Here is a 69,577-nt window from a genome sequence, read left to right as displayed (position 1 = left end):
AGACACTACCTGGAGTGCTGCATTCAGTTCTGATGCCCCCAGCATAAGAAGGACATGGAATTGCTGGAGCAGGTCCAGAGGAGGCCACAAAGGTGATCAGAGGGCTGGAGCACCTCCCCTATGGGGACAGGTTGAGAGTTGAGGCTGTTCAGCCTGGGGAAGAGAATGCTCCAGGGAGACTTTATAGCAGCTTTCCAGTACCTGGAGGGGCCTACAAGAAAGCTGGGAGAGACTTTTTACAAGAGCTTCTAGTGATAGGATGAGAGGAAATTGAGTGAAGCTTGAGAAGGGCAGATTTAAACTAGATGTTAGAAAGCAATTCTTTAGAGTGAGGGTGGTGAGGCTCTGGAATAGGTGTTCAAGGTCAGGTTGGGTGAGGTCTTGAGCAAGCTGGTCTAGTGGAAGGTGTCCCCATGGCAGGCAGGTTGGAACTAGGTGATCTTTACAGTCCCTTCCAACCTAAACCATTCTATGGTTCTCCCATTTTGGTTCTCTCTTCCACTGAGTACTGGTACTTGGGTATTTATTTTATGAGATGGGGAGGAACATCCCTCCAGGAGTCATACCCACTGCTCACACTGTGCCTGTGTAGCATTTGGGGCATCAGATGCTCTACCCCAGTCAGTTACAAGTGTCTCAGGATAAAAATACTGCCATTTCTTTTCTACTATTACAGGGATAAAGCTTGCACTTGAAGTGCAGTTGACAGCAGTGCCATCTGTACAGGCAGGGAGAGACTCCTGAAGGTGTTGAGCAGACAGGAGCAATGCTCAGCAGCTGCAGCCAGAGAAGAGAAGCAACGTGGGATGGCACCATTTTTACAGTCCCTATTCTGCCTTTAATTACAAGCTTAAGTGATGGCTAATAAAGATGATCCAAAACAAATAAATTGAGCTGCTGCTCTAATTAAGTGGCTTTTGCTGTGTGCAATGAGCCAGACCCATCTGTGTCATAGTTCAGCAGAAGCCAGGAGGGTTCCACAAGGGATTCACTTGAATTGCATCTGAACTGCTTTGAGGAAAATGCAGTGCTGACCATCTTGTTTCGTACACCACTGGCCAAGAAACACTGGTCCATTCCCCAGCCAGCCATCCTGGGCATGGGCAGTCATTCACACACATCCCACTTGACTGTATCTGCCTTTATGGCACGTACAGGAATGTGAAACCTTCCCTTGATGAAGGGAGGGAAGCCTGAAGCTCTCAGAAAGAAGTGACTGTTTTTCTGGCCAGAGAATACACCACTACTCCATGCTCCTGCTTTTTAACCAGCCCTGTAGAGCAGAGACAAGAAGCAATCACTACTGGATGTGTGCTTATTTGATGGATGAAATGAACTGACAGTCTCCCCTTGGCAAAATGCAGCAAAAGGCTTTTCAAGTCATCCACTTCATCTCACAGGTAGGAGCTGATGCCTGGGAAGGGCAGATGTGAAGGAACAGCGTATACAGTGAAAGCCCACACAGTGAGCACTCTGCAGACACACAGCTTTAGCTTCAGGAGCCTGAACTCCTAAACCACACCTATGCTCCCTCAAGCCTCTGCTCTCCAGATGTGCAGTGCCCAGGCATAGAATCATTTAAGTTGGAAAAAAACCCTTAACACTGAGTCCAACTTGAGACTACCAAGTTCACCAATAAGCCATGACCCTTGGCACCACATCTACATAGCTTTTAAATCCCTCCAGGGGTGGAGATTCCACCACTTCCCTTGTCCCAAGACTTGACAGTCCTTTTGGTGAAGACATCTCTTCATGTACAGTTCAAAATATTTAGAGGTCCCTGTTCATGAGTGCAACTACTTTTGCCTGAGAAATAGTGAGCATCTGGGAGACACAGAGGATATTTTTCCTACCTCCCCTGTATCTTCCATGGATAAGTGTAGTCTCAGCAGCATGTCTTCTACAACCACAGCTGATATTTTAAAATCCAGTACACAGACCTTTCACAGGACTCCAATCCAGGTTGTGCATGACATCTTGTAACATAGAATCAAAGGATGCTTTAGGTTGGAAGGAACCTTCAAACGTCATCTTGGTCCAATAGTCCTGAGGTCAGCAGACACATCTCCAACTAGAGTTGAGTTACTCAGAATGCCAAACAACCTGACCTGGAATATTCCCAGGGATGGGGCATCTCCCACCTCTCTGGGCAACCTGCTCCATCATTTCAATGCCTTGCTATATCTGCAAATGGTACCAGCACTCAGCATAAGCCTTCTCCCTCCATGTCACTGTAACACACCAGGGCTAGTGGCCATGGCCAGTGAGGATGGCAATCTCTCCTTAAGCCATAAAAATGTCATTTATTGGGGCAAATCTTAGAAGGAAAAAAGGAGTAGCATAAAAAAGTCTTCAGTCTGTTGAGATGCACAGCAGTCTGTGTTGCATGGCATCATCTGGACCTCTGATCAGGGCATAGCACCCTGCACAGATCCCATCTCCCTGTCCCCTCACTGACACTTCGGTCTTTAGCTCTCTTGCAGGATTTTACTGGAAGAAACTTCCTCTTGTTCAAAAGAGTGATCACATGCAAACGTGCTGCTTTGCTTGAAGACAAAGACAAGGATGTACAGGTGGTGTGAGCACCAGTGCCAAGTGGGAGCTGCCCCTGATACCACAAGCCAGCAAAGTTTACCTGATGCCAAGGGACACACACGGCATGACCCGGGCTGGGCAGCCATGTTGTACTTACACCCAGGGCCCTGTACCTTGACAGAACAAGTGCTATGTGGAGCAAGAACTGCTGGGTGCACAGCGCTCTTAGGGTCACAACTGTAACAAACAGCCACACTCCTTTCTCCAACCCCAAATTTGTTGTCTCATACTCCCTCCCCCATGTGCATTCCAGAGAGACAGTAAGCAGAAGTTTCAGCCCGAGCAGCAGCACGTTATTTTCTCTGCAAATACTTTTCTCTGAAAATCATGTGCAAACAGCAGTGCAGCTTCAGAGCAGGAGATCCCCTGGAGGGGGGAAGGAATGAGCTTGTGGTTAAACATGGGATGGAGAGTCAGCAGATCAGCGTTTCTCATCCCCTGGCTCCATGAGCTTTGACTCACCCCATGGCCCCTGCACCTTTGGTTTCCCCATCTGGAAAACCCGTGTGATGAGTCGCTGCGCCTGCAGCATGCAGCCATTTATAGCCGCTGGGAACCACCATGTGCTGCTGCAAAGCACTCCCTCTCACTGCAAAAATAGTCTGCAGGATGCAAAATGGTCCTCTGCAAAGTTTTCCATCGGTGTGGTTCACTGGAGCTGCAAAGATCTCCTTAGATATTTCAATATTTACCCAGCATTTATATATTTGCCCAACACTGAAAGCGTCAGGCAGCGCTCCATGCCCAGCCTCTTGGGGATGCAGAGCCACGTGGGCAGCCATGCCCAGTCAGCTGCAGACTGCAGCAACCTTGCTGCCTCCCCAGCCACCCCAAGGTGGGATGAGGCATGGGGGTTGCTGAGACACCCTTTCTTTTTCCTCATGCATTCCTCTCTCCCCTTCAGCACCCACTGTCTCACCCAGGCCTGGCTTTAGCTCAGCTCCTGGGCAAGGGCTTCCTTTTCTGAAGATCTTTGCACCCTGGAGCATCCCTGAGATTTTCCTTGGCTTTAGCTGGGGTCACAGAATCCTTTTGGTCAGAAAAGACCTTTAAGTTCATTGAGTGCAATTATTAACTGGGATGGAGATGTCAGTCCCCCACCTTGCTCATCCACTAATGGACGTGGCCCCATTCTTTTGCCCCCTGCCCTGTAGATACTGGTAAGCACTGAGACATGAGACAGCCTAGCACCATGGGTAGAGATGCCAGTCTGTGTCTAGCCAGTCATCCCACCTTAGCACCTTTCAGCCTGGCATAGACATCAGGACATCAGCCCTACTGTCCTCATCCCTCGTAAACCAAAATCCAACTCTTTAGCCCCTGCTTCTTTCATCCCACAGGTAATGCTTACAGAGCCCTTCTCATACTAAGCCCTTTAAGCTGAGCTACCTCGTGTAGTCTTTCGGTCCAGAAACGTTGCATCTTGTGCTTTGGTCGCAATTCTGAAATCCAAAAGGAGTGAAAATCTCACCTCTGCTCTGCAAAAGCCAAAAGGTATTTCCGACGAGAAGAAACCGCTACCTAAAGAAGCAAGCGGTTGCGTCTGCTGGGCTGATGCTGCCATCTCCTGCCCACCTGAGGCTTTGCTGCTGAAAACCTCCACAGCCCTTGGTCCATGCGCAAGGTAAAGGAGACAGGAAAAAAATGCAGGACTGTATGAATTTAGGAACGGCCTCACGGTCTCTCACTGGATGGAGAGCCAGACGTGGGTTGTGGAGGTTGTCCTCAAGCCTTTGCATCGCGGTTGTAGATGCAAGTGAGGGGTGCCGAGCTTAGCTGGATGGGGAAGGTGCAGACTGTGTGAGGAGTCACACTCCAAAGGGGTAGGTACCTGCAGTTAATGCAGTTGCTAAGTGTCCTTTTATTAGGCACAGCTTGAGCTGTTCACGGCTCTCCCTGAAAAACGCAGGAAAACCAAATGTTTAATTCAGAGAAAACAGCAACCCGCCACCATGGCTTCCCTGACACCCACCCAGCGAGGTTGGTTTTGGCAGGGATGCAGAGTAATTGGTGTGACTGGCACTAAAGCTGTGGCAGCAGAGTGTCAGTGACCAGAAGATAAGGAGACAGAGCCTTCTGTTTTACAAAACTGCAAAAGACTTTTTTCTTCCTTCAGGGCTTTAGTTCTGCCAGAACTGCTGCCTCACAACACTCTGATTACATTTTCCCCTTCTCCTGGCACCACTGCTAGGGTGAGATGTTTGGGGGGAGGGAGGCTTTCCAAACAGCAGGCAGCAGGCATCAAAAGATGTAAAACCTATCAGAATAAACTTTTTCACTTTTTCATATAACACCTTCCCCACCTGCCCCAATGCTTGACCATGGGTTCACATCAGCAGAGCTTCAGTCCCACCCCTCCTTGGAATTACTTCTGTTGCAGGTTTTTGCATACAGATGCTGTGGCACATCTCTGAAGGTGTTGCATGAGGGCACAGTGGCACTGCTGGCCTCCTATGGCACAATCTTGCTGGGCGTGGGATTCAGATATGGTAAGTGGCAGCAGCAAGAACTCAGCAGGCAGCACCTGAAGTATAACCTCAAACCTGGGCATTTCAGCTGTCAGAAATGTTGGAGCATGGTGTCTCTTCTGCAAACATCTGTATAAGCTGGGATGGATCATTTCAAGTTTGCACCTTGATTTTCCCTCTAAGGAAGTGTGTAGATCCCACAGAGGTGAGGGTTGCACAGCATCCAGGTGGGAGGTAGCCAGCCACAGATGGCAGTCAGCAGCCCCAACCTGTTGAATTTCAGCAGGATTAAATTGTCAGGACCTGCAGGAAAGGCAACTCTTATGAATTAAACCCACAGCATGAGCTTTAAAGCCTGGCTGTGTCCACTTTCTGCAATGAATCTACTCCAGGTGATCCTGCTCAAGCAAGAGGGTTGGACTAAATCTTCACAGGTCCCTTCCATCCTCCACCATTCTGCAAATCTGCAAACTTGATGTTCCTGGTGAACCTGTTCAGTGCTGAGAGACTTTGTAAACCACAGGCCACATGCAGTGGTGAGTTAATCCCCCAATTCCCTCACTGGAAATTGTGCCAAGCAGGTGAGGTTGCACAGCTGTCTCACCAAAGATGAGATTGCTGTCTGTGTGTGTCTCTCTGGATGGGGCTCTAGGGCAACGGGTCTGGCTCAGAGGAGCAGGGTCTTAGCACTGTGCCTTGGCTATGGACCTGTGAAGGGGATGTCTGTAACTCACTGGTTTTTCAGAAGCAATTGAAGCACCAAGTTCTCCACTCCTCTGAAATATGGAAGCACCATGAAACAAAGCCATGCTGATTAAGCAACTTCCTGATGCTCACAGAGACAGACAACAGCAGAGGTGGGGATAGCCTGCAGGAATCACCTTGTTTCATGTGATTCTCCTCCCTCCACCCCCCCAGCAGAGACAATTACATGCTCTGTCTGAATGGTACAGGAGTGACATTTTCTCTACAGCCTGGAGTTAATGTACTTCTGCTTGGAAGGTCAGCCAGCAGACGCTGATCCTTGCTTAGCACCTCATTTCACTTTGTGCTGGGGCAGAGCCAGCCCCTTGGGTTTGGCCAAGCCTGAAGAGGGGATGGGCCTTCTCCTTTCCAGAGGTACCCAGCACATCCCTGATAGAAAGGGGGTATTTTTGTGGCCTGGAACATCCAGGCTGACTGTGAGCCAGCAATATGTCCTCACAGCCAAGGCTTGTAGCATCCTGGGGTGCATTAAGGTAAGTGGGGCGAGTGGATCGATTGAGGTCCTCCTCCCACTCTTCTCCATCCTGGTGAGGCCTCATCTGGAATACTCCATCCAATTCTGGGGACCCCAGTTAAAAGGACAAGAAACTACTGGAGAGAGTCCATCAGAAAGCCACTAAGATGAGGAGACTGGATCATCTACCTTAAGAGGAAAGGCTGAGAGGCCTGGGGCTATTCATCCTAGAGAAGAGGACACTGAGTGAGATAAATCTCACAAATGCTTAGAACTATCTAAAGGGCAAGTGTCAGGAGGATGGAGCCAGACTCTTCTCAGTGGTGTCTAGTGACAGGACAAGAGACAGTGGACACAAGCTGGAACACAGGAATTCCACAAACATAGGGGAAAAAAATCTTCATTTGGAGGGTGGCAGAGCAATGGACCAGGCTGCCCAGAGATGTTGTGGGGTCTCCATCTCTGGATGCATTCAAAAACCACCTGGACATGTTCCTATGTGATTTACTCTGGGTGAACCTGCTCTAGCAGAGGGGTTGGACAAGGCGGTCTCCAGAGGTCACTTCCAACCCCTGCCATTCTGCTATCCCTTTCAGAAATCTGTGACATGGATTTTTGCTGTGCTATAGACACTTTTAAAGTATACACTGAGAAATAGTTGGGCCAGTGGCTCAAATTTCTCATTTGCTGTAAATTAAATAAAAAACAACCATACCTGCAGCCTGAGATGCTCTGTGCTTCTCTGAGCAATTCACAATGCTTGGTGGGTTTTCCTTTGGTCTCTGGTGATAGTGGCAGTTGGAAGTTACCTCAAATCTGAGCTGGCTTTGAAAGAGCCAGAGCAGACAGAGAGGAGGTGAAGAAGGTCACAAGCAGCAGAGGGGTCAATGTGACCATTGAGGTTATCACCAGGGGCATCCCCAAGGTATGTCTGCAAAGGTACACTGGAATAAAAGCCTTGCTTTGCTCTGCCTTGTGACAAACTTGTGCAAGCACAGGTGAAGGTCATCTTGTGCTTTGGGAGACGTTTGCAGAGATGCAGCCAAAGGGAGCTTGTTTTAGGGTCCACATAGAGCTGACCACATCCCATGGGCAATGCCCCCTGTGAACATAAAGGCATGGGTAGGACAGGACCTGAACTTCTTGCATTTGTATATTTATTGAAGGGGTTTTAGGTTTTTAACCACTTTCTCTGAAAACTAACACTGCCCAGAGTAGAACTTTTCATACCTGAAAGCTCAGCATCCACATCTCTTCAGCCCTCCTCAGTGTGCAAGTACTCCCTGAAGGTGTAAGATCTCCACACTACATCTGTTTGCTTTCCCTCCCCTTTCCTTGCAGATTGCCATGGGAGGACAGGATTGTGGAGATGGATTTTGCTAAGGGAAAACTTCCCTCAATTTCCACTAACCTGCTGCTTCTAAAGAATGTGTCTGCTATAGAATACTTTGAGTTGGAAGAGACCTTTAAAGATCACATAGTCCAACCCCCATGGGAGCATACTGAGTCCCTAGCAGGAAGATGATCTCCCTATTTTTGCCTCTACTGTCTCCTCCGTTCTCCAGTATTGCCAGGAGGGAATTATCCATCCCCATGTTGGAGCACTCCTCAAAACAGAAGAGGTGAGTGTGGAGCAGATTCCTCAGGATTATTTCAGCAAAGCTCTTTTTTTTTTTTTTGTAAGTAGAAGCAGGTTTGTGTGCTGCTAGGCCCCTGGCACAGAAGCCTCCAGAGTCTTGCTTCTCTAAGAAACAAAAATATTAAATCAAGAAATCCCATTTTCCCCTCACCCTTTTTAATCTCCTTTCACTGGGTTTGAGCCAGGGACTCGTTAACTCCTGGTTCAGTACTGCAAGGCCAGATCTGTGATATGCAGAGTCATAAAAAGCACTCCCTGCCATACCAAAGAGTATGTCTTCTTAAAGAATAGCATGCTGGGATAATATTTTAGAAGTGGATTAGCAGATCCTGATGTACTTTGTTTGCAATTCTCCCTCGCACATCCCTGCAGGTGTTCAAAACAACTTTCCCCCTGCATTTGATGGTATTTTAATCCTTAAGTAATGGCTCAGCAAATATTTATGCAGCCACCATCCAGCATATTCAGAGATGTGGGGCAGAGGAATACCCAGGAGCTGGTCTCATCCTAATTTATTTCAATCACAGTGGTGGATGGATGGCAGGAATGGAAAACCCAAACTATGGTGCAGGTATGAAAGAAGCTTAAGCTAAGTCTTGCTTAGATCATGTCTGAATCAATGACAGAATTGCCTAGATTGGAAAAGACCTCTAAGATCATTGACTCCAGTCATTAGCCTAACACTGACAAGTCCTTGACTAAACCATGTTCTTGAGCACTACATCTACAGGACTCTTAAATACCTTCAGGGATGGGAACTCCAACTCAAACAGCGCAGATTTAATACATCCAAGTGCCGGGTTCTACACATTTGCCACAGCAACCCCATGCAGTGCTACAGGCTGGGGTCAGAGTGGCTGCAGAGTGGCCATGCAGAAAGGGACCTGGGGGCACTGGTTGATAGTAGGCTGAACACGAGCCAGCAGTGTGCCCAGGTGGCCAAGAAGGCCAATGGCATCCTGGCCTGGATCAGGAACAGTATGGCCAGCAGGAGCAGGGAGGTCATTCTGCCCCTGTACACTGCACTGGTTAGGTCACAGCTTGAGTACTGTGTCCATTTCTGGGCCTCTCAGTTTAGGAAAGATGTTGAGTTGCTAGAACGTGTCCAGAGAAGGGCAACAAAGCTAGTGAGGGGTTTGGAGCACAGCCCTATGAGGAGAGGATGAGGGAGCTGGGGTTGCTTAGCCTGGAGAAGACAAGGCCCAGGGGAGACTTTATTGCTCTCTACAACTCCCTGAAGGGAGGTTGTAGCCAGGTGGGGGTTGGTCTCTTCTCCCAGGCAACCAGCACCAGAACAAGAGGACAGAGTCTCAAGCTGTGCCAGGGGAGGTTTAGGCTGGATGTTAGCAAGAAATTCTTCCCAGAGAGAGTGATTGCCCATTGGAATGTGCTGCCTAGGGAGGTGGTGGAGTCACCATCACTGGAGGTGTTTAGGAGACTTGATGGGTTGCTTGTTGCCATGGTTTAGTTGATTAGATAGTGTTGGATGATAGGTTGGACAGGATGATCTCGAAAGTCTCTTCCAACCTGGTTTATTCTATTCCATTCTCCACTACCTCCCTGGATCTACCACCTCCCATGCATCCTTGTTCTGCCCCTTCCTTCCTTGCAAACCCCTGCCCTGATGGCTATCACCATAGATACCCGACACTGTGTTTGCAGGCAAACCATGTGCTCCAGGGCAGTCCACAAAGAAGGTCATCACCTCTGTGAAGTAAATGTGCTGTTTCTCCAGGACTCAGCCTCCTGTACTTTCCCTGCCTTAAAAAGGAGGCTCTCTAAGCCCCCATCCAGAAAAAAAACCAAACAAAAGCAGACAAGTCAAATGAGTCAGGGACACAGTTTTGTTTAGATGGCTTAAGAAGTTGCTCCATGTCAGCTGCTGATAGCTGCAGGGTTTCAGCCTGCCTCCTTTCTTCACTATCTGATGGAAAGGCTCCTGCCAAGGCTTGGGGCTCTGCAAGCCAAATTAGAGGGAAAAATTTTTACAGCCACCACCAAGTTGTGTGGCTGATTCTTTGCTTCATGCCTTCACACAGTCCTGCTACTGCTGGATTTTTTGCAGCAGGGTAAACCTGAGGCCACCTGAGCATCAAACATGAGAATGTGCTGTGTCACCACAGCTGCAGGAGCAGTTAATTCGGACCAGGTTGCCCTTCCTCCAAAAATCTTGAGTAAATTTATGCAGCACTCAAAAACCTGACCTCACAAGGATTCTTGGTGGCAAGAGGGTCACATATATAGTCCAGATGTAAGCTGTCTTCTTACACAGCTTGTCTAACCCCATCAGCAGGGTGGGGACCACTTTTCCCTTATTGACAACAACCTAATATCCTGCCTTGCCTGTGGTTGTTGGTTATAGGAGTAGAGGACAGCAGCTCACTTTCAGCTTCTTTTGAGCACAAGATGGGGACCTCTTGGAGCAGGTGCAGAGGAGGCCACAAAAATGATCTGACAGCTGGAACACCCCTGCTGTGGGACAGGCTGAGAGAGTCTGGTTTGTTCAGCCTGGAGAAGAGAAGGCTTCTGGGTGATCTTCTTGTGGCTTTTTGTATTTAAAGGGTACTGGGGACAGAATTTTCAGAGTCTATTGTGAGAGCACAAGGGGTGATGGTTTTAAACTAACAGAGGGAGATTCAGACTAGACAGAAGGAGGAAATGCTTTACACTCAGCACTGAAACACTGGCTCAGGCTGCCCAGAGAGGTTGTAAATGCCCCCTCCCTAGAAACATTCCAAGTGAGGCTGGACAGGATTCTGAACAGCCTGCTCTAGTTGAAGATGTCCCTGCTGACTGCAGAAGGATTGAACCAGATGACTTTTAAAAGCCTCTTCCAACCCAAGCTATTTTATAATTCTATGATTCTTTTTCCAGTTTGAGCTGTACAAAGCATAACTGAGGCTAATCAGGGCCTCATCAGTCCCCGTTTGGGAGCCACAGCTGTAGGACATGAGAGCAGTGTTCCACCAGGTATCCAATTAGCAGCAGAGAGAAGGGTCTGAGGACCAAAATGAGAGAGACATAGGTGGAGGTATAAAGGTTTGCATATGTCTCCAGCAGTGACCAGCAAGGAAGGAAGACTGCTCTCCATCCTTCCCTTCACCTTGCCTACCACATTCCTAGGCACTTCCACCTGGGGAGAAGTAGCATGCTCTTAACCCTGCATCAGTCCAACTGGAGGAGCGATTACAGACACTGTTACCTTCAGAAGCATCGCTGCAAACAAAAGGAACCTGAAACTCTTTGGTAACGAGCCGGCTGCGCTCTTTAAAGCTTAACATGAGAGCCTTGAACTACAGTGGACTGTGGAGACACAACAGGCAGATCATTTCATCTGACAATGCTTCAATTTGTCTGTGCTCTGCCCTGCTGTTCCAGCATCACTTCCACTCTGGCTACACCAGCTCCTTCAGCATCTCCTGCAATTCAAAGTCCTTCCTCTGCTGCGATAACCCTCCTGCCTTTCTTAGATTGCAGCAGCAGCTCCAGTCCTGCTTTTCAGACCCTAGTGGAAGTCATTTAACTCTCATCCATCCTACAAAAGCTTTGCAAATTCATCACGTTATGCACAGCTTCTTGTTACAGGAGAAGTGATTTCCCCCCCCCCTTTTTAAGCTTATTTCACAGGTAATAGCAGAAAATGGCCTATTGCAGCAGAGAATTTGTCCAAATAAGCTGTGAGCCAGAGCGGTCCTGTAGATAACATCCAGCTCATTTAGTGTCCTAGAAGTACTCTCTGAGTACCCGCGATTGAAGCATCATTGTACTTAAGGCAAATGTGCTGCTTAGAGATAGCAGTCAGCACAGACCACTGAACAATGACTTCATTTGGTATGTTCAGGACGTCTCCAAAGTTACTGACAACATCTGAACTTAGTAAACTGATGGTAGTAATTAGTGTGGTGGTGGAAGAGCAGGACCCTTACCTTGTTGCATCCACTGAGCTTCCGGCACTGTTAGAAGGACTTCAATACACCGCATCTAGGTCATTGCATTTAGAACCATTAAAGTTGGAAAAGATCTCCAAGATCAAGTCCAACCATTAACACTGCCAACTCCACCACTAATCCACATCCTTTGCTGTGCTGCTTACCTCTGTCACATCTTCTCTTGCACTTTCTCAGATGTCCCAGCACTGTTTAGTTGCCTCAGTGTCTTCCTTTTGCTAAAGGAACTGTGGTAGTGCTGGGCTTTACCTTGCTCTGTGGGGCCTGCTGCCTCTCTGCACCCTCTTCTGGGCAGTGAGAGGCACCCCTGGGACTTGTTTCACATAGAAGCTCCTGCAGCCTAGTCCTGGCAGCCTACCCTAAAGCTTCCCTGTGCAAGGTTGTGCATCCCACCCAGATTTCATTCAGCTGAGCTCGTGGATGTCAATAAGCTGGTCAGGTGCAACGACTGGATGTCTGCTGGTGCCTCCTGAGTAATTTGTTGTTGCCTTCTCCTGAATAGCTGCTTGTCAGCCTCACACTGGGGCAGTTTAGCAGCTTGGGGAAGGAACATGCTGTTAACCAGGGTGTATCACATCATTCCAGCTAGGTAGAGTAAAGTGGTGGGGGAGAAAATTGTGGCTACCCACAGGGTATTGCCTTTCTTGCTAACTGTGAAGGGTTTCTTCAGCTCTTCAAAATGTCTGGAGTTTTAGTACTCACAATCAGCAAAAAATTGGAGTGGAATATCAACGGAGCACAGCTCTCAAAAACTCATTTTCTTTTTCCTTTCAAGCTGACAATAGGATTTTAAGACAAACTTTGAATAATGGATATACTTTTGAATAATGGATGTTTCAGAGCCGAAGTCCCTTGACTTTTCTCTCTGTGCCTGAATGAGAAGCCTTTTAATTGCACAACACGTGGAGAGGAGGTACAAAATGCTTTGTGTCTTGTGCTGCTGATTAACTGATGTGTACGGTCCCATTAAACATTCAGAGATGGGTAAGTGTATCCCAGCCCCAAGCTGTATGTTACGCACGGTGTTTTTTTTATCAGCTAGGAATCTGGCACAAGATGTTTTGCATTTTTCCTTGTCTCTGTCATGGCTGCTCCTAATTTTCCTTTTTGGTTTTTTTTTTCCCTTTTCCCCCCAGGTTGGATCTTTTCCTGCTTCTAGGGAGGTGTTTTACATGAAGAGCTTGCACCTTACGCGCTGAGCTCAGGCGATGCGCTGTGAGGTCACCTTGTGAAAAAGCCTCCTGAGCTTAGACCATGGAACAAACTTTTAAATGGAGTTTTCCAAAATAGCAATGCTTATTGCAGAGGTTTTGCTGAGGGATGATTGTATGTGGTGAAAGAGTTGCCCTTGTGCCTGTGCCAGGCTGGATGCTGTGCTGTGGTGTGATGGTGAATCTGCAGCTCATGGAATAATTCAGCCCCCCCCCCCCCCCCCCCCCCCCCGCAGTTTAGCTGTGTGGGATACATGGAGGGGGAATTAGCAAGTGCCGCAGTGGTGCAGGTCTTCCCTGCTCTTGTTCTGGCATGTTGCTGTCTGTCCCTGCAGATGGCTCTTCTCCAGGTTCATTCAGCTGTCATGAAAGTTTAACTCTGCTGCAGAAGGGAAAATACAAGTCACTGTGCCCCTGAAAAATGTAAAGGGTGAGATTGGGGTCAATGTATTTTTTTACGCTCTTTGTCCTCAGGTTCCCCAGTTCTTGGTGCGGTGCCCAGAACTTCAGTGAACCCAGATGGGCTCAGCTGAGCAAAACCCTGCTGTGTTAGTACTTCTCTAACTTTTGTCTGCATAAAAAGACCTTAAACCAAGGAGTTAGGATGATCCCATGAGCAGGCCAGTTTTCTTTCCCAGCACAAATCCAGCTCAGGGACTGAACCTCAATGAATAAACATTGCTGGAGCCTCAGCCCTCAGCTGTGGGCAGCTGGAGCCTCAGCCTACAGAGAGAAATCCTACCAGTTCGGAAGAGAGTTAGCTCTTACCATTAGACCGTGGGCGCATCTATGGAGGCAGATTGTTGGAGTGGCACAGAGGGTCCCCCAACATCAGGCTTTTCTCTTTCACTTGCCTTTTTTTTCACGTGATCCTTGCCCCTGCACACCGTGGGAGACTGCTGGCCAGGTTTCTGGCTTTAAGCAGAGCTCATTCTCTCTCAATTTTGCAGCTTCTCGCCTTAGAGACAACTGCAATTTAGTTTTATTTCACAAAATTTGACATGACTTGAGACTGTGATTTACTGGCCTTGAAGGATATGGTATATGTAACTGTGGAGGGCATAAGTGGCTTTTCATGGTAGAGGAGTCATAAATTGAGATGAAAAAAAATGAGGGAAACATTACTGTCCAACTTTACAAGGTAGCACTAAGAACAGGACACAGTGAAGCCATCTGTAACTGTCAGGGGTCTTTATTGTCCCTGATTGTGTGTAATAAAGCTCCTGAATGAGACCCATGGTCTCAAATACGAAGGCAACCAACCTTCAAGTGTCTGAAAAGACACAAGATGGCAATCTTTTCAAAAGGACACCCTGCAATAACTCGGGGCTAAAGATTTCAAAGCTGTCAGCTTTCCTTGTTTCTGCACCTGCTGGAGACCCTGGGAAAAGGTTGGTGTCCAGTTTATTCCCTCTGCAGCCACCAGTGAAAGAGCCTGGAGTTGTGTGCAGTGAGGTGGAAATCTCTGAGGGCATCAGCACAAGCAGAGCTGGTAGCCCTGGCTGCATGTTCCAATCCAGACAGGAGCTCAGCATCCCTTCCCTGTTCATTCATGGCACATACACTGTGAGGTGCAGCAGCTGTAGCTGCTGGTGCTTCTTCTAGGGCTTGATTTAACATCTGCATCCCTTTCTTTGCCTTCTGTCCCCTCCATATCTTCCAACAGACACAGATCCAGAGGAACATTTCATACAGCAAGGAGATTTTAGGTAGGGAGGAATAACCTCCTCTTGTGGTGGTTTCTTTTTCCTTTCCTTTTTTTCCCCCTCTCTTTTTCTTTTTCTGCTTGATGCCACAAGAATAGCTTCGGAATTCGTCTCACTTAAAAATTAATTTTCCCTGGTTGAGCAGGGGGTGGTGTGGGGTGGGTGGAAGAATTACTTCTGCTTGGGTTTCAGACACATACATTTATTTATTTATTTATTTATTTTCCCCTGGCAAATCTTTCCAAGCCCCTTGGTTTTTATATGTTAATTTTCAGCTTAAAGGTTGTAGCGCGTTGCAATGTGGCAAGGCGACAGCGGTGGTGTGACAGTTTCCAGGCTGCTCGTTCTCCTTTTATCTGCAAATGGTTGGAATTTGCAATGTGTAATGATCTCTGTAAGGCAGTTAGCAGCCAGATAAACATCAATTTTATGGCTGGGAAAACATAAGGAGTGTTGCACAGAAAAACGAGAGGACCTGAATACTGAAAGCTCTCTGACCTCCTCAGCGATAATGGGTTTAGTTCTTGTGTCTCTGCTGGCCCTTGTGCATCCCAATCCCTTCCTATGGGGGGGTTCAGCCAGGTGAGATATTGTGGCAGAGCCTGCTGTGATGGGATGCAGAAGCCAGCATTTCCTATAGAATCATTCGGGTTAGAAAAGGCCTTCAAGCTCAAGTCCAACCATCAGCCCACCACCACCATGCTCACTAAACCACCTCTGAAAGTGCGATGTCTATATGTTTTTGGAATGCCTCCAGGGATGGTGACTCCACCACCTCCCTGGACAGCCTTCTCCAGTGCCTGACCACTTTTTCAGTAAAGAAAATTTTCCTACTATCCAACCTAAACCTGCTGTAGCACAGTTTGAGGCCATTTCTATTGCTAGGTACTTGGGAGAAGAGACTGACTCCCACCTCACCACAGCCTGATTCCCACTAGTTTAGGGGTGAAGACTTAGCATTCAGAGCTAGGAGCTGAGAGGTTTTCCTGAAGTGGGAATGAAGTAAGATGAAGACTTCAAAGTTTTCTGGGGGGCTTGCTTTGTACCAGGAGCTCCTGCAGAAGGAGTTGCCTTCCAGTTGCAGCCAGACTGGGGACACGTACAGCTCCCTATTCAGACGTGTTTGATTTTCACAAATAGCTTTTTGCAGCTCTGTTTCTCCGTTGGATATGAGGTGGGCTGTAAAATGCTTTTCCTTAATTTGCTGTATGCTGAATGCCTCTGGAATGCGATTAATATTCTTGCCCAGGTCTCAAAAATTTAATAGGCATGTCTGCAAGTTGCTAAATGTGCAGGGGGGTGGTGGTAGGAAGGATGGCTTAGTCCCTCAGGGCTGGAAACTATCTAGTGTGGGGAAGAAAGGTGCAAAACCACTGGTGAAAACCAGCACACAGACTGGCTACAGGAAAATGAAGTGGTGCCATGTTGTCTGCATCAAAGAAGGAGACTTGATAGGGTGCTTGGTTGCATGGTTTAGTTGGTTGGGTGGTGTTTAATGATAGGTTGGACACGATGATCTTGAAGGTCTCTTCCAACCTGTTCTATTCCTATTCCTATTCCTATTCCTATTCCTATTCCTATTCCTATTCTATTCTATTCTATTCTATTCTATTCTATTCTATTCTATTCTATTCTATTCTATTCTATTCTATTCTATTCTAAATCCACATGACAGTGCTGCTGCAGGTGGGAGTCACAACTCTCCTCCCAACTGGATGTCCCTGGTCTAGGAATGCCACCTCCAGCTGGAGCATAGGTTCTTACCACATCTTCCCTGTAATCCTGGGAGGAGTCATCAAGCTAATTTGCTTATTAGCTGCTATTGAGACTAAGGGAGGATGAGGGCTCTCCCTTTGCTGGGGCAGGTACTCAGCCTGCCTGGCAACCTGAGCTCTTGAGTTTCTTGGGTGGTTTTATTTTTCTTAGTCTCTGTGTGACATGTAACATGCTGTCAAGTGTCTTGAATGCTGGCAGCTTGTTCAGGGTTGGTGTTTTCACTGTATGGAATATTTAAGAGGAGTTTTCATGTTTTATGTAGCTCATTTACTACTTGCCTTCCTGCCTTGCAGATGTGATGAGAGACAAGCTGGTTTCAGTTTTTTCTCTTGACAGTATCCAGCCCTTTCAAACTCCCCTCAGCTGTGACATGATGCTTAAGACATCTCCACCATAAAAGAAGAAGGGGGAAAAAAAGAAGAAAAAGATGTGCATGTGTGTGTTTGTTTGTTTGTTTGTTTGTATCTATCTACCTACCTACCTACCTACCTACCGACCTACCTACCTACCTACCTACCTACCTACCTACCTACCTATCTCACATTTCTAGGGAGCTAAAGCTCAGAGATAAACAAAGATTCCTGTTGATGCCATTTAAAAAAAAAGAATCCCATCTCAGAACCATTTAGAAGCCACATAAATCACCTAAAAATAGCTCCAGGTACAGAAACCACCTGGATTTCTCCTCTTAGGACACAAAGATTTCTGATGAGACTTGGCTGGCTATCCTCGCCTGTTGGGTTTGGCATGGAGGGGACTGGCCCAGAGCCTGGGGCTGGCTTCAAGAGGAGCCCCAGTGTGCTGTGCAAACACCTGGAGGGCATGAAGAAAAATGTTTTCCACCTAATCTTGTTACTGTGACAACAGCAGTAAAACCTTTAAAAGCCGAAAAATATGATTTTTAAAGAGATATTGCTGTCCCTTCAGCTCCGATGAATGCTCTCTGTAGTGTGTGCCCTGCCTTGCAGCAGTGTTGTGAGCTTGATGTCAGTCCTGTGGCACAGAGCCTGGATTTCCAAGCAAGCTATGAATCCTTTAAACCCAGAAATTTCTTGGCTAGAAGCGATGTAGTTAAAGGGTTATCCTTTTCTTTTTTTCCTCTTTCAAACCCATTTGGTTCTTCTATCTCTTGTTTTTTCTCCCTTCACTTCTCATTTCCCAGCTCCTTCCCCTGGCTCTCTCCCTTTCCAACACACTTTTCTGCTTTTCTTTTAAATTGCTCTTCTCCAGCTGTCCAATTTAAGCCACTTTCGCTCAAGGCTTGATGTTGTTGGTAGTGTTTCTTGCATCTTCTTCCTTAGCACAGACCAGTACAGTGTTTTCACTTGTCTCAGACTGAAGCATCACAAGCTGCTTTTATGCAAGTCAAGCTCCTGATTCCTCCTCATGACCCAAATCCTCCAGGTTTGGCTGGCAACAGCAGCCTGAGAAGCCGGGGCTGCCCTCAGCCTCTTCATCATATAATGTTTGTAGAACATCTTCAGGTTCTTGGTATAAATTCCTGTGGCTCCTAGAAAGCACCCAGCAGTCATCTTTTGTCTAGAAACTGAAAATTGTTAACTGAAAATTATTAAGCATTTCCAAGCGGAAGTATGATGTATGTATTTTTTTTCCCTTATAAAAGTGTGATGCCCAGGGAGGTGGTGGAGTCACCATCACTGGAGGTGCTTAGGAAGAGACTGGATGGGGTCGATAGTAGGCTGAACACGAGCCAGCAGTGTGCCCAGGTGGCCAAGAAGGCCAGTGGCATCCTGGCCTGTATCAGGAAGAGTGTGGCCAGCAGGAGCAGGGAGGTCATTCTGCACCTGTACTCAAAACTGGTTAGGCCACATCTTGAATCTTGTGTCCAGTTCTAGGCCCCCCAGTTTAGAGAAGATGTTGAGTTGCTAGAATGTGTTCAGAGAAGGGCAACAAACCTGGGGAGGGGTTTGGAGCACAAGCCCTATGAGGAGAAGATGAGGGAGCTGGGTTTGCTTAGCCTGGAGAAGAGGAGGCTTAGGGGAGACCTTATTGCTCTCTACAACTCCCTGAAGGGAGGTTGTAGCCAGGTGGGGGTTGGTCTCTTCTCCCAGGCAACCAGCACCAGAACAAGAGGACAGAGTCTCAAGCTGCACCAGGGGAGGTTTAGGCTGGATGTTAGGAAGAAATTCTTCCCAGAGAGAGTGATTGCCCATTGGAATGTGCTGCCCAGGGAAGTGGTGGAGTCACCATCACTGGAGGTGTTTAGGAGACTTGATGGAGTGCTTGTTGCCATGGTTTAGTTGATTAGATAGTGTTGGATGATAGGTTGGACAGGATGATCTCGAAGGTCTCTTCCAACCTGGTTAATTCTATTCTATTCTATTCTATTCTATGCTATGCTATGCTATGCTATGCTATGCTATCCTATGCTATCCTATCCTATCCTATCCTATCCTATCCTATCCTATCCTATCCTATCCTATCCTATCCTATCCTATCCTATCCTATCCTACCCTATTCATTGTCTCTAGGGATCCTCTCCTGCTTTCCAAGGAGACGTGACCAGTCCATAACAGACCATTTACTTTGTTCAAAGCTTCCCAAAGTTTTGAAGGGCAGCTGTGAAATGGGAGATGCTTAATTTCATTCTGCTGAAGTAACTTGGCAGCACAGAGACAGCACTCCCCTGGTTTGTGTCTCTTCCAGACGGCTCTTGCTACGGCTGAGTGCTGAGGATGTGTTTTTTTTTATCTGAAACCTTGAATTCTGCAGAGACCGAGCGCTGATTTCTTAGGATCACCAGGGAAAAAATCCTTATTCTCCCAGTAGGTTGGAAATCTCAGGCTCTGAAGCTATGATATACATTGTTCATTCTGACATCATGAAAACAGGGAATTTCTGACAGTGCCACTGTGATGAGAAGAATACAATCCTGCTTCTGAAGCCCATATCAGTCAGTGCCCCAGCATCACGGTGGAGGTAAATTGGCAGCGTTCACATAAGACCAGGGAAAGCTGGACTGTGAGGCAGTGGAAAAAAAAAGCAAAAAAGAGGGGAAAAAAAATTCTTTTTCTGCCAGTTATTCCATATTCCTCCATGCTGCCCTGGGGCTGAAATCTGTCTGCTCACACTCAGCAAATGGAGGCTTCAGGGGTTAGGAAGCTGATCAGGCTTTCCCTGGTGAAGTGAGAGAAGATGGCACATCACTGGGCTGCTGGGTGGAAGATGCTTCTCTTGTATCTGCTTTTTCCAGTTTTCTGTGATGCCATTTCACTTAATTTACTCTTTTTGTGTGTGTGTGTGTGTGTTTGGTTGGTTGGTTTTGGTTTGTTTTTGTTTTAAGGTGCCTGGGGGAGTTTGGGAGAGGGTGACCAGGCACCGTAAGTCCCCAGTCACTTAGAGCGAGGCCACTATTGCACTATAAGGACTTCTAAGGCAGTGCTGGGGTGAACCCTGGCTCCATGATATCCAGATTTTGCCCTGGGCAGCAACTGGTGGGGTGTGTGTTATCTGCTTGATCTGTGAGTGGGCCTGATTTAACCAAGAGCTTAGCAGACAAGTTTTATCTTTTGTTATTTAGGAAGTATAGAGATCATAGAATCACAGAATGATCTGGGTTGGGAAGAAAGATTGCCTAGCCCAACCCTCCTGCAGTGAGCAGGGGCACCTGCAATTAGATCAGGTTGCTCAGAGCCCTGTACAACCTGATCTGGAATGCTCCCAGGGATGAGGAATCTGCCACCCGTCTGAGCATCCTGGGCTAGTGTTTCACCTTAATGTATAAAAACTTCCTTCTGTTAGTCTGAATCTCCATCTTGTATTTTAAAACCATCACCCCTTGCCCTGTCACAACAGCCTGATGAAAAGCCTGTCTCCAGCTTTCTTATCAGTCCCTTTAAGCACCGAAAGGCTGCAGGCTGTGTAGAAGAGGACACTTAAGGCACTAAAAAAACACCCACAGGAGAAACATCAGACTTTTTTTGAGCTCAAAGAGCTGCATCCTCCATCTTTGGGCTGGGAGGAGGCGCAAGTCATGGGGAAAGCGACTCTCAGAGCTGCAGGCAGCAGCACACACCCTCACGGGAGCAGCGTGAGGGAGTCAGACTGGGGCGGAGGAGCCGGGGCTGCCCTTTGGCCACGGCGGCGGCCGGCGGCCCATGTGGCAGTGGACTTTGGCAACGGCGCCCAGCGAGCGGAAGAAGGGCCCCGGCGGCCTGCGAGCAGGTGTGTGCGGGGGGCAAACAGCGGTGGGAAGCCCCAGAGGGAATCCCTCAGTGGGACCGTCTCAGTGCTTGTGCTCGGGGGTTCTTTAGGGGAAGGAGTTATCCTAGTTTTATCCTGGTTACAACTAGAGGAGGCGAAAAGGGAGCTGCTCCTGTTCAGACCCGAGAGTACATGTGTCTCCCAGGTCTTAAGTGACCCCCAAATGGCTTGAACCTTGAGTGTGAGAGGGGTGACAAGGGGTTAGGACAGCATCTAGCCATCTTCCTGGGGTGGGGAGGTTTGTGAGCCTTTGTGGAGGGGCTAGTTTGGTACCGGTGCTTCAGGAGGAGACATGGAGGGCTTCACTCACCCTAAGATGTTCCTTAGGGTTTTCTCTTCTGCGTGGGACCATTACAAGCAAATCTGGTGTCTGGAACTGCTAGGCTCTTGCTGGGGCTGAAAGGCAGAAGGAAATCCCTTTGTCCACCTTGTCTCATAGCTCACAAGTGAAAGCTCCGTTTCTCCCTGCCTCTGTCACTGCTCATTTCTTTGAGAATAACTCTTCTGGTCCTGCTGGTAGTTTTCTCACTATCCCTTCCCCTCCCAGTACAAAATAGGATTTCACCACCTTGTCACAGAGGTTAAGCTGGTATCTCACATGCCTGGGGAGGCAGTGAGTGGTGGTGTTTGGCAGGGCTGGACGGTGGTGCGGGAGGATGCTACCTGGATATTTCCTCTTGCTCTGAGGAGAGATGGGTGCCTGTTGCTTTCAAACATGGTCAGTTTCATCCTGGTGTTTTAAAGGGACCTTCATGTTTAGGCAGGTGTGGAGATGGCCTTCTCCTGTCTCTGGGCAAGGATGTTGACTCTCCAGCAGGCTCCCAAGAGCAGAGAGTAGGTAGCAATGAGTTTTGAGGAGGGTGACAAGCTGCTTATCAACTGCACTGTGACTTCTCTCGTTGTTTGCAGACCACTAAAGCAACCTTTCCCTCCCATCCCAGAAGTGGAGAGGACCTTGCTGGCAAGATTGTGATGGAGCCCTGGGCCCCTGCCTGGCCACCCCAGCCGTGGGAGAGGCAGGCAGCCCGTGGTGCTTGGGGAGAGGCCTCTTATGGTCCCCCTCCCCAGACTAGGAGGCAGCTGATCGGTGCAGGGCACCCACCTCGGCCTGGCTCCTGGGATGGCAGCCACCTCCCCAGCCACCAGCCCTGGGAAGAGAGCCACCCCCCGCGAAGGGACATCCACAAACAGGCTTCCCGGGCTAGCTACCATGAAAGCAGCTACCCCAGCAGGTGAGAGATGCCCAACTTTGTGATGTTTGTGCTGAGCCCCCTCCTTGTAAACCTTCCCAAAATGATGTTTGACCAGGAGCCCAAAGAGTGGTGGTGAATGGAGTTAACTCCAGAGGGCAGTTGGCTGGTGTTCCCCAGGGGCCTTTACTGGGGCCAGTTCTCTTTAATACCTTTATCAATGATCTGGATGAGGGGACTGAGGTCACATTTAGTAAGTTTGCAGATGACACCAAGTTAGGTGGGAGTGTTGATCTGCTTGAACATAGGGAGGCTCTGCAAAGAGACCTGGACAGGCAAAATCAATGGGCTGAAGTTCAGCAAGGCCAGGTGCCAAGTCCTGCACTTAGGTCACCACAACCTCATGCAGTGCTCCAGGCTTGGGAAAGCATGGCTGGAAAAGTGCCCAGTGGAAAAGGACCTGGGTATGTTGTTCAACAGCCAGCTGAACACAAGCTAGTGTGTGCAAAGGTGGCCAAGAAGGCCAACAGCATCCTGGTCTGTATCAGGAACAGTGTGGCTAGCAGAAGCAGGGAAGTGATTGTCCCCCTGTACTAAGCACTGATGAATGGTCTAGTCTTGTGAGGAGTGGCTGAGGGAATTGGGGTTGTTCTGTCTAGAGAAGAGGAGGTTGAGACCTTCTTGCTCTCTCTACAGCTCATTGAAAGGAGTGAGATGGGGGGTTGGTCTCTTCTCTCAAGTAGCAATCAATAGGACAAAAGGAAATGGCCTCCAGTTGCATCATAGGAGGTTTAAGTTGGTCATTAGGAACAATTTCTTCCCTAAAAGGGTTGTCAAGCCCTGGAACAGACTGCCCAGGGCAGCGGTGGAGTCCCCATCCCTGGAGGAATCGAAAGGTCCTGTAGATGCGGTGCTGAGGGGCATGGTTTAGTGGTGACCTGGCAGTGCTGGGTTAACAGCTGAGCTCGATAATCTTAAAGATCTCTTCCAACCAAAATGATTCTGTGATTCTCTGCTCTCATGGGATTGCAACACAGGTGCTGCCCTCATCCTGGTGTGGGCAAAGTGGTGACCAGCCATTTTTTGCAGACTCAGAGGCAGTGTTTGATTAGGTGAGGTCCAGCTATTACCACAGCCATGGAATTCTATAGGTAAGGCTATGTAACAGGTGCAGCTCTGATTTCTTCTTACAGCTGTGACTTCTGTGGCTGCCGTTATACAGGTGGCTTCTTGGTCCCAAGGCAATTTTCATGAGGGTTTGATTAAATGCAATTCTTTTTTACTAGGTGCAAGGTGAACAATAAAAATGTAACTGCAATATAGGAGCAAAAAGAGAGCTTGCAAGCTCAGCTGCTGAAACAGCGGAGGGTGGAAGGATAAATTGTGGGCTAGAGGATGCTCTCAGTGACGAGAGCTTGGGGTGATTCATCAAGTTTGGGCTGATTTGCCTGAGTTATTGCCCTTGGTGGCTTGTGGTGAGGATGTGGAGGGTTTGTGCTGAGGTTGTGTACTGGGAAGGGGCTGTTGAATGGGGCTGACCGAATCACTGTGTAATTTGTGAAGGGGGAAGGTATGTGAGTGCTTCGTGGGTGGCTTAGGCTGGGGCCAGGCTTCCTTGCAGAGGAATACCTGCTGAGCTGTGTGGTGGACACAGCAGCTCCAGAACTTGGTGGAGAAAGTGCTTTTGGGGGACCTTTCCTAAAATGTGGGTGAAAGTTGATCTCCATGACAAGTCCTCACCATCGAGCTGAAACCGGACGTCACCTGAAACTGCAGTGCACAGCCTTCTTGTAGCTGGGGGTGGGAAAGTATCTAAACCTTTTGCTGTTCTTTCCAGATGTGATGCTGGACCTGTTTCTGGCTCTGCCATTGTGCAGGGCACCTGGGCAGGAGACCTGGCTTTATTTCCATCACTCGTTCCCACCCAGGGCATGAATCTAACCCTAGGTGTGGGCCTGTTTCTTTCTCTGATTGAGTATTCTGTGTTGTGTTCCAGGCAAGGATATGAAGATGCCCACTGGCATTATCCAGCAGCCAGTTATGGGGATGACTACATCTACCAAAGCCACCAGTGGCAGCCAGCGGTCTGGCAGGATGACAGAGGTCTGGGCTTATCCTTCGGGTCTGGGGATGGAGGCAACTTGCCTGCAGGGGAGGAGAAAATGCTTTCTCCAGGTTGGGTTGTTCTCCTGGGGCTATCTCCTCTCAAGGGCTTTCCATCTCCAGGGTTTTCTCATGCCCACAGTGCCAGGCTGCTGGTGCTTTCCTGCCTGTACAGCACAGCCTTCAGTTTGTGTTTGGGAGACATAAACAGGAACTCGGTGTACCCAAAGGAATGTTTGCCCTTGACCTCCATGGCTAAAAACTTGTGTCATTCCCAGCCCCAGGCAGAACTCTGTGCTGATGGTGCTGTGTGATCAGAGTGCCCAAAGCCTTGTTTCTGCTCTTTATGAAGTACCTGGGCCGAAGGAAAGGGAAAGGTAGAAAGAAGGAAGGACTTCAGTGGTGTGTTGGCTAACTTGTACAGGGCTTTATCATACCTCCAATGTGTTGGGCTAATTTGGAAGCAAATGGGGTGTGCATGGCAAATTGCCTGACTCATTGCTTTTCTTCTGCAACTTCATTATAGCTTGTTCCTCTGGAGGAGCAACACTAAATCTTGATTGTCTCTCCAGACCCAAGACAGGGAGAGCATTACGGCAAGAGCGCCAGTTATCGAGACCAGCACTACTACAGGGGTTACCACCCCAATCTGGTCTCCAACCCCCCAGGGCAAGACAGGTAAGGGTGAGGGGGCTGGGCATCACCTGATGCAGCCATTTGCTGCAAAAGTAGCAGTTCTGTGGCTAGTCCACAAAAATCTTTAACTTTCAGGGCATCTCCTTTTGCTCTGTTCTGCAGGACACAGACCTCTGACTCCCACAAGGAGAGAAGCATCTCAGCTGAGTGGTCTGAGCGGGCTGGGGGAGAAACCCTCAGCCAGAACTCAGGGGAAACCAGTGGGCAGCCCCAAGAGGTAACTTTGAGATGGGTAGGGGTGCAGGACAAAAGGCTTCGGGATTTCCCAGAGGTTTTGGGGAGCAATCTCTGTGTTCCTCTTCCAAGTGAGGAGAAAAGGGCTACTTTGCTATGTTGCACTCAGTATTTAACAGTCTCTGGGGATGATTATAGTGGATTATTAATATTTATTAGTATTTATGAACTCTTCACCTACTGGGCTGTTGTCTTCCCAGGCATGGGGCTCTACATTGCTTCTACACAAGGCCAAGAGCAGGACAGAAATCCAGGCTTGGTAGGATGCATTCCTGCACCCTCCTTAAGTAGCCAAAAGTTGTGTCCACCAAAGTCTGTGGTTTCAGCTCTGCACACCAAAGTCTGCTCCATCACACTTGTGTTCTGACCACTGTTTTATGAAAGAGCAAATTAAAAGACTAAATCAAAGCTGCTCTGATGGTTTGGCTCCTGGGCAGAGCTGGTTTTGGATTCCCAAGCACCGTCTGCTGATGGTGTTGAGGAGGCCACGTGGAGTCTAGGACAGCTGTTGGATTAGGCTGGTGGCTGATGTTAAATGATTTAAAAGCCAGTGGGTAGCACTAGGGGTATGTGACATGATGAACTTCAGATGCTGAACAAAGTCAGCTGCACAGCTGTGCTGAGCTGTGCTATTGCTGCTTGACACTTCCATGGCGGAGCAGAGCCTACCCCACCACCCTGGGAGCAGAAAAGCAGCTCTGTCCCTGGTTTCTTAGCCAGGTTTGTGTTTTCTCCCTTCTTCACAGTCCTCAGGCCAGCCCAGTCTGCTCCTGCAGTACCACAGTCCTAGGGCCAGCCCAGTCAGCTCCAGCAGCTATGAGCTCAGCCAGTACATCCATGATGGCTCTGACCACTATAACCCCACGCTTTCAGGGACCTGGAGCCCAGCACAAGCAGGTGAGGTGTGATGGGACCCTCACTCCTCTGACAAGGAAAACAATGGCTGGTGTTAGGAGATTTGCTGTCTCTCAGCTTGGACCTGGTCCTGCTCTTGTAGGTGCAGGAGCTGCCGTGCATGCCTTCTGCTTTAGGGGACAGTTCTTGCATGGGGGTGGAGGTCAGTGGAAGGTTGCTTAAGTGTGAGGTCCAGGTTGGGACCTGGTTGTGTCCTCCATAGTGGATGTGGAATGGGGTGGGTCGAGGGGCTCACAGTGGCTTGTGTGTCATTGCAGGGGGGCCTTTGGTGTCTCCCCCGATCCTGGGGGTACCCAAGTTCTCACAGCCACACGTGGCAGTGTGCTTTGGAGCTGGAGGCCAGCTGGTGCTGGTGTGTCCCCACCACCCTCTCGAGGGGCAGCTAGCCTGCGTTGAGCTGCACAGCCTGGAGGTATGTCACAGCCCAGCTCCCCTGACCACCCTCAGTCCCCCTGCCAGAGTGACTCTGTTTGCCCTCAGGGATGCAAACACAGTTTGGCACCCAAACAGCCTCCTCAGCAACCTTCTCTTCCTTGCTGCTATCTCATCTTCAGCTCACATGGGCTCTGGAGTCTGCATCATGCCAGCCCATTCCTGGGCATTGCTTTCATGCTTTGGGTTCTGCATCCTGTTCCTTCAGCTCCATAACCCATGTCATCTGTGACCTGCTCACAGTCATCTCTTTCACTGGGGCCAGGTGTGGTCTATATCTCTCTGAAGGAGATTCTACTCACCTTTTTGAGGTGCTCCAATACAAAGTATCCATCCCTTGAGTCTACCATGATGGTTTAGCCTTTTCTTAACTCCCAAAGGAGGCAGATGCCATCTCAACAGGCATTTCTTTCCTGGACTGAGTTTTGGGGCCCATGTGATGGTTTAGAGTCTATGCTCCGGGGTTGCCTAAAGGCAGCACTGAGAATGGGTTGATCAGCACTGTTGAACCCTTGGCCAAGGCCATGACTTTCAGCAAGGCAGCTGGGGCTGGTGCGATTGCTGCAGTCCAGCTGCTGATTTGCTCTTGTTTTTAGGTAATCCTTCATGACACAAAGGAGCTGGAGGAGCTGCGGGCATTCCCAGGACCCCTGGCCAGGTAAGCTGCACTGACAGGTCTGGGAGCTGTGTCCTGCTGGCTGTGCTGGCCTGGGAGCACCTCTCCTTTGGCAGGAGACATGAGCTCAAGGCAGACTTTAGGATTCCTATAGCTTTGTTGGTTCAGACTGGGAGGCCAGCCCCTTTTCTGTGGTGTGGGTTGGTTTGGATTGTGGGAGATGGCTTTTGGAATATTCATAGGATGTGGATTTAGTGTGGTTTGTATGTCTGACCTTATTTTGTACTCATGTCCCAGCAAATTGATTTTTTGGGAGATCTCTTTGGAAGGCAAAAGCCCAGGGTCAACCTGTGGTTTAGCTTTTCCCTAAGGTTTTGTCCCCTGAGACTCTTGAGCATGGCAAGGTCGGACCCAGAATGTATCTTCATCCAGTGTGAGCCTGGGGATGAATCATGACAGATTGCATCAGTTTGGCTCCCTATCATATTGGTTACACCAGCATGTCTTCTGGTCACTAAAGTGGGCAGAGGCAAGGAGTGTGCAGAATAAGGAAAACCATTTACTGGGCAAAGGAGTTGAAGATACCCAGAAGCTCCTTCTACTCTACTATGCTGAGATTCCAGGTGGAGTGTTGTGTCCAACTCTGGAGCCACCAGCACAAGAAGGACATGGAACTGTTAGAGTGAGGCCAGGGGACAGCAATGAAGACAGATAATCAGAAGACTGGAATACCTCTACTATGAGGACATGCTGAGAGAGATGGGGGTATTCAGCCTGGAGAAGAGAAGGCTCTGGCAAGACCTTAGAGTAGTCTTCCAGTATTTAAAAAGGGGCTTCGCTTCAGGAGTTGTGGAGTCCCCAGCCATGGAAGTGTTCAAAGCCAGGCTGGCTGGGGCCATAAGCAACCTAGTCTAAGTCTAGTAGGAGATGTCCCTGCCCATGGCAGGGGAGTTGGAACTAGATTATCTTTATGGTCCCTTCCAACCTAAACCATTCTGTGATCGAGGAAGCTGGGTAGAAGACCTGGAGTTACTTGTGCTGAAGGGGATTTAGGGAACAACTTTATGACACAAAAATGGTTAGAGGAATGGAACTTCTCCCTTATGAGGATAGACTGAAGGACCTGGGTCTCTTTAGCTTGGAGAAGAGGAGACTGAGGGGTGACCTCCTTCATGTTTGTAAATATGTAAAGGGTGAGTGCTGAGAGGATGGATGCAGGCTCCTCCTGGGGATGCCCAATGGCAGGACAAGGGGCAATGGGTGGAAGTTAAGGCACAGGAAGCTCCATGGAAACATGAGGAAAAAAAATATTCACTGTAAGGGTGATGAAACAGGTTGCCCAGGGGGGTTGTGGAGTCTCCCTCTCTGGAGATATTCAAAACCTGCCTGGATGCATTACTGAGTGATCTGGTGCTAGGTGATCCTGCTCTGGCAGGGGGTTGGACTGGATGATCTTTTGAGGTCACTTCTAGCCCCTAACATTCTGTGATTGTGTGATATGGAGGTGTGATTGAGCCAGGATCAGCATCTCCCTCCCTGAGCCCTCTTCCCTGGCTGAGCTTGTCTCTCACCTGCCTTTTCTCTTCAACTGTTTGATTATTATTTTTTACTGTGCTACCAGGTTTGCACATAGCTGTGAGGTTTCTGCTCCTGTTTCAGACCCAAAGGCTTTGTGTGGTCACAAGATTGTCTTTCTCCCCAAGCTGTGTCTGTTAATCAAAGACACTGCCTGTGTGCCTGCTCCTACAGCCTCAGATATCCATGGCTGTAACTGCAGCACAGCTAAGCAAAAATGAGCTGCTTTGCAGGTGAAAGGATGAAAGGATTATGAGTAGGGCAGAGAGAGGGTTTGAGATGCATGCCTGAAACAGAAATCTGCAGAGTCATGAATAATGATCACATTGAAGCATTTCTGAGCTTATCGGTGCCAGGGTGGTATGTGACTGCTGATAGTTCTTTGTGACTCTTGATATGTTTTTGTCTCTCACTTTGAATCTTTGGCATCTTTGATGAAGCACTGGAACAGGTCCCCACAAACCCAAACGGTTCTGTGAATCTATGATCCCCATCAGAGAACCTGGGCACACTGAATGATGTCCTGGATTGCTTTGCCTTTGGGGTTCTTTTGGTGCTTTTCTTTGCTGCTATAGGGAAGACCTACACAAGGTGGATGTGATGACATTTTGCCAGCAGAAGATAGCCACGAGCTGTGATCTCTCAACACAGAAAGGCAGAGATTCAGCTCTTCTCTGGAAACTGCTGCTCCTCCTCTGCCGGCAGAATGGGGTAGGTGTCCCATGAGAGGTTGCTGACCTGTTTGATCTTAGAAGTGAGGCCAGTTCTATGTCCCTTATGTGCTTGATCCACCTGATGGTTTTAGGGGCTGTGCCTTAAAAGCAACCACTTCCCATGGTATCATCAATCAGTTGGGGCTGCCTGGATGTTTGAAGCACCCCCTTCTCCTGGATTGTTTTTCATCCTTGTGAGATACCTCAGCCCAATACTACAGCAGCTCTGAATGGCTGTGTGGCCACTTCCAACAAGCAGACAGAATTTTTGCTTGAAAGGGGACTATTCCATTAACCCAATAAAACCCATCCAGTCTAATCTGTGGCTATTTGTTGTAAGCAGATCTTGGAATAAGACCATCAGAGTGAGTGCTGTGAAGGTCTTGCTAGTTGTGTCGAATTCTTTGCTCTTCAAAACTTTGTGTTGGTGGCCAAGGCTGGTCTCACTGGGATGAAATGCTAGAACAAAGATAGAGTAAGAGTGTCGAACTGGAAGTGCCATCAGCCTTCACTCATGGGGCAACCTCCATGGGTCTTGCTCTTTTCCTTCCCTTTTGCAGTCCATGGTGGGCTCAGACACAGCTGAGCTGTTGATGCAAGACTGCAGGCGTGAGGAGAAGTACAAGAGGCAAAGCCCTGCAGCAAACCTGATCGGCCTGACAGATGAGGAGTTGATGTCGCGTCAGCCAGGGACATTGGACCTCATCACAGGGGAGGTCCCTCCGGTTGTGGAGACGCAGGAACAGATAGTGGAGAAGTTCACCAAACTCCTCTACTATGGCAGGAAGAAAGTAAGTGGTGAGCAGGATCTAAGACACAAGGAGGAGTTCTGGTTCTGGCCCCCTTGACCACTTCAGGTGTTTAAAAGGAAGGACGGTCAGGGGATGCCTTTTGGTTGTGGGATCAACCTATCAAGCTCATTGTACAAGAGGGCTTATGGCTGTGATATCCCACTGTTGGCAGCTGGGATGGGGCCCTGAGGGAAAATAAAGTGCAGAGGATTTTACCAGCACCATAGGTTTAGTTGCATCTATGCGGTTTGAGACCAAAGGTACAGGGAAAAAAGAAGGTTGGATGCAGAGAAGCTTGGTGCCCAGTCTGGGATCCTACACTGGTGGCATTGAAAGCAGCACAGACCTGGAAATCCAGGAAAGACAATATTGTTATGAAGGTCCCTCTTCTTGTCATGACACAAGATAGAGAAATAAAGAGGCTTTTGAACATGGAAGAGTTCTTTAGAGGATATTAGTTAAAGCCAGAGCAGTTACTGGGGCTCTTCTCTGAGATGGGTGAGCAAAGGGTCCCCTGGCAGTGGAAGTCAGGGGAAAAAAGAGTTAGTGCAAATGATTTTTCTGCTCCACTTTGACTGCAGGATGCTCTAGTCTGGGCTATGAGAAACCATCTGTGGGGCCATGCCCTCTTCCTCTCCAGCAAGATGGATCCTCGGACCTACAGCTGGGTGCTCACTGGGTAAGCCGGAGAAGATAAAGCAAGGTGTGATGCTCTGTGGCTGGCTTTGCCAAGCCTGTTATCTCTTTGGGTGCCCTCAGACCCAGTGCTCTGAAAAAAGCTAGCATTGATTTCATCTGGAGCTTCCTGAGAGAAACCAAGTGGGGTCTGGAAAGCAAGAGGAAAGAAAGCCACTTTTTGGAAATGTGGGGTGGATTTATTCTGAGGTTCTGGCTTTGCCCCTGCTGCTCTAGCAAGTGCATTTACTGGGACAAGAGGAGCTGAGCCACCTTCCCAGTGATCCAGCATGGTCTGAGCTGTTCATCCCACTTGTATGAACTTCTTCTGGTGGAATTAACATGCTTGGTCTGGATTGGGTTGATCTCTTCAGGGCAGTTAAGCAGAAATTTTCTGTCTTGTGTAATCTGAATCCTTTTCAGGAAGTTTTATCCAGCATTGTGCTGGAGACTTGCCTGCTCTGGAGGTAAGGCCTTCTCCAGAAAGCCTCTGAGGACATTGCTATCCTGGGGCATTTGGAATATGCTGTTGGAGGTGAATGAGGCTTTGGAGTCCCAGCACAGCAGCTCTATCTCTGCTGTCTCCTCACAGGTTCACCAGCACACTGACCACCAATGACCCACTGCAGACCCTCTTCCAGCTCATGTCAGGAAGGATGCCTCAGGCAGCACTGGTCCGTAAGCAAGAGGCTGCCCCTGGCACCTGCACCTCTGTGCTGTCACTTGCCTGTGACACCCACCTTGTGGTGATCATCTCTGCTCACCTTCACTCTCCTCTTGTCTCCGTCCAGTGCTGTGGGGATGCCACGTGGGGAGACTGGAGGCCCCACCTGGCCGTGATGTTGTCCAACAAGGCTGGAGACATGGAGCTGAACAACAGAGCCATTGTCACCATGGGAGACACTTTGGGTGAGCCAGGGCCATTGTAAGCAGCTATGTTCCTGCTGTCTTCTGCAAGTGGGTGGACACTTGCAATGTCACCATGCTTGTCCAGACTGTCATGGATGTATGTTGGTGCCAAGATAGGAAGTGCATGCATGTGTGGTGGCAAGGATGGGGCATTGATGCATTGATGGATCCTGCTGCCCTTCCTCCTGGCAGATGAGTCAGGCTAAGGACTTGCTCCCATAGTGAGAACTTGTGATTTCATACCAACAATGGCATCCTGCAGAGCAGGAGGACTCTGCTCAGGCTCCCCTGGTCCAACCACTGAACTGATTTCCCCTCCTAGGTACAAAAGCAGTCAGAGAAAATAGATGAAAAACATGGAGAAGGGAGAAAGGATCAGGGTCTAGATGGACAAGGAAGAAAAGTTGATTTGGGTTCTCCAAACTGATTTGGGGCCTCCAAAGCAATACTGACCACATAGTGACCTCTCTCTCAGGACTAAGTGTTTGTTATCTTTTTTTCCTCCCATCCAGCTGGCAAGGGAGCAGTTGAAGCAGCTCATTTCTGCTACCTGATGGCAGATGTTCCTTTTGGTTACTTTGGGTCGAAGGCGGACCGCATGGCTCTGCTGGGCAGCAGCCACCGGTGAGTGAGCCTGAGAAATGGTGCTCATGCCAGAGTGATGTGTTCCACCTTCTCCCCATCCCTGGGATCTCACTTCTGTGCAAAACCAGTCCCTGTTTGTGGGCTTTCACTGCTCTTCATGTGAGCTTTGCTCTGGGCCTCTCCAGCTGCAGGCTGGCATGGTGGTGGAGCTGTGAATCTGTGTGTGGGGCTTTCTGTGGAGAGCTCTGCTCCGGCCTGCTGAACCTGCTCTTCTGCTCCTCTTCTCTGCAGACAGACATTCACCCAGTTTGCCAGGACAGAGGCCATCCAGTGCATGGAGATCTTTGAGTACTGTCAGCAGCTGTGCCAGCCCAAATCCTTCCTGCTCCCCTTCCAGGTAGCGGAGATGCACAAGAACATGCCCCAGAATGTGCCTCCATACCCCCACAGCCAGGGACTCAGGCTGCTCTCCAAGGCTTGTCCTCTTGCTGGGCTTTGGGAGTGAAGAGGAGGCTGCACTGGCCAACCCCTCCATCCCAGGGGCTTGGGCAGACTTGGGGGCATGGTGTGTTTGGTCAGAGCTTGCTCAGGTTTGGTTGCCTTCCTTCTTTCTGGGCTTTTCATACTGCAGATAAGCAGCTGGCACTTGGTGCTGCAGGGATCATAGAAACATTTTGGTTGGAAAAGACTTGAGATAATTGAGTCCAACCATTCTCTAGCTCTGCCAAGGCTGGTGCTAAAACAGATCACTCACCACACCTCTGTGTCTTTCAAACATCTCTGTGGATGGGGAGTCAGGCTCCCTGGGGAGCCTGTTCCAGTGGCTGAGAACCCTTTCAGAGAAGATGTTTCTTCTAATATCCAACCTATACCTCCCCTGCTGCTGCTTGAGGCCATTTCCTCTTGTCCTGTCACCTGTTATTAGGGAGAAGAAAGTATTGGTACACCCATGCCTCCTTTCATGGAATTGTAGAGAGCAGGAAGGTCTCCCCTCAACCTCCTCTTCTCTAGACTGAACAACCCCAGTTCCCTCAGCCACTCCTCACCAGACCTGTTCTCCAGACCCTTCACCATCTTTGTTGCCCTTTTCTGGATCTGCTCCAGCTCCTCAATGTTTTTTTTGTAGTTTGCACCCCAAAACTGAACCCAGATTTGAGTGGATCAGTGAAAATGGGAGGCTGGTGTGCTCTCCATATCACCTGCCTGCTGGCTCTGGGCTGGTCTGGTGATGCCAGATAGCCCCATGGGGTGGGTGGGGGTGATGGGATCCACAATCTGGGGTGCTCTGAAGCACACTGAAATGATGTACTGTGGCAGAGGGAACCCACAGGGCATGACCACCTCCTTGCTCTGTTTCTCCTCTCCCAAGGTGTACAAACTCCTCTATGCCTCTCGCTTGGCTGACCATGGTCTCCCAGCCCAGGCCCTGCAATACTGCGAGCAGATTGCCACTGGGCTTCTGGGCCAGGACCTGGCCAGCCACCCTGTCCTGGCCCAGCAAGTGATGAAGGTGAGTCTCATATCCCCTTGCCAGGTTATGATACCCATTTGGGACCTGATACAGTGAGAAGCAGCCTCAGGGTTTCCCATGGTTGGTGGTGCTTGGCAGCTCTGAGCAGCTTCCCAGGGCTTGCTGCCTGGTGTGTGCTGTGCACAGCAAAGCCAACATCCCCATGGGATCTGTAATACCCCACAGATTCATGGTAGAAAACAAAGTAATTGTGGTGGCTGCTGAGGAGAAGCAGAGTTATTTGAAAGCAAAGGATGTTTTTGATTCTGGAGAGGCTTTTTGAACTTCCAAATGACATAGACACAAGAAGCTGAAGTTTGAGTGCTTGACATTTCCCCTCCAGCACATCAGCCCACGATTCCATTTACCTGTCAGGGTCTCTTCTGGGGTGACAGTGAAGAGGAGTGTGTCCCAGCTTGTATTACTGAGTTCATGAGCAGGGTGCTGGGGCAGGGAGGGGTGAAGCGAAAGTGTCCCAGGTCCCCTGAGCAGTTGGGGCTTTCAGGAGAGCAGCTCTGTGCACATCACCGGGGCAATGCTGAGGCTACTCGAAGCCTTCTTCCTTTGGGAAGGGGACAGAAACTGCAGTGCTGTGGGATGACGGGCAGGAAGCTGCCAGTCTGCAGCCAACACTGCAGAAATTACCCAAAACTTGGTTTGTGCAGCCTCCCTCCCCGTTGTCAAAACCTATTTACTGTCTAACAGCCTCTCAGATCTGCAGTTCTGCTGGGGATAATGCTTCTCCTGGGAGAAAACACTTTCATCTGAAAAACTAGTGCATTCGCAGACACTCTTGTCTTTGATGTTTTAGTCTGTGTTACAAATTATGATACACATTAGTGTTTGATTAAGACTTCCCCTCTTTTGAAGCTGGGGAGCTACACAACCAGGTGCTGGTTCATTAATATTGGATCAAAGTGCACCATTAGCTTCTGGATTAAACATTCCCCCCATTTAGGAGTAATCATGCTCGTAATTTCCTCCTTCCTGCCATTGATTTAGGATGAGCACATGTGTGTCTGCAAAGAGATGGGACAATGGGGCTGTAGGTAGTGAGAATTCCTGGCTGGGTGCTGGCTTATTCCACCCTCTATGGCCAGTCTCTGTCCCAAGTTGGTCTCCAGCTGAGTGAGTCATATAACCTTCTGGAACTGGAAAGAATGTTCTGGACTTAGTTTCAAAAAAACTTTGGGAATAGAGAGAAATGTCCCATGGGGACTGTTGTGGGAGGGATAGCTGAGACCTCTGTACCTGTGGAGAGTGGCTGAGCTCCAAAGGGACCTTTGGATGGATTTTGGTGACCCTTGATGCAGCAGCCTCAAAGCAAAGTGTAAAAGACAAATGAGCACAGAGGAGCTGGGAGGGAAGCCTGATAAATCCCCAAGAAGTGGATTGATAGCAGTAAGAGAAAATTCAGTAAAGATTCTGAAGAGCACTGCTTTGAGTGTCATCTCTGTCTTAAAACTGGATCCTTCTCTAAGCAATTTCTTCAGACTGGGATTTGGTTCAGTAGGGAACCCTCCATCTCATCCCAGGCTGGTTGGATAGGTGGCCCCAGAAGCTCCTCTTGCTCTGTCACAGGTAGCTGGAGCCCCATGTTGTTGGGATGGCTGCAGCTGGGGTTGCACGGACCCCACTCTTGCAGGAGAAATTAAACACTCAGCAGCAATACTGCAGAGAGGGACCTGGGGGAGATAGTGGAGCATGGAAAAAATATCAAGCAGCAATAGGATAACAGGATGCTGGTGGGGGGAAAGAAAAAGCTAGAAAAGCACCAATATTATAATGTTATTCTAGGCTGTGAGAGCAAGAGTGACATGTGTGAGACAAGGAGGTGATAAATCCCCCCGTGCTCAGGTCTCAGGGGGCTTGGCTGGGGCACTGTGCCCTGTTCAGGGTGCTGCACTCAAGAGATGGGGCCAAATTTGAGCAAGTGCAGAAGAGAAGAGTGTAGAATGATAAGAGCTTGAGGGGAAAATGACCTCTGAAGAAGGCCTTGGGGTTATTTTTTCCAGGCAAGATATGCTGTGGGAAGAAGGGGTAGGAGGGGATGTGATAACAGCCCTCAGGCACGCAGGAGGTGCCTGACTGTCCCTGCAGTTTTTCCACAGGAGCAGGAACCAAGAGGCTTAATTTGCAGCAGGGAAGATTTCACTTAGATATGAAGAAAAAACTCTTTTGCTCTCAGGATACTAAACATCAGCACAGGCCTAGGAAGTTGTAAAATCTTCTCCTTGGAGATATGTAAGTGCAAATCAGACAGAAACAGGCTGGTGTGGGCACACCACAGGATTTGCTTGAGTGCTGGCAGATAGATCAGGTCACCTCAAAAGGCTCCTCCCAGCCCTGGATTTCTGTTGTTTTCTGTGTGGTTATTAGTGATGGTAATGCTTGTTGCAAAGCCAGGTGTACCCTTAGCTCAAACCCTACCAGCTCCCATCCATCCTCATAGGATAGGTAAGGGTAAGCTGAGCTGCTGCCAGGGCTCCTGGTGGGATGTCCTGCAAACTGGCCAGTGCCCCACTCTGGCTGTGAAGTGGGATTAAAGGTGCTTGTTTTCCTTGCAGGTAAGTTACCTGCCTGTCTCATTGACATTGTACTTTGACATCTCTGTGGAGATGGCTGAGGTAGCCCTGCCTGGAGACTCTGTGCAGGCCACAGGATGGGCCAGGGCCTCCCTGTAGTAGAGCAGGAGAGGGAATAAATTTTGCACAAGAGCCTGGGGTTGCTTTTCCCCTCATATTGTGAAGAAGTGCAGTTCTGGTGCTATCTTCCCTTGGGTCTGTGTGCAACTGCTGCAAGGGACCCTGCAGAGCAGAGATGTGTGACAAGCTCTGTTGCTCTCGTGGCTCCATAGCTATCCGAGCGGCTGAAGCTCTCTGACCCTCTGCTCCTGGAGATGCCAGAGCAGGACCAGACCCTGGAGCCTGACTGGCTGCTACAGCTCCGAGCCTACTGCCGGCAGTGGGAGGTAAGGAGGAGCAGGGATGCTGGGGAGCAACTGGTCTGTGTGGTGGTTTGTCTGCAGCGGCATCTTCCTCCTCTGCCCTGTATCTGTGGGGATGGTTAGGGAGAGTCAAAGGTTGTTGTTCCCAAAGTGACTTTCTCCTTAGCTTGTGAGCTCGGAGTTGTGGTCACTGTAGCGACACCTGCAGCTCCAGCAGGAGCAGAGGGGTTGCAGTGCCTGAAGGTGTGAGCAGGGGGAGGTGCAGAGCTTCATGCAGGGCAAAAAGCTCATTGCCTTGGCTCGAGGAGGGCAGTCGGGCTGGTGGTTGAGTGGTGATCTCTTCTGACAGTGAGGATGTTTCAGAAGATACTGGTGGGGCATTACTTTGCAGATGTGTGCTTTGGGGTTGCTTAATGGTGGTCTGGTCCTTGGATTAATGCTCTTTGCTCAGGTTTCATTCCTGCTTTTGGTTTTGTGCCCTTTTCTGTCTCCAGTTCCTCCTCCTGCCTGCTCTCAGTGGGACAGTGGTGCTGCAGCCCCCTTCACTTGCTAGGAAAGAGCTGGGATCATGCTGGTATGGGTCTCACCTATAACCGGGGCTCCTACAGCCCAAGGTGGGTCATGAGCCTCAGACCCACCAGCACCATGCTTTCCTTTACATCAGCTTTGTTGTTTCCTTCGTCTTTGCCCTGTGCCATCCCATGTTCCATCTGGTTTATCACAGTTTCCCTCTGACTCCTTGCAGGTAGAAGATGACCTTTCTCAGGAGGGAGCACCTGCTCAGCTAGAGCTCTCCTGGACTGCTACATCAACAGCAGGTAAAGAAAATGAAATGGCAGGTTGCAGTCACCACAGTGGACTACTCTGCATGTGGAGTTGTGCTGTCAAGGGCTTAGGGGCAGCTCTCTGTTCCTTACATCCCCCCAGAGCTCAACATTTTGCTCCTGCCTGGATGCACCCCCTTGCTGTGAAGCTGCTGGGGATGGGCTACAAACCAAGGGGTTGATGCTTATGCCCTCCATTTGAAGTCTAAGTAATTGGGCCTAATTACTGCAGCTTCACAAGTCCCTGTGGGTACTGTGGGAGGAAAAGCAGGGGGTGACTGGCTGGGCAGAATATGTGCCTCTCGGCTGAGCCTCCAAGGAGAGATGGTCCTGTTCTCAGGCAGTCCTCTGGGAATGCAAATTGGAGCTGAACTAAGGGGATTTCACACTTGCAGAGCAAAAGACTCAGGAAAGAGCTCCTCCCTCTGCATGCTGAGCTGCAGCGTGCCTGCTGGTGAGGCCCCAGCGTTTCCCCTTCCCTGTTTTCTCTTTCATCTGTTCACTTTGCCTTGGTGACCTCAAGTCCCCTCCAGCAACAGCTCACCCAGAGGATCAAGAGACATCAAGGGTGGTTGTCAAGGGAAGGCTTGGAGAGCTTTCTTTTTCTAGCTGGGCAGCAGCACATCCATTGGGCTGGTGACCCATCAGTGTTGCTTCACAACCATCAGCAGGATACCCTGGCCCAGCCCCACTGTTCCTTGCTGCTGCTTAGGTCTAGCTTTGTGCTGGGAACACCAGCACTGATGGGTGGAGAATGAAGAGTGGTGCAGGCAGGATAAAACATGACAAATTCCTCCAAGCCATTTCTTCTTTGGCTGCTGCCAAACTCCTCTTCAAAGAGCTCCCCCAGGCAGTCAAAAGGATCATCAACCCTGACTGCTTTCTGCTGCTATCAGGGTTGGGGGCAATGATCGTCCTTCCCTGGTAAAAAGTCACAGGTACAATGGGATGGTTTCTTCAAGAGGCCAGATCTGCTCCATGTGGTCTTCACAGCTTGTTTTCCCAATGCTTGTCCCTTCTGTTGATTGAGAAGGTCACCCAGAGTCACCATCTGAGGGACCTGCATGCAGAGGAAGCTGGCAGGATTCTGAATTCATCCATCTTAGAAAGTCAAAGCCCAAATCATAGTGCCAAGCTGAGGTCCACATGGTCACAGCCACCTCCCTCTCCATCCTTACATTTTGGGCTGACTTTTCCTGGGTTAGCTTGCTGGGCAGTGTAGGGTCAAGCATCCATCTTCCTGTGGACCTCAAGCACCTTCGGGTTGTGTGGAAGCAGCTCATGTGTTCACTGCCAACCCTGAGCGGGCTGGAGGTGATGCCAGTAGGCAAAGGACCTCCAGGAGGTATCCTAGACTGTTCCCATGCTCAGACCCACAGGATCTGGGTTCTGTCTGGCCATGTCTCGTGATGACCAAAGAGAAAATTCTCAGGGCCCAGCATGTTTCTGTCTGGAGACTGCAGAGCTGGAACAAGCAGGACATGCACCTGGAAGGAAGAGCAATGTGCTGCCTACACCATGTCTAACATCTGACAGAGCAACCTGTGTATGTGTTAAATAAAACAAAGCCCACTTGCTCAGCCTGCCTTTCAAACCAAAAAACCCAGTTCTAAATAAACCTGCCTGAAGCGAGAAACTCATCTGTGGGTGCTCCTGTGGAGCAGGAATGAAGGTTATGGCTCCTCAGTGTTTGTTTCTTTTTTTTTGCTGCTCCCGGTGTGCAGCAGGAGCAGAAGAAAAGGCTGGAGGCCCCTGGCTCCTCTGAGCTGCTCTTCTGAGCTGCTGAGTGTGTGTTCCTCATGTTTGGTCTCTTGGCTTCCATAGCATTCCCCTTCTGATATTGTCTGCAACCAGAGGCACATTCCCAGGAGCTTTTCTCCCCTGTCTTTCACAGCCCACCCTCCTTGAAGCCTCTGGAATGTCCCTGCTGCTGCATAGTGCCCTACCTTCTCCCTCCCTCATATATGGTCCCCGGGGTGCCTCCTCACCCCCTGACTCCTGCTGATGTATAATGGAAAAGGGAAGAATTCTGTGCAACCAACACCCTGATGAAAAAATAAACACCAGAATAAACTCCTGAGGTGTGGGTTGGTTGTTCTTTTGCAGAGGAAGAGCCTGGCCAAGAGCTTACACAGCCTGAAGACTGCCAGTATGACCAGTGGTATGAGCCCATGCCACTCCAGGGACCCAGCTCCTGTCAGGATGTGTCTCTCCAGCACCCAGCACTCACTCAGGTGACGGCATCACCACTGCTTGGTGTAGAGCAAGAGCTGCAGCCCCCAACACCTGGCCCAGGGACAGCCACCCCTCCAGGAGGTGTTTTTGTTGAGCCCCATCCGCAGGTAGTGTCACCAGCAGGTAAGAGCTCCAGCCTTGTTCCCCTGCAAGAATGCTTGTCCCTGGTTAGTAGCAGTAGGATGGGGTGTCCCGTGGGAGAGTGACCCCCTATGGAACATGTATGACTTCAAACACTGCTCCCTGCCAGTGCTGCCTTCAGCCACTGTGGTCCTTCCCTCCAACATTGTCCTTATGTGGAGTCATGCCTGCCCTGATGCCATGCATGCAAACTAAGTCTACCACTGCCAGCCACTCTGGGCAGGTGGGTCTTAAGTTTCACAAGCCAAAAGCAGCAAGGAGGGTGGGATTGTCTGCAGTGTTGCCACTTCCATGCTGGATGGAGAAAACAGCTTCATCTCCGGCAGCACAAGGCAGATTTTGGAGATGCACCAGTGCAGCCTTTTGAACCCCTCCCTGATGCTGGTATGGACAGGGACCACAATGGTCTTCTGCACCTCTCAGACGGACATCTTGGTCACGTGGCCTTGCTTTGGAGTGGAATGATAAAAGCACCGAGAATACCTCTGAGAGACATGGCAGGCAGGCCAAACCCTGATTGTGTCCTTCCCTCTGCTCTACAGGAGAAGTGGCAGAGCCCTGGGGTGTCACATCATCCCCTGGGGGTGTGCACCCACCCCTCCCCGCAGAGCAGGTAAGTCAGTGGGGTCAGGGACACCACCTCATGAGAGTCTCAGGGGGGACCTGGAACTTGCTGCCTCATCCTTCCATGCCCTTAACTTGGACAGAACCCACCCATCACACAGCCAGCCATCTTTCTGAGGACCTGACAGGTTAAGGGAACTCCCTCCACCCTCCTATCTCTGGGACTATGGGCTGCCCACTGCACCCCCACTGTGGGTGCTATCCCTTCCCACCTGCTATATAAAGCACACAGGGTGTGTCCCTGGGGATGCTGCCCATTAATCTTGGCATGGAGGAATTCCGAGGATGCTCTAAACGTGCTTGTGGAATCATGCTCCTGGAACACCACATGGCATCTCCAATCTCTGCTGTCAGGAGGAGTTAAAGGCGAGGGCTCGGACCATCTCAGAGAGCTCCACGGTCTCCCTGGACAGCCGGCCATCCTCAGACAGCGCAGCTGAAGACTCTGCCGAAGAGTCGGCAGCAGCAGAGGAGAAGCCAGACGACGATAAGGTGAGCATGCAAGAGCTGACTTGAAGCCTCGTGCTCTAAGCTTGCCTGTTCCTGATGTCCACTGTGCCTGCCCTGACCTGGGCAAAGTGGAGCCTGCTCCTAGCCAGTGAGAGAGGCATCTGGGTGGCTGCAGCATCCTCCCATTTCCATCTATTTCCACTGACTGGTAACCTCCATTTCCCAGAGCTCTGGATTCAGGTGGTTTGGCTGGTTTCGGTCAAAGCCTAACAAGGAAACCTCTCCCAAAGCTACATCTGAGACAGCTCCAGACTCCTCCACTTCAGGACAACAGGTAGGGTACAAAAGGCTGACTTAACCCAGGGTAACAGTCATGGGAACAGATGACACATCCCCCTCTTCATCCACTATTTCTCCCACTGTGCCATTGCACAGCTCTCCATGGCCATAGCTGCTCTGTATGGGGACAGTGACAACAGGAGCCTTTCTAGCTTGGAAGTGAATCCTTGATTAATAATGACTGTAAATCTATAAAGCCTCTTTGATCCAGGAGGTCCTCAGAGCACTCAGCAGACTCTGCAGGCTTCTCTTGCCCTCCACTGGAGTGGAAAACAGCAGCTGGAGCAGCACTGCTTGGGCAGGTTTTAGGAGCTGAATGGAAGAAAACCCTTCTTAATTGGAAGCACAGCACAGAGTGGGAAGCAGCCATGTGTGGTCATCCCAGTCCAGGCCAGGTCCTCAGGGTGTCACATCCCTGACTGCAGGCCAATGATGGGCATGGAGGAAGATATTGGAGCTAGATCCTCCCCTGGAAGATTCCTCCTACAGACCCATAGTAGGAGGTCTGGTGTTATTCTTCCAAAACTAGCAGATGAGGAGAAACAAAGAGGAACCCCAAGACCCTGGTAGCCTTTTATGCTGTACACAGGCTTGGTGGCTATCCTCTTGCCCAATTTTGAGCACTCCAGGTGTTTTAACTTTGTGACAGGGGTTGCTTGCCCTGACCCTGTAGTGCCTCCTTAGCTCAGCTGGCCTGCAGCTCTTGGGGTACCTCTCAGCAGGATGGCTGCAGAGCAGTACCTCAAAAGTGTGGTGTGATACCTGGTGCAGAGTTCTTCTTACCATGCAAGCAACTTCTGCTCTAAATGGATGGATATGATTTCAGGAATGGATGTCGCCAGCCCCACCTGATGCCCCTCTCACAGCTGCAACAAGCCTTTTGGGTCCTATTCCCCCCCAAAACCTCGGTAAATGCTGCAAGACCTCTCACCCCTCTTCCATCTGGCTTTGAGAAGCCATTTCTCTTAATTTACAGGTTTGCTTTGTTTTGTTTTGTTTGGTTGTATGATCCAGGAGGAACGGAAGGTGAAAATACCTTTTCTGCTAATCCAGTGCTCACAGAGGTGAAAGACACTTGGGAAGTGGCTGGTGGGGAGTCAGGAGGGCAGGTGAGGAGAGAAATGTATTGATGGGTGATTGGGGGGGGGGGGGGGGGGGGGGGCGGAGTCCAGGACACCCCTCTGCTTGGGTTGGCTTTGAAACTGGGGGGTGGCTGTTAAGCTTCTCTCCCTTCACTTTTTCCAGACCAGCTTCCACAGACCTCCACCACCGGTGGGGACAATCCCCCTCTTCAACCCTGTCCAGTTCTCTCAGGTGAGAGCTCCCTCCTGTGGGGTGTTGCTGGATAGAATGGGCAGAGGTGGCTTCTGGCTTTTTGAGTGGTGGGTGGTGCCTGACTTTTGGAAGAGGTAGGGAGATGGTTCCTGGCCAATCTGCTGCGGGCAGGGAGATCTAGGGGATACCAGCCCTGTTCTTAAGAGTACGGTATTGACAAGAAAATAATACGGGGGCAGGACAATGATGGGGGGATGTGATGAAAGTGGGAATTGGAAGAGGATGCATCCTGACTACGGCAAGGCTCCATTTTAGGGTACAAAACTTTACACCACCTCTCTCTGCTTTCCCAGCTCACTGCCACTGCTCGACCCACCCAACCCAAGAGGCTTTCCCAGCGCCGCTACCCCAATGCCTTGTGAACAGTAAAGACAGGGAAGGGGCAGAAATCAACAACGTTTTTCTAACCAAAATGGTGTTTGTGATTATTTTGAAGGGGGAGATAGAGGACTCACAGGGGTTGGCAATGCTTGCAAACGGTGGATGCAAATGTCAATACCTCTGCCACCAGATTTGTGGGGTTTCAAATCATATAAATGATGTTTGCAATGGGGGAGGGCATAAAAATGTTGTCCGGGGGAGAGTAGTCTGAATTGGGTTGTAGGGCAATGCCCCACCTCACCCATTGGACTCAGCGATCGCCGGCCGTGAGTCTGTCTCAAAGCACCGCGGGGCTACGAGCATCCACCGGGGTTTCAAGGGGGAGGAGTTACCCAAACCCCCTACGCAACCAGCTCGGCTTCTCCTGCCCAGGACCGGCCCAAATTCGCGGCGCCCCCCCTTGCTGGTGGCTCACCCGCCCAATCGCGGGCGGAGCTCTGCTAGAGCTGCGGGCGGCCCTTCTCTCAGACCTTCCCCGAGGCGGGGTTAAGGGGTGACGAACGCACCCAGTGGATGGCCTCGGCAGTGAGCTTCCCCCGGACGCACAGGGGGCCGCTTCCGCTCTTATATATCGGCAAGCTGGTTTCGCTACTCTAGGTTACGGTGAGACGCCGGTGATACCCAGCGTGCATTGCGTTGCATGCTAATTTAGATCCGCCCCCCGGTCGGGGTTTGTCCGTTTATGGCTGTCCCGGGTGTAATCTGAAGCGCTGATTTGGAGACCGCCTCCGCCTGGTGGGATTGCGGGAACGGACTGCTCCTGACCGGCTGTAGGACCGAAGCCTGGCCTTGACAGGTTGTGAGGCCAAGAACAGCTTGTGACAAGGTGCGGATTGAGGCTCACCCATCCCTGATACAGTGTGGCAGGCCGTGAGGCTGGAGCCTACGTGTGGCAGGCTATGGGGCTGAAACTTACATATGCGAGGCTGTGAGCCACCTGTGACAGACTGTGGGATCAGTGCCCCCTTGTACCAGGCTACAGGGCTGAGACCCCTTTGAACCTGGCTGAGTGGGTGTGGCCCACTCCTGCCAGGCTGAGGGGGCTGGGACCCACTTATGATTCTTGCCCACACGTGGCAGGCTGTGTGACCACAGGCCTGCCTGTGTCAGGTTGTGTGGCTGAGGCTTTCTCATGATGAGCAGCCGTGCTCTGGGGAGGTGCAGTGAGGGCTGAGGTGGTGGATAAGCCTGCAGACCCTTGGTGAGGGCACGCTGGGCTGAGAGCTGCTGGGGAAGCCTGGGGCCTGGCTGAGCAGGATGCACCTAAGGAGCCCTTCATTGTTGCTCTCCCAAGAGCACAGTGTCAGACACAGGTGGTGGACAGGGAGGACCTTCACTGTGGGCTTGATGGTGCAGGGGAATGCAGGTGCCTTTAATACACCTCCAAAAACAAGAGCTGCTTTAGCTATGGGATTGCTTTGCTTTTCTGGCTGGGTAGACACTGCAAACAGGTGCTCTGAGCAGGCAGTATGGCTATCTGGGCTCTCCCTGCTTCTAAGAATGAATGTGCTGGGTTTGGCTTGCAGGGCTGTATGGCTGGAAGTGACTAGCTGAGCTTGGGATGCTGTGCAGGGTGAATCTGGCTGCAGCACACAATTCCAGCAGACTTCCTGGCTCCTCATCCTGGGCTGCTTCTTTCTCAGTGTGAGGTAAGTGATTTCTGGACTGTGCTGGGGCTGGGGCCTCCCTCCTAGGTGTTCTCACAGCTCTGGTACTGTGGTCCTGAGGCCATAAATCTTCCTGTCCCTCTGTATCAGCTGCAGGATGGTTTGGGGAGCAGTGCTCATTGGGTAACCCTTTGTTAGGTCAATGTGATGCTTCCCTGGCTTTGTAAGAGCTTTTTTTCAGTTTGTCATTCTCTACTCTTCTGAGTTGGTTTAAAGAGGCTGAGCAGTATGTAGAGCTCTCTCCTTTAGGCCTCTTAAGGCCCATCCTGCTTTTCTGAGGCTGAACACGGTCTGTTCAGTTTTTCAGGTAATCTCCTTGTCACAGGAAAACAATAAACACAGGGGACTTGTTGCTTGTGTAAATTTGCAGTCTGACCAATCTTGAATAAACCAGATCTTTAGTTTCTGACTCGACTCTTCCCCTTGAGGTTGTAAGGAATTGAGTAGCAAAGTTTTTCTGAAGTAGAGTGCACTGCAGAGCAGAGGCAGCTCAGAGTGCAGCCATGCATGTGGGAGTAGAGTGTTTCCTTGCTTGCATGTGGCCTGTTGAACTCTTTAGTCTTGGTACCATGCAAGGTGTGGAGATCAAGAGTCTTACAACAGAGGCTGAATTAACCTTCTCTGGTGCATACCCACTGCACATGAGCTGCATTAGGCTTCAGTGCAGGAACCAAAAACCAGGAGCGGCTGTGGGTGGTGTTGGTGACTTCTTGCAGCAAAGAGGGCATCTCATTCTGGGTGAGATGTGATCTTCCATTAGCTTCTTTCTGTGGAAAAGGCAGCTCTCTACTTGGATTAGGAGGGCTGGAGGAGCTTTCTTTTTCCCCCTACCTGCTGCTTTGGGTGCTTCAGAGGTGACTAATGTCCTCGGGAAAATGGGTGCCTGGGAAGTTTGCCAGCAGGTTGCTTTCTTGTGGCCTCACAGTGAACTTGAGATAAACGGGGCCTAAGACTCCCTTTTCCTTCCCCATCCTCTCCGGAGAGCACTGGAAATGCATTAACTTGAAGCTAATTGTTGCTCTGACTGATAGCAGCAATTAGGGTCTGTAATCCAAGACCAAGTCTGCTATCTAGAGCATCCTAACTGCTGCCTGGGGGAGCTCTTTGCTAAACACCCTGAGCTGGAATGCTTTGAGGAAGCCCTGGGATGCTCCTAAGTGCTACCAGCTTGTACAGGGAGGTGTGTTGCCACTGAGCTAACTGTGCCTGAAACATTGTGATCTATTTCAGAACTGCACACCTGATCTCTGCGGGTGAGATGTCTCCTTCTCGCTTCCCCACTACATGGCAGAATCCTGCTGGCCAGCCTCTCCCAGGCACGGTTGCTGAGAAGAGCCACTGCCCTGCCTGGCTTTGCAGTTCAGGCATCTGTTTCCCTGATGCTTTCAGCCTCGTCTGGGTCCCGCTGGGCATGGCAAGGCCACGCTCATTTAGAACTGTTATTTATTAAAAGAAGTGCTGGGTGGTGACCCTGCCTCTGTCCCTTCAGCTCCTGATGACATCAGTGATGCAGCTGGTCTTAAGAGGTCACTCATTTGCCCTTGCTTAATGATCTGCTGTAGAAAGCAAGCTTTCATTGCTTGCTGGAGTGTCAATGGGACATGAATATTAATGAAACCTCGGTGGTCCTGTGGCGCTGACTGTCACAGCATGGAGGGCTCATTTGGAGCTGCTGGGCAGTGCGGAGAACTCCGTGATGGAGTGATAATAAAGTGTTCCTGAACTCTGCTCCGAGGTGCTGCTTGGGACTTTGAACTTGCAGGCTCCTGACACAGCAGCCTGAGACTGTCTTGGTGGTTTCTGCAGCAGGCTCTTGTGCAGCAGTCTGAACGTTAGCAGGGTAGGAACTCAGGGGGACGCTGTGGATGTTGCAGGTGTGGGTCTGTTTGTTGATTGCAGCTTTAGGTAGCACATGGTCTGCTTAATGGAACCTAATGGCCCTCTGCAGTATTAAGCTGGGATCAGGGCAAGGGCAGAGACAACATCTATTAAAATGGCCTCTTTGGTCTGCTGCTGGTGGGTGGGAATCAGAGTAAGGATGGGCTGGTGGCTTTTATATGTGTATGAGGGAAGAGCATAGTGTTGAGTCTGCAGGAAGCTGGATTTTGCTGCATTAATCTGGGAAAGTCCTTCCCAGCTTCTGCTGCCTTGTGTAGAAAAGTCGAGGTTACAACTGGGGTCTTGTAAATAGCAGAGTTGTCTTTGAAAAAATGACCTTTTTGCATACTGATCTGGAATGCATTACACAGGCAGTGCCCTCAGCCTTCTAACAGGGCATGCTTAGTATCTGTGCTTGAGGAGTGGCAAAACTGCTTCCCAAAAGATTGTCGTGGAGAGAGTACCCCAGGTTTAGGTGTCTTGCTCCCAATCCTGATATATCTCCTGAAAGGAGAGCCCAAGGCTGAGCTGTGTGGGGTAAATGCTTGGTGAGTCATTTTTTTTTATCTGTGGAAGAGAATCTGCTTCTTTCCTGGAATAAAGCAGACCTGACTTGCCCTACTTTCTCTTAGAACAATATCTTCTTCCCCTCCTGTGGTAGTGAGAAGTTCAGTTCTCTCCCTTCTGAGTGTTTCAGTAACTGTCCCTTTCTTAAAGGCGTAGCCTGAAACGGTCACACCTCCAACCTGGGGTGTTCCCTGGCCACAGAGACCATGGGGGCCCTTCTACAGGTATTACTGCTATATCAGGGTCTTCAGGTTTTGGTAGTGTCTGGTTTTATCAATGGATTTCTGTCCTCAAAACCTTTATACACCAGTCCCTGTAAGGATTTGCTCCATTGCTGGACAAGGTCTTTGCACCATGCTATACTGCTGTAGAGCCTCTCGGAATGCAGAAGGACTGTTCTAACTCATGATCCAAAGGAGCAGGACCTTGCCTGCAAATCTGGCCAAGCAGGGTGCAGCTGAGCTCATTTAAAATGGTAGATGTTGTCTGTGATGTCTCCAAGCTATGGTCATGGCAGGCTGTCATGTCTTAGCGGTGTAGAAAGTCTGCCTGTGCTCTGTGAAGTTGCTTACCTCTTTTAACACCCAAGGATGAAGTGCAAAGGTGGGAACTGATGGCTTTATGATGGCACAGTGTCCAGTGAGCTCATTCAGGCTGGTTTCCTTTTGCAGTAAAGTGAGGTGTGAACTAATCAGAAGGTGGATCCTTCCTTCCTGCTTCCCAAAAACTTGGAGAAGATCTTGGTTGGTGCAGGAGCATCATGTATCTGTGACTTGTTTCATGTGGCCTGGGAGAGGATTGTGGCAGAAGGAAGAAGAAAAAGGATATTTGCTATGGTAGGAAGACAACTGGGGGCTGCCTTGAGGAGGGATGCAGGATAGTTTCATACATCCTTGTCTTTGCTCCAATATGCTGGAGATACTCAGCCCTCTAATGATGATAGGAAAACTGACCTACAAACCCCTTTCTGAACCAGTGCCCATGCACCAGCTTTCCTGGAGTATAATCCATATGAATAAGAAGCAGGAGGGGCTGCTATGCCACTGCCTTTGGAAATCTGAAGTTCTGAATATTACCTGGAGGATATGGATTATATTCATAGAGGGGGAGAAAAGCAAACACATTTGTTAGAAGGCTTTGGTGGTGTAGGGTAAAAGTGTCACCTTTCTCGACATGTTCGCCTTGAGCGGAGGTGGTATCTGGCGGTGGGATGAAGGGAAGGCAGACACTGCCTGGTGTTAATTACAAAGGGAAAGCCACATGAAAATCAAGGGAAACCGAATCCCACTGCATTTGATATTCCCAGAGTTGACGGCCTCGGTGCATCTCATTAGCTTTAAAACCCCTGATGGAGAGAGCTCAGCTTCGAATGGGAAATTGATATGACATAGAGACCTAGGAGAAGATTAGCTGCCTGCCTCTGAACTTGTCCAAAGGAGTTGAAGATGTTCTCATAGAGCAGCTCCCTGTGAGGAGCTGTGCCGGTTAATTAAGGCCCCTGGGACTGCACAGTGGCAGTGAGGGAGGCATGTAAGGTCTGCGTGTGGAAAATCTTGCCGCTGTTTTCTCTCTGTGGCGGAAAGCACAGGCTGTATAGACAGGCCCAAAGCTTTGCTCAGGCACACTGGAGATCCTCAGCCCCCTAATGATGGTAGGAAAGACTGACCTGAGAATCCTCCTTTGTTTGGGTGTTTGGACTCTACTTGGATGCTGGTAAAAGACATACTGCGCTTTGCAGGCACTGAGTTAGGGCAGAACTGAATCGTAGAATTGTTTAGGTTTGAAAAGACCTTCAAGATCATGGAGTCCATTGTTAGCACTAAACTGCTAAACCATGTCCCTCAGCACCACATGACACAATTTTTGAATCCCTTCAGCAATGATGACTCCACCATTTCCCTGGGCAGTCTGTTCCAGGTCATGACAGCCTTTTTGGGGAAGAGAATTTTCCTAATGGCCAACGTTCTGGCAGAGGTATGTGTGGACAGTGTGTGGCTAAGAGAATTTGAGTTTTGCCCAGAGCTGGCTTGGGGACTGGCTTTTGTTCCAAAGAGTTTCATAGAATCTTAAAATTATTACGTCTGGAAAAGGCCTCCAAGGCCACAGAGTCCAACCTTCAACCTAACTCCACCATGGCCATTAAACCATATCCTGAAATGCCATGCCCACACATTTCTTGAACACCTTCAGGGACAGTGACTTCTGTGGGCAGCCTGTTCCAATGCCTGACCACTCTTTCAGTGAGGAAATGTATCCTTTTATCCAACCTAAACCTCCCCTGGCACAGTTTCAGGTCATTTCCTCTTGTTCTATCACCTGATAGTAGGGAGAAAAGACTGACCCCCAGCTTCACTCCAACCTCCTTTCAGGGGCTTGTGGAGACCAGTGAGGTTTGGTTCTTTTTGGGACCCTGGGGAGGTGCTGATGTTCTAGAGCTCTGCGAGTGTCACATTTAGATGCCAAAACACATCTGGTTGCTGTGACTCAGAGTCTTTGCTCTAATGGTATGAAAATTGCAACAGTAAGGCAATGTCCTTGTTGTGCACAAAAAGCTGTGGCTGCCTTTTAGTTTGTTTTGTTTTTTTTTCCCCTGTGCTTGAGCTGATGATAGGAGATATTTTCTGGGGAGTATAGCCCATCAGCTATGCCATGCCTGCCAATTTGTACCTGTGAGCCTGTGTGCCTCGGGCCCTGCTGTGTTCACCCTTCCAGTGGAGTGTTTTGTGTGTGCAGAAAGGATATTTCCGACTTTCCTCTCGCGAACACCAGCGGTGCTGCGTGCGGGCTGGAGGTGAGGTGCTAATGATGAAGAATCCACAGCTCGGCAGCACACCGGGGTTTTCATCACTAAACTTTGCTCCTTCTGAAAATGAAACGTGTCTGTGGGCTGTCTGATCCCTCTGGCAGCTGGAGTTTGCAGAGTATACCCGTGTTGTTGTGCCTCTTGTGGACTTGGAGGCCAGTTTATTGCTGGGACATTGGGAAGGATTGCTGGAAGGAGGGCTGGGAGGGCCTTTTGCTTGCAGTAATGTGATGGAGGATGGTAGGGATCTGGCAGTCAGAATGACTGCTTTGGACAGAAAGCCCTGTACAAGCTGCCAGAAGATGACAATCTCTGCATCCTTCTGGCACAGGCCAAGGGAAAAACCTTGGGCTGTGGCAGGCTGTGTGGTTGTGTGGGGGCAGGGATCCTCCCCACCCACCCTCTGACTCTCAAGCCCTGCTTAAAGTAAACAGACCTTCACGTTCTCCATCAGCTCCAGTGAGGAGCACCAGAGAACTGTGATCCCAGCACAACACATAGCTCCCATGGATGATGCCAGTGGAGAAGGGAGCTGCATTTTATGTAACTCAGTGGTGTTGCAATTTCTGTTTGAGCGTAGCCTAGGTCAGGATTCACCATCTTGGCAAAGATGGGAGCAAGTAGGATGTGAAAGACACCTATAAAGTCACCCAAGACAGTGATTAGGAAGGAATTGATTGTCTCCTGCAGGGCATTAAGCCAGGTCTGCCCACCAGAATTAGGAGGCTGCAGGTTTAAAGCAAGCAGCATGACATGCTGTGTGCAGAGGGAGGAACTAATTCAGCCCTAGAAGTTGTCCTGAGATATGGAGGCTGAAAAGTATCATGAGCCTTTAAAAAGGAATTTGGCAATTTCATGGCAGATAACTCTTGATGATGGGCCTGAATGCAGCCCTGGAGCGATTTACAGCTTGGGAGCGCCAGGCTTCTAGGAGCTGGAGAAATGTCCTGGGAAAACACCTCCTTGTTCCACCTTCTGTTCAGCTCTTTCCATTAACGTCAAGCTCGGTTGCTGTTGGAGACAGGAGGCTGAATCAGAGGGACCTGTGGTCTCTTGGCTGTTGACTGCCATGAGTGGACAGTGGTGGGTTGATGACCCTACCACACACAGTCTGAAGCAAGACCTCCCTTTCTGGGTGGGCTCTGATCCAAAGAGTCATTTCTGCTCTGACGCTGGCAATGTGTGCTCCTCGGTTCAGGGAGGTGCTCAAGTGACTCCGCCAATGCCCACGCCTGCCTGTGCAAAAGTTGAGGCTGTGTTTAGGGGGTTGCTTGGTGATGGTTCTTCTGGGCAGGTTTAGGGAATTAAACAGTAAGTAGGATTAATAAAAGCATATCAAAATATGTAAACATATGTATCACATCTTTGGTAATGAAGGAGCAGTTAATATTTGCAATCAACCTTCCTACCTGGAAGCTTTTTCTGAAAGCATTTCAAGGGCTGCTCAAACAACCCATTTATTTCCATCGCTTTAACAACCTGTTTTCTCAAGGCAATTGGAGTGACTTGCTTAAAGAGCTGTCTCCCCTGCTCCCCACCTACAACATCCTCCATTTTACTGAAACCTGTGCCTGGTCTCTGGCTCCTGGCTGTGTCCTGAGTTACTGATGCTGGATCCTAGACCTAGTGCTGCCTGGGTTCCTGCTCTGCTCTAGGTGTCAGTAGGGCAGGTGAGCAGCCTTGGGTGATGGTAAGTTGTAATCACTCGTGTGGAGATCTCTACCCAAAAGGCATCACAGTCAGGAGCTACCTTGATGCCTACAGTCAAGAGCCACCATGGCCTAACAGAGCACTGGAGTTTCCTTCTTTGGAGAGTTTCCAAGCCCACCCAGATGCAGCCTGCTCTGGGTGAACATGCTTTAGCAGTGGGGTTGGACAAGATGATCCCTAGAGGTGCCTTCCAACTCTCACCATTCTGTAATTCTGGGTAGTGTGTGTGTGTCACTTGGAAACACACTGATTGGAGGAGTTCTTGGCTTTTGCAGCACTGGGAGCAGGGCACTTCTTTTGCTGTCCTGTGGAAGCAACACTTCCCATTGCTGTGTCCTGAGGACTTGTAGGACCCTGCTTTTCTTAGTTATAGAATCAATAAGGTTGGAAAAGACCTCAAAGATCATTAAGTCCAACCTGTCACCACAAACCTCATGACTAGACCATGGCACCAAGTGCCACGTCCAGTCCCCTCTTGAGCACCTCCAGGGACAGTGACTCCACCACCTCCCTGGGCAGCACATTCCAGGGGCTAACAACTCTCTCTGTGAAGAACTTTCTCCTCACCTTGAGCCTAAACCTCCCTGGTGCAGCTTGAGACTATGTCCTCTTGTTCTGGTGCTGATTGCCTGGGAGAAAAGACCAACCCCCTCCTGGCTACAACCTCCCTTCAGGTAGTTGTAGACAGTAGTCACTCAACCTCTCTTCCTGGTTCCTTCAGCACCTTAGCTGTTGTACATGCACATCCTGGTTCCTTTCTGGTGTAAAGAGAAATCCAGGTCCCTACCTGTTGCTTCCATCATGTGGGTATGGATGACTCTTTCCTTAGTGCTGTCAGAGCAGTATTTCTTCCTCTTCATAGACAGTGGTGTGGAGTGGTGGCAGGTTCCCAGAGCAAAGACTGTGTCAGGGGTGCTGCAGGAATAGTCTAGATCTCCATGTTATCAGTCCAGCAAAGGCACAGTGTTGCCTTGGTCCTAGTCACAAAGGAGTGTTGCACCTATGCTTCTTCCTGGAAGAGCTCTGGATCTGCAATGTGTGCTTTTGAAATGTTGCTATCCCACCTTCCAGACTGGGCACAGGGTTTGAAAGGTCAGCCCAAATAGTGGGGATGATCACTGCCCATTAACAGTGGCATCTTATTCTTGGCTGAGGAAAGATGGCAGATGATGAGTGAAATCTTCCAAGGCTCTTCCATGTGCTTCTTGCAAGGATTTCAGTGCTCAGGCTGTGCTGCTGCTTTGCCTTTCCCTAAGGCCTGGGCAGCTGGAAGCCATGTGGCTTGTGGTGTTCCCCTGTTCTCTGGGGTTATTCCCTGTTCCTCTCTGAGGATGTGTTTGGGCTCTGCTTTGTGGGATAACTAATAGGGCTGTCAGACCCCTTGTCCCAACAATCTGTAAAGATAAATAGTCCAACATGTGCAGCCACCTTCACAGGTCCTGAGGCCTCGGCAGGAACCAACCCTGTGACAGATGGGCTGACAAACAGGACTGACACAACTGGGTCAGCGTGAATGTCAAAGGGGTGGAAGCCACGTCTCTGTCTTCCCTCTGCTTGGCACCCCAGTGCCTCTGGGCCAGACAGTGGCCACTTATCACCACCTCCTTCAGTGTCTGCTGTGAGCTGGCAGCACGAGAGCCTTGTCTAGAAGAAAGACACCAGTCATGGTCCTCACAGTGCTCTGCAGAGCTGCCATCTGTCCTCTCTTTGGATGCCACTGCCAGGGCAGACTGGGAACATAACCCAGCGCTGATGCTGTGTCAGAGAACTAGCTGGTTAGACTCTGCTTTGTGCCTTTGCCTTCCCATCACATTGTGGTGCTGCCTTCACTCAAAACAGATATCTTCATGTACCTGCACCTATAGAAATTTACATATGTGTTTTCCAGAGAGCTCCAGCTTTGTGGCTTGGTGCCTCTTTCCTTGCCTGGCCTCCTGCAGTCTCAGCACTGTTCTTCTGTCCCACCTAGAGCCAGTTTGTGTGCTGCAGGGAGGGTTAGTTGTTCGGAAAAGACTGCAAATAATCATGTGAGTTTCTTCTTTTGTAGATGGGTGAGGAGAATTTGGCATGATGGCTGTGAGTGAGCATCCTGGAGTGGTGATCTGAGAGCTCTGAGCCAATCTGACTGTGCAAAATCCATTAGCCACGGGCAGAGTTGCTCCGGGGCTCTGCGTTCACTACCTGTTACAGGCTGAATCAGCCCCTAATTTCTGCTCCTTGCAGTTAAGATGACTCAGACATTTCTTTTTGAGATGGGGTATTGCTTCTGACTAAGTGCTCTGCAGCCATGGCTCTAGTGCCTATTAAATTGTCCTCAGAAACACAGTGACGGTCTTGTCTCGGGGTCAGTGTGGGCTGCTGCTGTCACCTGCGTGTTGCTGTGGGCCTAGGGGAGGTGCTGTGCTTTGCTGTAGCAAGGCAAATGCTGAGGCACATCTGAGGACTCAATGGCTGCAGGTTTAATAAGATCAATACCACCCCTGCAAAAGATTACATGGTATACTAGGCAGCAAATAGACCACTTACACTGGATTTGGAAACCATTTATAGAGTCTATTAGGGATGGTGAGGTAGAAGGGACGAATCCGGAGTGATCTGCACACATGCCATAGTTGAGACTCCTGCACTAAGGGTTTTGCAGTCTACTAAATATTGGAATTAAAAGCAAAATAAAAGAGAAGGTTTTGTCCAAGAAGTAAAGACCTGCAACCACATCATCAGCTGACATGGAAGAGCTGGGCTGCTTCTGCTGCCTGTAGAAGGGATGAACCTTCTAAACTCAAGGCAGTGGTGTGACTTTGCCTGGAGGCTGAAGCTTCAACCTTGCAGGAAGAGCAGAGCTGCCCAGAATATGAGTGCTTGTTCCTGTATCCATTGGCCAGCCTCTGAGGTTGATGGGGAGGATTCTGTCCCTCTGTTCTGCTCTAATGGGACCCCATCTGCAGCGCACTGGAGTCCTCAGTACAGAAGAGACATGGATGTGGTGGAGTTGGGTCATAGGAAGCCATAGAAATGCTCAGAGGTCTAGAAACCCTCTACTGTGAGGCCAGGCCAAGAGAGTTTGGGTTGTTCAGCTTGGAGAAGAGAAAGTGTCGAGGAGGCCTTCTGGTGGCCTTTCACTGCTTAAAGGGGCACATCAGAAAGCTGGGGACAGACTTCTTAGCAGGGCCTGTTGTGACAGAGCAGGGGGTGATGGGTTTAAACTGGAAGAGGGATTCAGAGAGAAAGAAGACATTTTTTTTTTATGATGAGAGTGATGAGGCACTGGGCCAGGTTGCTCAGAGAGGTGGTTGCCCCATCCCTGGAGCCATTCCAGGTCAGGTTGGATGGGGCTGTGAGCAGCCTGAGGTAGTTGCAGATGTCTGTGCTGACTTCAGGGGGATTGGACCGGATGACTTTTAAAGGTCCTTTCCAGCCCAAGTCATTCTATTGATTCTTCCTGAAGCCTTGAAAGGTGTTGGGAGGGAGTATCTGTCAGGATTCTGTTGTGACAGAGGAGAGTCTGTCAAAGGGCAATCTTGGAGATCCTTGCTGCTCCCACCCAGCAGGTTGAATCTTTCACTCACAGTTGGCAGGTCAAAAGGTGAAAAGGTATCTTGTGCTATAGAATATCCTCTTTCCCCCTGCTCCATCCCTCATGCCATGAGCTCTGCAGCCAGTGTTAATGCTGCTTCTGTGCTGGGCTGGCTTGAATTGAGAAGCAGCTTTTGGGAACAGCCTGTGTGGGCCCAGGCCACTCTGCTGGCCTTGTTTGAGCTGGCCTTGTGCCTCCATCCCCTCCTGTGGTGTGCCCTCAGAATAATTAACTCTAATAACAGATGAGCGATGGCCTGGCTGGTCACCCTGCCCCGGGGAGCGAGGCAGGGCACTCCGCTCCGATCATTTCTCCGGCGCTGTCCGGTCTCATTGGAAGTGCTTGCAGGATGAATTACAGTGCTCCAAGGGAATCTGCAAAATAGGATCACAGGCCAATTGAATCCATCTGCAAAGCAGGGGAGGACGATCTATCACCCTACGGAGGAATTCCACCCCCCACCTCCCCCTTGGACCCAGTAAGAACAGCAGATATTTAGAGAACAAACGCTGTGGTGTAATGAGGAGCTGGGTCAGGCCTTGCTGGCTGAAGGTGGATGGTGCAGAAGAGAAGTGGATGCTAAGAGTGTACATGGGAGGAGTGGGTCAGGGTAGGCAAGCAAGGAAGGGATTTATACTGTGGCACTGCTCAGCCTGCTGCCTCTGGAAGCAGAATAATGTTATGTGAGCCTCTGAGAATGTTCCATGGGGTAAAGTGTGCTGACAGAGGCTGGACCTGAATATATTTACCCACTGTGGAGACTTCTGGGACAAACAGCAACCTGCACAACTCTGTAGAAGCAGCCTTAGGAGGAGCCAAGCAAATGCTGTCACCCCCATGGAGGTCTCAAAAAGCTCTGTGTGCTGACCCAGGAGCAGCTGAACACAGCCCTCAGGGTCCAAATTAGCAATTTCTGGCCGGACATCCTGGCTGTGCTCTCCAGGGGCTGTGACCAAGGTCACTCAGCTTGGCTTTCAGCCCTGGTGTGGGTGGGCTGCTGAAGAAGGAGTTAACCCCCTTGCACTCTGGGTGGATTGAGGTTGGCCTGGCGTTCGTTACCAATTCTCCCATCTCCTCCAGCTGGGATGCTCCAGCCATTGCCCAAGGGGGAAGGGAAATGAGTTAAACCCATCTTCAGACACGTTTGTATTGATTCTGTCACTTTCTTGCTGCTTGCTGACAGGTGATGGATGGCTCATAATGCGACCGGCACAGTACATTACGTTTCCCATCCAGGGACTCCTAAATCATTTCAGATTTTCAAATTCCCTAATCAATATTTTATCAGTAGCAGAAGAAAGCGGAACGGACCCATTTCTCCAGAGGGAGAGGAGCGAGCCTGCGCGGGTGCGTGCCTGCACGCGTCCAGGCACGTGAGCTGGTACGCTTACGACCCCAGCTGAGGCGCCGCTAGCCCGAGCAATTAGGATGCCTGCAACCATAAAACTGCTATGGAAGTGGGACCAGGAGTGTTGCTTACACTCAAGTGACTTCAGGTTGAAGTAAATTAGAGATTTTGGAGTTTTGATCTGAATGGGCAGGATTAATGTGTGGTGGGGTTTGGGCTGGATTCTCAGGCAGTTGCTCCGTCCTTGGGAAAGGTGCGGGGTGTGGGTCACAGCAGATGGGAACACGCTGAGCTTTTTGGGGAAGGAAATTGGATTTGCAACCATCTGTAATGAAGTGGCACTCAAATTTGTTGCCCACTGCTGCAGCAGTAATGGGGAAATAGCCTTATCGAGGCTGCCTGGAGTTGGGTTATGTGGCCTAGCTGGTTGTTTGCATGAAATTTTAACTGAACACAATGCAACTTGCTTGGCACTGCAGCACAGTGGGCAGGGAGGGATCCTGTTTATGCCGTAGCATGTTGACTCCTGATGGATGATAGGACGCTGGAGGACTAGGCAGGAATGTGTGTGGAATTGTGTAGAGCCATCAGCACAAGGACATTAACCTGTTAGAGTGGGTCCAGAGGAGGCCACAGAAATAATCCAAGGGCTAGAAGCCCTCTGCTGTGAGGACAGGCTGAGAGAGTTGGGGCTGTTCAGCCTGGAGAAGAGAGGGCTCCAGAAAGACCTTGTTGTGGCCTTTCAGTACTTAAAGAGACTGTTAAGAAAGATGGAGCCTGCTGTGACAGGACAAAGGGTGGTGGTTTGAAACTAAAAGAGGGAAATTTAGACTGGATACAAGGGAGACTGAGAGTGGTGAGACACTGGCCCAGGTTTCCCAGAGAGGTGGTAGATGCTCTGTCCCTGGAACCTTTCCAGATCAGGTTGGATGGGACTCTGAGCAACCTGATCTAGTTGAAGGTGTCCCTGCTGACTGCAGGGGGATTGGACTAAATGACCTTTAAAGGTCCCTTCCAGTCCAAACCATTCAGTGATTTTATGTGTGCTTGAGCCAGTCCTGAGCAAACAGCATGTGCTTTTCTACATTTCTGCTGGCATGTGCTGTTGCAGTAGTATGTGGTCCAGGACAAGGTGTGGTGAGATGAGGCTCAGCAGAGCTCTAGGCAACCTCATCTAGTGGAGGATGCCCCTGCTGAGTGCAGAGGGGTTGGACTAGATGACCTTTGGAGGTCCCTTCCAATCCAGACCATTCTGTATGTCTGTGATGGGGCTGAATGAGGCTAGGGAAAGAAGTACCAGTGCTTTTCAGAGGAGGTGCAGGAAGACTCTGGTGTTAGGCTACTGTATGAAGTGCTTCATTCCAGACTGAGGCCCATACTCAGTGACTTTGCATGTCCTCTATACTGGGCTATCTTTACCGGTAACTCTCAGTTCCCACCTGGCACCTGGCTTTCTGCCAGACCTTGGGATAGAAGAGCACAGGGAATAATGGAGCTGGTTCCTCCTGCTGAAGAGAGGAGGCTGTGAGAACTGGAGGCAGCACAGAGCTTTATTTCTTCTCCTGCAAGATGATCCTGATGAGACAACCAAGCAGGGAGAGCATGCCCATCTGCTCCAAAGATGGCTGCTGTCCCCAAGTCCTCCCTGTGTTGGAGGTCCTGCATGCATGCTCCCTGCATCCCTGACCTCTTTTACTCAACAGCCTCTCTCCATTCTATTATCTATTCACTTAGAATGATTTTTTGTTTTTTTTTATTATTCCCAGGCTGGATGCTTTCCAAGTAAAAGATTTATTTGTAAGATGTTTATCCTCTCCTGAAGAAAGCCTCCAAACAGCACAGATGTGAGGCTAAACATAACCCTCCTTGTTACTGTCACCTCTCCTTAGCATTTGCCTGGGTGATCCGGTGTCATCTTCGCTTCTAAGTGTTGTTTCACAGCTCAGTTGTAACTTGCTGCTGGGGCATGCAACACAGTGCAGCCTGCCAAAGAGAGCAGGGTTGCTGGCTGTGGGAGCATGTGGCTGGAGCTCAAGGTGGCACCTGTGAAACCTGCGTTGACTTTCTGGCCCTGTCCCAGGCTGCGCGGGGACCACAGCCCTTTCATCAGTGTGGTGGCATAGGCTGTGCAATGGAGCCAGGCTCTCCTGGTAGAGTGGTTTAAGTGAAAACCTTTTGTTCACAGAAAAAAAACAACTTCCTACCTTTCTGTTCCAACTTCTACACAGCCTGTCTTAGAGGGAGAAACTCGTGTGTTTACCTGCTCTTTCCTTGACACAATAGCTGCCTCATCACCAGTGGGGATCATATCAAGGGGGATCTGATCAATGTTGATCAATATCTAAAAGGTGGGCATCAGGAAGATGGGGCCAAACTCTCTTTTTGGACTCAATGGTCTCAGAGGTCTCTTCCAACCTGGTTAATTCTGTTCTGTTCTCTTTGGTGGTGCCCAGCAACTGGATGAGGGGCAATGGGCACAAATTGGAACACAGGATGAATGTGAGGAAAAACTTCTTTGCTGTGAGGCTGCTGGAGCCCTGGAGCCGGCTGCCCAAACAGGTTGTGGAGTCTCCATCTCTGGAGAGATTCCAAACCCACCTGGACATTGTGATCCTGGGCAGTCTGTTCTGGGTGACCCTGCTTAGCAGGGGTTTGTACTACATGATCTCCAAAGGTCCCTCCCACCCCCCACCTAGGATTCTGTGACTGCTTCTTTCCCTAAAGATGATGTGCATAGTGGGAACCGGCCCTTGGATCCCCTGGTTGATCACTGCACAAAGATGCATGGAAAGAACTTATTCTCCCTCTTCTGAAAGCCTGAGTCTGATCTGCTCAAGCAGGAATCCTTCTGAATGGCTCCTGCATACTTTCTGCCCATCTGTGTAGCAGAGGCAGGTTGTGAGGGACTTGATTTTCCTTTTTCCTTGGTTAAAGAAGACAGACTTAATTGAACCAGGGACAAGTTACCATTCTCTGTGTCACTTAATGGTCTTGTGGCTGTTTGAAGCTGGGCCTGAAAGGCCTGTGGTGATGTGGAGCTGCTATGGCCATGCTGTGCTGGGCAGTGTGTGTCTGTGATTCCTGGAGCAGAGCAGGAGAGAGGAAAGAATCTACTGTGTGCCTCCCAGAGAGACAAGGTATTTGTCACATAGCTGTCACCAACCACTCTTCAAAGCAAACTTGGCTGGCCAGACTACCTGCTGCCTTCCCTCTTTAATGTGCAGTAGCATGAATTGCCTTTGTCCCTCTGGCTTTGATGTTAACCTCTGATTGTTCCAATGCTTTCTGAGGATACGTCATGTGTTCCACTGTGGGAAGGACAAGAGTCAGACCTTGACCTTGGTGCTTCACAGTTGCCACCTTTGCCACGCACGTATGAGTCCCTGTCAATAGCTGATCTAAACAACTGCTGCACTCAGCTGATAAACTCGGTCCTTCAGCAGAAAAGAAGTTCATTGTATGGGCACAGACTGTCTCCCTGCATGAGAGATGTCCTGAAAAAAACTCTGTACCTGAGAGAAAAATAGGCCCCTGCCATCTGAAAGAGTTTGCTGTGGAATTGTGTTTTGCCATTCTCATCTTTATGGTTACTGTGCCTGGGGAAAGAGGGGAGAGGCTGGGAAACTGCAGACAAGCAGTACTGTGGGGTACGGCTCAAAGAGGAGGGGATGATCCCATCATCCAACTGGCTCCCCAAAGGGCAGTGCTTGACCTGCCATTTGTTCTGACCCTAAGGAACATGTTCAACTCTGGAGTTCCAGGACACCGCTCCACTCTACAAATTGCAAGCTTTAAAACATACTTGGGGGTTCTGGTTCCTGGGGGTCCTGGATGGATCTCAGGTTAGGAGTGGGGTCTGTTTTCCTTGGGATAAAACCTGAAGATCCCAGCTTGGCTTACCAACCCTGTCAGCTGGCAGGGTCGGGGTATCTTGCCCTGAGTGCAGTGGAACAGAGCTGCCTGTGCCTGCACAGAGCTGTTGTAAGAACAGAGACCTCTGTTTTTTTCTGAGTTAGCCCTGTTCTTTGCTCTGTTTGGGCAGGGAGGACATGGGCTGAAGATAGCCAGAGAGTTCATGATAGAGCTGGCAGTTGGGAGCCTGACCAGAACATCTTGCAAGGAAGGGAATGTTGACTTTCAAATGAGCTGTGGTGGCATAAAGGAAAAATGCCCAGCTGATTTCAATGGCTGCCTTAAGGGAGGTCCCTTTGTTCATTTAGTCTTTGTTTAAAGTGGTCTGAGGAGGTGAAATTGTCCTGCCTCATCTGGGTCTAAGCTGGGTGCTGATAATCAAAGAGCTGTTTTTCCCTGCCAGCCACTTCTACCAAGCCAGAAATAGCCTGCTGGAGTAAGCTCACCATAGCAGCATTTCTCATTCAAAAGTTAATAAGCTTTGAAATTGGATTTTAATCAACCAATCTTTGATCCTAGGCACTACAGCTTGATTAGGAGGGTCCAGTAAACCAAGTTTCTTTCTTCTGTGCTATCTTTTCCTGCCCCACTCTAGCAGAGTAAGAGCAGGGAAATGTTTTATCACTTGAGCACTTGCATGTTTTAGGCTTTGTGTTGCACCTGCTCTTTTGATCTGATCAGTCCCATGGCTGGATGGGGAAACTGGTTTCTAGTAGACACCTCCTCTTCCAAGGTTGAAGCCTGTAAATGTTTTCTAACAGCCTCTTTTGGAGAAAACACTGGATCTCTTTGAATCCAAACCTTTATAAAGAGATCATATGAAGTGGGACAAGGAACAGATGATGTGCTGCACACCTAGCTATAGCATCCTGGAATGGTTTGAGTTGGAAGGGACCTTAAAGATCATCCAGTTCCAGCCCCACCCTGCCATGGGCAGGGACACCTTCCACTAGACCAGGTTGCTCAAGGCTGTGTCCAACCTGGCCTTGAACACCTCTATGTTCCTCCTATTCCCAGCATCAAAATAGGGTGCCATGAATCCTGCATCAAACAGCAACACAAAGTAGTTGTGTGGAGGGACCTCTGGAGATCATCTAGTCCAACCTGCGTGCTCAAAGCAGGCTTAGCTGAAGCAGGCTGCCCAGGACCACATCCAATCTGCATTTGAATGCCTCCAGGGATGGATGTCTTTCTGAGCAACCTATTAAGGTGTTAGATTGCCCTTGCAGGACTTGTGTTTAAATGCAATTTCTTGTACTTCAATTTATGCCTCTTACCACTGAGAAGAACTCCCTCACGTGAGTTAGTTATGCATGCAGATAAGATCCCCCTGAGCCTTGTCGTCTTGGGACTAAACAGCCTCAGCTCTCTCAGCCTCTCCTTGTGTGTGGGACCCTCCAAGGCCTTAATCATCTATAGCTGGACTTTGGGGTTGTGAAGCTACACCTCCACTCAAGGGCTGGGTTCAGTTCAGGCCTTTCCAACTCATTATTCAGCCTCCCCATCAATCTGAGCCAACTCTCCTGTCTTGGTTTACTCTCCAAAGACTTTTCTCTTGATCAGATGGAGCAGAGGCTGATTTTATTTTTTTAAAGCTATATTTAGATGCTGGTGCACAGGCACCAGTTTCCTGCAGATATTCTGCCTTAGCGAGCTCCCCGGGGACCAAGCAGTTCCTCCCTGCGCTTGTGTAATGGTCAAATGAAATGGGAGAGGTTTCTTCTAGCAGCAGAGTAACCACACCGAGGCACTGTGCTGCCTGCTTGCTCTACTCATGTTATCTTGAGAACAGTCCCAGGCACTTCTCCACTGCACCTTGAGTACCGGGTGCAGTTTTGAGCCCCTCACTACAGGAAAGACATTGAGGTGCTGGAGTGTGTCTGGAGAAAGGCAACGAAGCTGGTGAAGGGTCTGGAGATCAGGTCTGGTGAGGAGCAGCTGGGGGAACTGGGGTTGTTTAGTCTGGAGGTTGGAGTGAAGTGGGGGTCAGTATGTTCTCCCTTGTATCAGGTGATAAGATGAGAGGAAATGGCCTGGAATTGGGCTGGGGGAGGTTTACTTTGGATATCAGGAAACATTTCTTTCCTGAAGGTGTGGTCAGGCATTGAAACAGGCTCCAAGGAGGTGGTGGAGACACTGTCCCTGGAGGTGTTCAAAAAAAGTGTGGGCATGGCACTTCAGGACGTGGTGTAGTGGCCATGATGGTGTTAGGTTGAAGGTTAGATTTGATGATCTTGGAGGTCTTTTCTAAACAAAACAATTCTATGATTCTATTCCATTTTCTTCTGGGTCAGGGAGAGTCTGTCTAAGGAGCACCTCTTTCCCTAATATCTCATCACCCTGGCTTCTGGGAGACTGGGACAAAGGCTCTGGTGCAGGCTTGCCAGGGGTGGGTTGGCTTTGATAGCGTGCTGGTGCTGGGCAAGCCAGTGGTGCTGTCTGTGAGCAGAATCCCTGCATGTCTCTGCACTCCTGCTAGCTGTTAAAGAGGATGTTGCATTTCCCTTGCCCTGGGCTATGAACAACCAGCTAGACATTTGTCATCTTTCCTCTGTGGAAGGATGAGGGAGGGAGCAAAGTTGTCCTTCCAAATACACTTTACAAGGCAGAATATCTGTACCCAGTATAATACTGCCATAACGGCCATCTCTGACTGACTGTTTCCAGTGCTTTTTAAGGGAGTTAAGCTCTGTGATGGTACTTGCCAGGAATATGAACTGTGGAATGTTAGCTTCAGGGGGCTGTCCAGCCTGTGCTAGGTTGACAGGTAGCTTGAAGGGAAGCTGGACAGGATTTAACTGGCCCTGTGGAAAACAGCCTGCTTAGGGTGAGTCAGCTTCCTTTGGAGGTGATGCTTCCAGCCAGTCACAGCCACGTGATAAATTAGAAGTGATGTTAATCTAGCAAACCCCAGGCCAACACAGTTAGTAGAGCTGATGGTACCAAGTTATGAAGAGGAAGTAAGTTAGCCTGGTTACTATTCTCTAAGGGCTCTGGATCTTGCAGATCTGGAGCCTACCAGTCTCCAAACCTCCCCAAGCTGCAGCTGGATTTCAGCTGGGCTGATCTTCAAAGGGAGCCCACAGTAGGTTTGATGCCCCACAGACTGACAGGCGGGGTCTCAGAGGCCCACTCAAAATATAAAGGTCTTTCATAGCCTTGTGGTGAGAAGATGCTTGTGCGTGAGGCAGTCTGCAGAGCTGTTCTCAGGTTTCCACTTGATTTGTTTGGTTTTTTTCCTAGCTAGGCCTAGTTTTCTGCTCCTTAACTTCAGATGGAACCCCCTTGGCATACACCAGTCCTTTCTTGTATTACCAAAGACCAAAAGGTGTGTTGCTCTTGTGGCATTTGGTGCTCAGTTATTTGGGAAGGCTTTTTGGAGAGAAGTTCCCCAGTCCCATAAGAGAGCAGCAGGAAGTCTGGCGTGGCTGAACAGCATCGCACCACTCAACTTGGCCTCCGGGCCTGTGAAAAGTGTGAATGAGCTGCCAACAGCTGTGGTGGTGGGTGTGAAGGCCAGATCCCACTGCCCCCCTTGGGATGCTGTAAATGTTGCTTTACACTGCTTAGGGCTTTCCATCACAATGCTTTAGGATGTGGTTTCTGACAGGGCTCTGCTTCTCCCAGCTTGTATCCAGCTTTCTTGCCCGTTTGACCCCACCAGTGATGGCTGAGCATGGTGTCAGGTTTGGACACTTCTCCGTGTGCTGTGGCACTTGCCTGCTTGGGTGAAGAGAACAGGCATAGCTCAAAATAACTAGAAGTGAGCACCTCTTCTCCAGATACTCAAGAGCTTTCTTCCTTGTTACTGCCAGCCATGGAAGGAGTAGAATCGCTGGAGATGCCCCTCGCTGGATATGTGCATGTAGAAGAGACACTGGTTGAAGGAGAAGCTGTGGAGTTCACCTGTCCTAGCTGCCCTCTTTAATCAGTGTACAGATATGTAAAGTCAGAGAGATGCTATTTCATACCTGCCATTATGAAAAACAAGGTGATGCAGGAGCTTGCTGACACAAAGAGCTGTTTTCTTGTGGAGAGAAACCAAAGTTAGAGCCAGCTGGTGATCACAGTCCTGTTTTGCTACAGTTTCTGAGGGTTTGAAGCTTTTCAGGTGGTGTTTGGGTGGAAAGGCTTCATATCAAGTGAGCTGGTTTCTGGTTTGTTGGTGTTTTTTGGGAGGGGTGGGGAAAAATAAGGGCAGGTGGAGGCCATGGAAGTTGGAGGTCACTAGAGTCTGAGACATGAGGTCAGAATGAATGAGACCAAATTCTGAGTCCTTGCTCTGTTTGACTGGGAGCAAACTTTAGCTTTTTCTCCCTGTTTGCAGCCTAGGCAGTCTCTGATCTGTGCTGTTGGTTGCCTAATCTTCCTCACCTGCCTTTGTGGCACATCTCCCAGAAGAAGGTTGGCACTTCTAGCTGTCTTTTTTGTGGTTGAGTTGTGTTGTGACAGGTTTGGATGTGGTTGTGGGAGATAGTAGGAGGATGCTATAGAAATGCTGTGTGCTGTGATCGGGCAGGGGGGAGAAGAGGGATGGAAAGCTACTGAAAACCCACTGCTCCATGGAGAGAGGAGAGTGTTTCCCTGGGACTCTTCCTGAGGACTGGTGCTCAGTGTGCTGACAGAAGTCAGTCTGTTCATCTGTTCTTTGCTGTGGTGTTAGGGTGAGTCCCTGGGGTCCAGCTGTGGGGAACCACTTGGAACATCTGACTGTGCTTAGAAGTTCGGACTGGGGACCCAATGATTTTATTTATTTATTTTAAATTCTTTTTGTGTTTCCTTTACATGAGGGTAAATTTGGTTGTCTGGTCCTTCTCCTTAATGATACATACTTGTGTAGGGATGGTAGTCCTCAGCTCCTCCCTGGGTATGCAGCTACATCGAGGGGATGATGTGATGCAGCTTTATGTTATATTGCAGTCTTGCTCTTGACAACACAACCCTTACAGGGCATCACTTATAGAATCCTAGAATGATTTGGGTTGGAAGGGATCTTAAGGATCATCTAGTTCTAAACTTCCTGCCATAGATAGAGACACCTCCTACTAGACTAGGTCGCTCAAGGCCCCATCCAGCTAGGCTTTGAACACTTAGATATCTGTATTGGTCAGGAACTGGATGAGCTATGGAGTTGAATTCTCTGCCCTCCACCCTGTCCCAGCACAGTGTGTCACCACTGGCCCAAAGCACATGTCTCATGCCTAGTGAAGGACCTGGTTGCATCGGAAGGAAACCTGCCCAGGTGACAATCCCCAGGGCCTGCTTTACAGGTGCCAGAGCTGCGGGGGCTGCAGATTCCCTTAAATTCCAACAGCGAGCTGGTTGGTGCCAAATCCCATTTGCATCACTGTGAAAAATGGTAAAATCATCGTTAGGTGTTCACTAAAATACTCTAAATTTTGCAGAACATGAGGCATGAGTCAGGCATTGAAACCAGCATCCAAGGGAAGGGAGGGTGTGGGGAGAGGCAGCAGGAGTGCTTATGAAATATTTTGTTTCACTGGCAAGAGGACAAGAAATAATTGGGCCCTAAATCAAGGAAATGGGAGAAAAGGAACAGCAAATCAAGGGAAATGGTGGAAAATTAGGTCTTAGAGTAGAGAAATGTGTACACATGATCGTGGTGGTTCTGGCAGAGGTGTATGCCCATAAATCTTGTCTTAACCTTTTCCCTGCTACTTTAAGGACAACAGTGTGAGGTTTGCTGACCCTACCCAGCTTTTCTAGTGAATGCTGGATTTAGTTTCACCCTACCCAACACTGGGCCTCCACTAAGTGGCTTGAAGCCTCTTCAGAGCTGGGCAGGGAGCTCTCAGGTTGCCTGGACTCCCTGGGGCAGCCTGGAGACTGTTAACCACCAAAAAGTGGTCCATCATGCAGACCCATCCTGTGACTCAGGGAGGGTTGGGTAGATGGGTTGAGCTACAGAGGTCTTTCCTCTAGGGCTGTAGCCTGTGGGTGTGAATACCTCAGGATTCATGCCAGCAGGAATGGCTGGGGGGGTCAGCTGCTTGTACCTGCAAATTAGTGCAAGTCTCAATTTTTAGAAAATGAGGCGGACCTTAAACAGCTGGGGGAGAGTCATGGTCATGCCTGACCCTTACTGCAGGCCATGACTGACTGCAATTGTGGCTGCATCCCTGACAGGACCCACTTGTATAGTTTGAGAACTGTTTTCCTTCTGGAAACCTAGAAGAACAAGGTGACTAGCAGGACAAGTGAGGTGATTCTCTCCCCCTACCCCACCCTCTATTCTGCTCTTATGAGACCCTCATCTGGAGTACTGCATCCAGTTGTGGTGCCCCCAGCACAAGAAGGACATGGAACTGTTGGAGCAGGTCCAGAGGAGGGCCATGAAGATGATCAGAGGGCTGGAGCACCTCCCCTATGCGGACAGGCTGAGAGAGTTGGGTCTGTTCAGCCTGGATTTGAGGAGGCTCTGGGGAGACATTAGAGCAGCTTCCCTGAAGGGGGCCTACAAGAAAGCTGGAGAGGTTTTTTTCACAAGGGCTTGTTGTGATAGGATGAGGGGGAATGGATTGAAGCATGAGGAAGACAGATTTAATCTGGAGATCAGAAATAAATTGTTTACAGTGAGGGTGGTGAGACACTGGAACAGGTTGCCAGGCTGGACAGGGCCTTCAACAGCCTGGTCTAGTGGAAGGTGTCCCTACCCATGATGGGGTGGCTGGAATTAGGTGATCTTTAAGGTGCCTTCCAACCCAAACCATTCTATGAATCTGTGATGACTCTATGACCTGCTTTGCATGGAGAGACATGCTCTGCATGATCTCTTCTGCACAGAGACCCCAGCATCTCCCTTTCCCTTCACAGGGTGTCCCAGCAAGCTCTTACAGCTGCTAACCTGTAATTCTGCTATTGAAAAAAACAAATGAAGTAATAAAACCTCCTTTTTGCCTTGCTGAAGATCCCTGGCTTATTTTTTCTGATAAAAATAAAATGAAATATTAAAAGGAAGCTTTCCCTGTTTGCTTTCTCCCAGCCCTCCCTCCCACGGCACAGTGCTCATTAACTCCCCCAACGCTCGACTCAGACGTGGCCTCTGGTTAAAAACAGCAACCACCCTCATGCCTCGCCTGTTTCCCAGGAGCTGGCAGCCAGACAATAACACCGGTGGCATCATCTTCATCAGGAGATGTCAGCCCCTCTGTGAAATTTCAGTAACTCAAACTTGGAGTCAATTAAATGAAAACTCCAGAATGCTGGATAAAGAAGCAGAAAGAGGACAGCTGCTGTTTGAGAGAAGCTGCCTCTCTGCTTGTCCCTCCTGGGGGCTGTTTTGGACAGGCAGGAGTTTCTGCTCCTGGAATTGCAGGTGGTGTGAGTTGTTTTACTGCATTTTCAACACCCCCCCCCCCCCCCCCCCCCCCCCCTTCCTTGTTTGTAAAATCAGCATAGCCTTTCTGAGCTGCTCTTATATCTGAGGGTGAAAGTACTCAGCAAGAGCGAGGTGTTAAATTATTCTGTTGGAAACAAAAGTCTCAGCTGATCCTTGTTTTAAAATAGCCAGCCTAGGCCACGTGGTTGCCTGTGGTTTGAGGAGCTCTATTAAGTGGATAAAAACATTGTCTCCCTTATGCTTGGTATATATGCTGTAACAGAGGCTTCCAGAAATGTCCAACACAACCCTTTAACATGATCTTGTTTGGGTGTTGGTCCATCCTAGTGGGAATCTGGTGTCAGCCCACCCCTGGCTGCCTTAGGATGGCAAACCCCAGCTCAGTTTCCCCTCAGTTTAGGAAGGATGTTGACTTGCTGGAGCGTGTCCAGAGAAGGGCAACAAAGTTGGTGAGGGTCTTGGAACACAGCCCTGTGAGGAAAGACTGAGGGAGCTGGGGCTGCTTAGCCTGGAGAAGAGGAGACTCAGGGGTGACCTTATTGCTGTCTACAACTACCTGAAGGGGGGTTGTAAACAGGCAGAGGTTGGTCTCTTCTCCCAGGCAGCCAGCACCAGAACAAGAGGACACAGTCTCAGGCTGCGCCAGGGGAGGTTCAGGCTGGAGGTCAGGAGGAAGTTTTACACAGAGAGAGTGATTGCCCATTGGAATGGGCTGCCTGGGGAGGTGGTGGAATCGCCATCACTGGAGGTGTTCAGGAGGAGACTTGACAGGGTGCTTGGTTGCGTGGGTTAGTTGATTAGGTGGTGTTGGATGATAGGTTGGACGCGGTGATCTTGAAGGTCTCTTCCAACCTGGTTTATTCTATTCTATTCAGTGCTTGAGGACTGAGGCAGTGCTGAGAATTTGTGTCACAGTGATGCTGCTGATTCTAAATTCCCGCTGGAAATGGCTGTGTGCTCAGGGCCAGGCTTCCCTATGGCACCTCATGGGATGTCCCTGTAAGAGAGGAAAGCTGTCACATGTTGTTTTGGTGTGGGAGGACTTGAATCCTCTGAGCGCTTGGGATGAGCATCCTGATCTAGCTGAAGGGAGCTCCTTCATCTCCATCTGTCAGGGGAAGCTTCATCTGGTGTTGCGTGGCCCTGGGGCTCAGAGTTCTTAATACTATCCTGGATCCCCTTTCAGGTTGCACCAGGGGAGGTTTAGGTTGAACTTTAGAATAAACTCCTGCACTGAAAAGGTTCTGAAACAGTGGAACAGCCTCCCCTGGGAGGTGGTTGAATCACTGGCCCTGGAGCTGTTTAAAAGACACGGAGATGTGGTGCTGAGGGACCTGTTTCAGCACCAGCCCTGGTAGAGTTAGATGTTGGACCTGGTAATCTTAAAGGTCTTTTCTAATCAAAACAATATGATTCTAAGGTCTATACACCAATCTTTTTTTTAATCCACTATAGCTCCTAAGACTGCAGCAGAGCTAACACTGGTGCCAGCAGCAACTGAGGGTATCAGAAGCTGTCTGGGGCCATTATGGAGGAACTCAAGTCCTGGCTGCCATGCTGTGTCATAACAATTCCTGGCTGAAGGCATGTTCAGGAGACGTCAGGCAAAACTTCATTGTTTTCTGCTTTTACAAATGTGGAAGCTGCTGGAAGATGCTGTTGCGTGGGATGTGTGTCCAAGGCACACCAGCGTAGCTTTTTCTGCCTGTTTTTGTCATCACCCCAGTCCCTGCGTGTTTGTTTGCTGCTGTTG

General features: G+C 49.7%; 1 protein-coding gene and 1 long non-coding RNA gene across 4 annotated transcripts; both read left to right on the top strand.

Annotated features, from left to right (window-relative positions):
* Nucleotides 1-20,675: 20,675 nt before the first annotated feature.
* On the top strand, nucleotides 20,676-43,037 carry SEC16B (SEC16 homolog B, endoplasmic reticulum export factor). 3 transcript variants are annotated; one of them, XM_068141386.1, is made up of 26 exons: nucleotides 20,676-20,746; nucleotides 21,695-22,017; nucleotides 23,972-24,078; nucleotides 24,651-24,756; nucleotides 24,877-24,991; nucleotides 25,755-25,905; nucleotides 26,181-26,335; nucleotides 26,952-27,013; nucleotides 29,122-29,257; nucleotides 29,820-30,050; nucleotides 30,632-30,729; nucleotides 31,318-31,399; nucleotides 31,517-31,634; nucleotides 32,147-32,258; nucleotides 32,511-32,616; nucleotides 33,589-33,729; nucleotides 36,587-36,700; nucleotides 37,422-37,494; nucleotides 39,607-39,858; nucleotides 40,419-40,489; nucleotides 40,855-40,992; nucleotides 41,177-41,284; nucleotides 42,116-42,197; nucleotides 42,304-42,398; nucleotides 42,535-42,603; nucleotides 42,918-43,037. In XM_068141386.1, exons 2-26 carry the CDS (start codon nucleotides 21,758-21,760, stop codon nucleotides 42,984-42,986), a joined length of 3,051 nt encoding a protein of 1,016 aa, XP_067997487.1. In that variant the 5' UTR covers nucleotides 20,676-20,746; nucleotides 21,695-21,757; the 3' UTR covers nucleotides 42,987-43,037. The 3 variants fall into 3 exon arrangements, with proteins under 3 accessions (XP_067997487.1, XP_067997489.1, XP_067997488.1); XM_068141387.1 differs by having other exon boundaries at nucleotides 20,732-20,746; nucleotides 21,727-22,017; XM_068141388.1 differs by lacking the exons at nucleotides 42,116-42,197; nucleotides 42,918-43,037.
* A 489-nt stretch (nucleotides 43,038-43,526) lies between these two features.
* LOC137442524 (uncharacterized) lies at nucleotides 43,527-46,400 on the top strand. Its single transcript, XR_010987700.1, has 3 exons — nucleotides 43,527-43,831; nucleotides 44,532-44,654; nucleotides 45,903-46,400. It is a non-coding gene; the product is annotated as an uncharacterized lncRNA (long non-coding RNA).
* The last annotated feature ends 23,177 nt before the right edge of the window (nucleotides 46,401-69,577 follow it).

The sequence above is a fragment of the Melanerpes formicivorus genome, unplaced genomic scaffold, assembly GCF_026170545.1.
Source record: "Melanerpes formicivorus ecotype bairdi unplaced genomic scaffold, bMelFor1.0.p_v2 SCAF_7, whole genome shotgun sequence".
NCBI lineage: Eukaryota > Metazoa > Chordata > Aves > Piciformes > Picidae > Melanerpes > Melanerpes formicivorus.
This window is presented reverse-complemented; position numbering and strand designations above follow the sequence as displayed.

What these genes read in the sequence shown, in the direction of transcription:
- SEC16B (XM_068141386.1), top strand. Translation starts at nt 21,758, where the DNA reads ATGGAGCCCTGGGCCCCTGCCTGGCCACCCCAGCCGTGGGAGAGGCAG. An exon ending in AGAAGCCAGACGACGATAAG is followed by an intron (nt 40,993 to 41,176) that starts GTGAGCATGCAA and finishes TCCATTTCCCAG; the next exon opens with AGCTCTGGATTCAGGTGGTT. An exon ending in GTGGGGAGTCAGGAGGGCAG is followed by an intron (nt 42,399 to 42,534) that starts GTGAGGAGAGAA and finishes CACTTTTTCCAG; the next exon opens with ACCAGCTTCCACAGACCTCC.